The sequence below is a fragment of the Lactuca sativa genome, chromosome 4 (genome assembly GCF_002870075.4).
Source record: "Lactuca sativa cultivar Salinas chromosome 4, Lsat_Salinas_v11, whole genome shotgun sequence".
Taxonomy (NCBI): Eukaryota; Viridiplantae; Streptophyta; class Magnoliopsida; order Asterales; family Asteraceae; genus Lactuca; species Lactuca sativa.
Genome location: NC_056626.2, coordinates 9564658 through 9636746, shown reverse-complemented (window position 1 = coordinate 9636746; position 72089 = coordinate 9564658). Strand labels below are relative to the sequence as shown.

Genomic DNA, 72089 nt, shown 5'->3' with positions numbered 1-72089 from the left:
CCATAACTATTTTGGTATGTACTTGACCCGATGGTGCATGGTCCTTTTGGGTTGCCTTCACCAAAGCAACTTGATAGGATGAATTATGGAGAGAAAGGATTAAATATGAATTATTATAATATTATGAGAATAATATATATTAAAGGAGAAATCATATTGTTTAATTAATATTAGTCAAGAATTAATAAGAATTAAGTTTGTGGCTAAAAGAGATTAATTAAACTTAAGGGACTGAAATTGTAATTATAAGATAATTGCAATTGGGCTATGGATTACCTTATAATATAAGGTTGGACGAATTCTATGGGGAAACCCATTAGAAATCGTCCAAGGCTTATTAAAAAGGTGTTCACGGGTTGCTTAGGGCCTAAGCATCCAAATTAGGGTTTCCTTGTTAGATAACCATAATAGCCTCACTATTTAAAGAACCCTTAAGCCCCAAAAACGTGGTGAACTTGTTCTCTAGGGTTTTCACACATTTTAGGCAGCCTCCTTCTCTTCTCCTCTTCATCCTCTTGCTCTTGGTGTTTGTGAACCATTAGAGGAGTGACATTTGTGACTCTAAGCTTTCTAAAGTCATTACAAGGAGGATTTGAGATTGTTATTACTACATAACAATCAAGGTATGATCTAAACCCTAATTCATATGTTATATTGATTATCATATACTAGATCTAGGGTTTATAGTCTTGGATGAATTGCATGTACAATAGAGAAACCTAGATCCAAGGATTAGGGTTTGTATGAGCACATTGGATGTTCTTATGGCTAAAACCCATCAGTGGTATCAGAGCCTTGATTGGTTTCTATTGTGTTGATGCCTTGTATGTTTGTTCAAGGTGCAAAATCGAGTTTTAAGCTCCCTGCCTGATGAACTCAGCGAGTACCACAGTGTACTCGGCGAGTAGGCCTCAACTCGGTGAGTAAAGTGTGGTACTCGGCGAGTTCGAGCGTCAGATGGAGCTATTTTCGGGATTTCTTGCTGTTTTACTCATGAATACTTACCTTATCTGTTTTAGATCATTAAAATCCGATTTTATACATATTTATGAGTATATCCTTGATTAAACAAAAGATAATTACCAATTAATTAGATAATAACGTCCTTATATGATAAAGTTTGATTATTTGTATTTATTGGGTAACTTACTTTGCAAGAAACTGAAATTAGGTCACATATATATAATGATAAAATAAATTGTTTAATTTATCTTATTTGTTATTTGATCCTTGTGTTATGAAAAGTTTCAATTTTTCCCCTTTAGGTTTTATAGTTTAAATTTGAACTCAAAAGTTTTGTTTTGAAATTTAAATAGTTGAAACCCTAATGTTTTGAAATGTTTCAAAACTTGCCCTCAAGTTTTGGAATTTAAAAGTTGATTAAAAGTTTAATTTAGGAATGTTAAATTCTAAAACCCTAGTATTGTTTTGAAAAATTCAAATCACACCCTATGGTTTTATTAATTAATTAAGGTGTATAATTAAAGGATATTTAATAAATCCATAAAGTTTTGGTTTACAATTTAATTGAATTAAAAGTATAATTATTAAATTAGACCACCTAGTATTTTAAAAGTGTAAAATACACCCTATTCTATATATAGCATTAAAAGTCTAACATTATATTTATGTATGAGTAAAAGTCAGTCTAACCGTTAGTAGGCCTCATTCACGAAGCTGGTCTATAAGGGGTATTTAAGGAAATTGCCTATAAAATGGCGATTGAATGGGTATCCACTCTTACCCACCGCACTCTTGACTAGTGGAGGGTCGTTAGCCGAACGGGTAGGATAGGACAAAAACCTTCCATTATAAGTATAATGAAGTACAAAAGTAACTAAATGTTTTACAAATTCCAATCTTAGTTACTTTAGGAAAAAGTGAATTCATGCAATTCCATGAAATTACACTTTGTACCCTTGCAAAGACGTTAGTGGAGCGTGTGTGGTTTACCGGCACACTAAATGGTTCTAAGCAAAGGTAGCAAAGGGTGACTCAATGTTTGTCATAGCTCGGTGGAGCGTGTGTGGTTTACCGGCACATCGAATAGGTGACTGTAACATGTGGGGGCACCATGTAGATTTGCATGGTTATTCACACCCGCTTTGTGATCCTCGGCATCCCAGTCACAAACTAGAGGGGTATATCAAGATTTAAACATGCCATTGAAAAGTTCAATGAATCTCAAAGGATCTAGGAGTTTTCAATACATTTAAAACTTAATATGCTTTTCGTTTTTCATGGTGGAAAATTAGTGAATCGTCATTCACTTACCTTCAAATGTTCTACAATTTGGGTTACGGCATCCCTCTCCCGAGTTGTAGAATATTGTGTTGGGTCCTAGCCTTATTATCTCATTTGGGTGATCTAATTAAGGACTCAATCAATCGACTAACTTGAATTTATTTTCTCCCGTTTTGTAGATGTCAAAGTACGACAACTACGGTCTTCCCAAATCCCGTGGAACAAGCATTCCACATGAATATGATATTCCACGATTCGATTGAGGAACAAGAAATCATGCTTCACTTCCTCCACTTCCTCCCATTATTCTCCCTAACCCACAAGATCAAAGAATTGAAAGGTTCAATGTCACTAAAGCCCTATTGGAAATGAAACATGAAGATGGTAAACCCGTGTGTGCCCACGTTCTAGGAATAAAATCACACATCGATAGGTTGATAATGTTGGGTGCATCATTCCCTGATAAGTTGGCTGTAGACTGGGTTCTGCAGTTACTCCCTGAATCATATAATGAGTTCAAAAGAAAGTATCATATGATGGATCATGATGCAAGCCTCATTGACTTAACTTACATGCTCATTGCTGCTGAATCAGAAATGATTTGGCAAGGCAATGGAGCATATTTGTTGGGAAAGTCAACCAACCATGATTCCGAGGACGTTCTAGGAGAACCAACCTACGTTTGCTGCCAAAAGAAAGGGCGTTGGATACAAATCTACCCAAAGAGCCTAAAGAGTCCAGAAGATGGGAGAGTCAAAGAGTATGACTGTGCTTCAGATAAAATCCACTATCTAACTCCATTAAGTTCCTATTCATTGATTCTTAATACATAATATGACAAGATTGCATTTGAATGTTTTGCAGGATCAATGAAAATAGAGGATGCTTGATGAAAGAGCAAGATGAGTCTAATCACGAAGTTATGGATCTCAATCGCATGGATTTGAAGATTAGATTTTGAGCTTAGAAAGTTATGATAGAGTTGTTAGGAATTTTTCTTTTTGACTACATAGTTTTCAGTTGATTTTGCATTGTAAGGACAAATGTTTTCCACTGCTTTTATGAATAAAATAAATTTTGGTTTGACTCATTTATTCATTTCCTTGCAATGAAATCGTTATGAAAAATTGATGTTTGCATATTTCTACAACAAAATGGATGTGATTCTTAATTATGTTATTTGTGGAAAGGTCAAGAAATTACCAAATAGGGAAAGTTTCTCATCGCCCAAGTTTCAATTGGATAGAGACTTGGAATCATACAACAAGTATTGCATGATGAATGAGAAGTTTCATATTTGAAAATTAGACTAATTCGTTGACAAAGTGTCAAGTGAAGGACTAGGAAATCGAGTACACAAGGTTGTATGTTGATAAAGTCCACCACAAGAGTAACAAAGATATTCTTCATGATTTACTAAGGTTAAGTAAATATGATTACACTTATGAGATTAAGTGTAATTCTTAGTTGATTGAAAAAAGTTTAAATCAATAGCAGAACGAATAAGAAGAATCAAGTATGCAGTAGGATAAAAGTTTCTCCATTCTAAGAAGAAGGGAGAGTACCTTTTATTATGTTTTATGATAAGGTCTTAATGATTAAGAACCATATCTCAATTGATCTTCTAAGTGAGTCTTAGTACAATTGTATGTCTGAGAAGAGGAATCAAGAATTGAACAAGTGGTTAAATCAAGAACTCAATCATACTTCGTTCCAAAAACAAATCTTAGAGTTAAGATTGTGACATTGAGTAACAAGTCTTAAGAAGGTTTATAACATTCATCAAATGTGGAAAGTTGTGATGTCTTGGATAAGACAAAGACCAACTAGGACCAATTTATGAAGTGTTTTGTCTTGATAAAAGCTACACTAACTCTTGAATATTTGTTTGTCAATAAATGTTTATTAACAAGAGAATCTTATATGTAAAGGAGTCAGTGGGAGTGTTAATGGTCTTGAAAAGGTTCAAGAACTTACCAAAAATAAACCTTATCGATCATCACTAGCACACGAGTTGAGGTCTACAACCTATCGTGTTGACACTATCTTGTTGATGGGTTTTGAGCATTCTAACACTTCCTAAGTGTACATGCAACCCTAATAACCTTGGATCTATGTTTGTCTAATTATCATGCTAAGTTGAATTCCAAGGCTATATTCCTATCTAGCATACATGGGGAACAATTTTAACTTGAATAATAGATAGAATTACTTACCTTGTTGTTGCTTGTGTTCCTTGAAACCTTGTGAGCCTAGCACCCCAAGTGTGATGCCTCAAATGCTTCACACAACACCAAATGCTCTTGGAAAACTTATGAGAGAACACACACTCCTTGAAATCGGCCAAGCCCTCTAGTTTCTTATGTCTAGCAGATTTTGGTGGAGAATATGATTCTTATATAGTGTTGACACATCTAGGGTTACACCATGTAAACCCTAATGTGTCATGACTCTTCATTTCCATGACCCATGGGTTTGTAACTCCCATGGAGCATCCAATGGGTAGAACCCAACTTGATAATCCATGGAGCCTCTTAGCCCACTATACAAGATATGGATGATTTACATAATCAACCCATATATTTAATTAGTTCTCTTTTGACCACTTAATTAATTATTGATCAAACTAATCAAATAATATTATTAATATATTAGAACTTATAATATATTAATAATCTCCAAGTGTTATTTCTCTCATTTAGTCTATCCAATTGCATGGTGCCATGCAACCCAAATGGACCATGCCGGGTCGGGTCAAGTACATACCAGAAATAGTTATGGACTTAGACACCTTATCCAACAGTCTCCCACTTGGATAAGTCTAATAACTATTACTGCAAGTATGACTTCAGGAACCGATCGGCAATCGTAGCTCTTTTCAAGGTTTCTCGGAACTGAGAAGATGATGGTACGCCATTTAAGATAAGTGATCATATAATCCTCTGTTCTAGATATAAGCCGGATAAATACATGGAACACTGTCTTGCTTATTATCCAACATTTGTTTCCCGATTTCCGATTTGTTTGACATAGAACTTAATTGAACACATCAACTTAGTTCTGACCGGGCCCGGTACATGGGTCAAAACAAAATCATCGAGGGGCCCAGATATCAGCTTCTAATCCAAGAAGGAACAGATAAACTTCGACTCATATGTTTGTTCTACCACTCATTGGATTACACACAAGAGTACGATTTATAACATCGAGTTACCAATGCGTTTTTCGCACAATCAATGCATAACCAACTTGTAAGTAACAAATCATATCTCTAGGTTTGAAGACTTATACGATATTACCGTCTCACGATCACTCGAGATAGAATTCCATGAAGTGATTCCAGTGAGCGTGGGTTGAGTCCAATGCTCAGAACTTATGAGCACTCATGATTGTTGTAGTCTTGTCCAAGACCTCTACAACCAAACATGACAGTCTTGATTCATACCTACTTCCGACATATGACTGACTATGGGGTTTTGAATAATATGTTATACCAAACAAAAATTATTCTGGAAGTCAAAACATGCAAACGAAATATAGTAAACGATCGACAAGAGATAGTAACACCTTACTCATAAATAAAACATTTTTATTCATCATCAAATGTCAATTACACTTTACAAATTTCGAGGTTATCTAACTACTAAATCTAATATCATCCTTCAGCCCTATGCTCCGAGCATGCTGAAGATGCTTAACCCGAGTCAGTCCCTTTGTGAGGGGATCTGCCGGATTCTCATCTGATGATACCCTCTTTGCCACGAGGAGTCCTTCTTCGATCCGATGTCTGATGAAATGGTATTTTCTGTCGATGTGTCTGGATCTCCCGTGATCCCTTGGTTCCTTGGCTAAGGCAACAGCACTTTCACTATCACAGAAAATTTCCATTGGCTCTTTAATAGCTGGTACAACTCCAAGGTCTCCAATGAAGTTCTTTAGCCACATCGCCTCCTTTGCTGCCTCGCTAGCTGCAATATACTCTGATTCACAAGTAGAACCTGCCACTGTCTCTTGCTTGGAACTCTTCCAAGAAATTGCTCCTTAATTCAGGGTAAAGACCCAGCCCGACTGAGAGCGGAAATTATCCCTATCAGTCTGAAAGCTAGCATCACTATACCCTACTACTCTCAAGTCATCACTCCCACCGAGGGTAAGGACCCAGTCCTTAGTCCTCCGTAGGTACTTGAGGATATTCTTTACCGCAGTCCAGTGTGCCTTGCCAGGGTTCGCCTGATACCTGCTAACCATACTCAGGGCAAAGGCTACATCGGGTCGAGTACACGTCATAGCATACATGATCGATCCTACAGCCGAAGCATAAGGTGTTCGACTCATTTCTGCTATCTCAGCCTCAGTGCTAGGGCTTTGTGTCTTACTCAATCTGGTGTTACTCTGGATGGGTAACTCTCCTTTCTTGGAATCTTGCATGTTGAATCTCTTCAGCACCTTATCCAAGTAGGTACTCTGACTAAGTCCAATTAGTCTTTTACTCCGATCTCTCAAGATTCTTATCCCTAGAATATAGGCAGCTTCACCAAGGTCCTTCATAGCGAAACACTTCCCAAGCCAGGACTTTACTTCCCGCAGGGTTGGAATGTCGTTTCCTATGAGTAGTATGTCATCCACATACAATACCAAAAAGCTAACTATACTCCCACTAGCCTTGACATACACACAAGATTCATCTTCACTCCTAGTAAAGCCAAATTCCTTGACCTTCTCATCAAAGCAAAGATTCCATCTGCGAGGTGCTTGCTTTAAACCATAGATGGATTTCTCAAGCTTACACACTCTATTAGGGAACTTACTGCTGACAAAACCTTCTGGCTGACTCATGTAAACATCTTCAGCCAACTTTCCATTAAGGAAAGCGGTTTTGACATCCATCTGCCATATTTCATAGTCATGAAATGCAGCTATGGCTAACAGAACCCGAATAGACTTAATCTTGGCTACCGGAGAAAAGGTCTCATCATAGTCCACTCCAGGAATTTGAGAGAAGCCCTTTGCAACCAGTCTAGCCTTATAAGTGTGTACGTTACCATCCATGTCGGTCTTCTTCTTGAAGACCCATTTGCACCCTACTGTCTTACGACCTGGTACATTTTCAACCAAGTTCCAAACTTGATTGTCATACATGGATTGTATCTCGCTATCCATAGCCTCTTTCCATTTAGCAGACTCGGGGCCTGCCATGGCTTCCTCGTAGCTGTTAGGGTCATCTTGACTTACTAGTGTCCCATCACTAATAAGTGTCTCACCTTCTGCAGTAATATGGAATCCATAGTAATGCTCAGGTGCACTCCTAACTCTCGTGGAACGCCTCAGAGGGACAGGTTTGTCATTTGGCTCAACAGGAGTTTCCTCCTCAAGTTGAGGGCTAGAGTTTGAAGTTCCTTCACCACTTGATTCTTGAATTTCTTCAAGATCAATTTGCCTCCCACTGTCTCCTTGGCTTATAAACTCTCTTTCTCGAAAGACTCCTCTTCTTGCTACAAAGACCACATTGTCACTAGGTCTGTAGAAGAGGTAACCAAAGGATTGTTGTGGGTAACCGATGAAAATACACCTCTCGCTTCGAGGTTCGAGCTTATCATGAGTCTCGCGTCTCACGAAAGCCTCGCAACCCCAAATCTTGATGTGGTCTAGTTTAGGTACTTTACCAGTCCACATCTCGTGAGGAGTTTTGGCAACTTTCTTTGTAGGGACTAGATTAAGGATATGGGCGGCAGTCTCTAAGGCATACCCCCAGAATGAGATTGGTAGCGAAGCTCGACTCATCATGGAACGAACCATATCTAACAAGGTTCGATTACGCCTCTCAGCCACACCATTCAACTGTGGTGTCCTGGGAGGTGTCAATTGTGAGACCATCCCACATTCCCTAAGATAGTCGAGGAACTCTGAACTAAGATACTCACCTCCTCGATCGGATCGAAGCATCTTAATGTTCCTGCCCAATTGATTCTCGACTTCCTGTTTAAATTCCTTAAACCTCTCGAAAGTCTCTGACTTATGCTTGATCAAGTAGACATATCCATATCTACTGTAATCATCAGTAAAAGTCAAATAATAACGATTAGCATCCCTTGTGGCATGTTTGAATGGTCCACACACATCCGTGTGTATGAGGTCCAACAAACCTTCACCCCTTTCACACGAGCCTGTGAAGGGTGACTTTGTCATTTTTCCAAGTAAGCATGATTCGCAACTATCATCTGACTTAAGGTCAAACGACTCCAAGACTCCATCCTTTTGGAGTTGGCCTATGCGTTTCTTGCTTATATGTCCAAGGCGACAATGCCATAATGATGCTTTATCCAAGTTATTATTATTAGTAGAATCAATACACAAAACATTATTTCCTAAGTTATCTACAACAGACACAGCTTCATACACACCATCACAAGGTAATGCTTTAAAATAAAGAACATTATTAAAGAAAGCATCAATAGAACCAACTTCATTATTAAATGAAAAGGTAAACCGTTGTTTGTACAAAGCATGAAAGGAAATAATATTTCTTGCCATTCCTGGCGAGTTACAACATTTATTCAAATCTAAACTAAACCCACTACTTAGCGATAAAGTATAAACTCCAATCTTGGTAACAGGTGAAGCTTTCCTATTCCCCATGATCAAGTTTATTCTTCCTTGCTCCACATCCTCACTTCTTCTTAGTCCCTGCAAGTCACAACAAATATGAATACCACACCCGGTATCAAGGACCCAAGAATTAGAATGGGGTGAGTTATTAGAAATGATAGTGTAAATACCTGCATGGTTGGGTTTGACTTTCCCATCCTTCACATCCTGCTGGTACTTTGGGCAGTTCCGCTTCCAATGAGCCTTTTCATGGCAATAGAAGCATTCAGCCTCTTTTGGGTCAGAAGAAGGAGTAATGAAACCTTTCTTGGTTCCACTCGAGGAAGAGCCATCAAGGGTCCGAGCCTTGGTACCCTTCGAAGATCTCTTTCTCTTCCTCCCTCGACTTTTCCCGATTGCCAAAACCGGAGTTGAGTTTGGAGTAGGAGTGATAGCAACCGACTTCCCCTTAAGACCTGATTCTGCGGTCTTGAGAAGTCCCTGAAGTTTGCTGAGGGTGACTTCTTCCTTGTTCATGTGATATGTCATGCGGAATTGATCATAGCACGATGGTAAGGAGTGCAAAATGATATCTATTGCAAGATCCTCCGGGAAGTTCACATTAAGCTTCAGCAAACGATCCACATACCTTTGCATTTTCTGCATGTGGCTCGTGACGGATTCCCCGTCCTTCATCATGGTTGTTATCATGGAGCAGATGATTTCATACCTCTCTTGCCTTGCACTTTGATGGTATCTTTCCATCAAATCTTGGTGCATTTCATAAGGGTAGAAATCCTCATAAGACTTTTGGAGTTCCGCTGTCATCATGGCCATCATGATGCAAGCCACTTTCGTAGCATCCCTTTCATGTGCCCGCAAGTCAGCGATCTCCTGAGGAGTTGCAGTGGTCTCATCAATCTCCTTAAGCTCCTTATCAAGGACATATTCTTTGTCCTCGTAGCGGGTAATCATCCTGATGTTTCTGATCCACTCATTAAAGTTGCATCCATCAAAGGTGACTTTCCCACACAAGTTCATAAGGGTAAAGGAGCCATTAGGATTAGAGCCAGAAGCATTGTTGAAAGACATCTGAAGAAAAGAGAACAAGATTAGTTTAGATATAAGAGAGTCCTTAATAAAACACCCAAATGTAATATTAAGGCTAGGATCCAATCACAATATAATATAACTTAGAAGAGGTATGCCGTAATCTAAGCTATGTCATATTTGAAAGGTAGGTGAATGACGATTCACCAATTTCCACCACGAAAACCGCAATATTTTAGTATTAGGTTTTTTGAATGGTTATTAGAAATTCCTAGATTCTTTGAGATTCAATGAACTTTTCAAAGGCATGTTTCAATCTCGAGTGTGCCCTCCAAGTTTTGTGACTGGGATACCGAGGATCACAAAACGAGGTGTGAAGTAACCATGCAAATCACTTGGTACCCTTAAAGTTTATCACTCAATCGATGTGCCGGTTAACCACACACGCTTCATCGATACTATAATAAACCCTAAGTCACCCTTTACCTACCTTGTTAAGTCCAAATTAGTGTGCCGGTTAACCACACACGCTCCACCAACGACTTAATCAAAGTGTAAAGTGTAATTTCATGGAATAGCACCTTATTCACATTTTTCCTAAAGTAACTAAGATTGGGAATTTAATAAAACATTTAGTTACTTTATAATATTCATCATACTTTGAATGAGAATTTTTAAGTCCTTGTCTTACCCGTTCGGCTAACGACCCTCCACCGGTCAAGCAAGCGGTGGGTGAGAGTGGACACCCATTAAGTCACCATTTTATAGGCAATAACCTTATACCCACCTTATAGACCGGCTTCGTGAATGAGGCGTACTAGCGGTAAGACGACTTTGTTCTTATACATACATATATATATATATATATATATATATATATATCTATATATATATATATATATATATATATATATATATATATATATATATATATATATATATATATATATAATTATTAAATCATAATAATATAAGTATAAGGGTTGAATTTTAACTTTTAAAATTCTAGGGGTTGGAACTAAAGTTTTAATCTTAACTTTACTTGTTCCAAAACTTGAGGGCAAGTTTTGTAAACTTTCAAAACTTTTCATATCTTGTAACTTATGAGTTTAATAGAGTAATAAAATGAAGACTTTTCATTTTTCTAACTCTTGTGTTCTTTTAATGGTTTTCAATCCAAGAGACTTTTGGTTTTCCATAACTTGAGGACAAGTTATGGACTCCATTAAATAACATTATGATCAAGAATTAATCTACCACATAGGTTACAAATAATTCCTATGATCATCTAAACATTATAAGAACAAGATCATGAACATGAACACTTTCATATACCAAAATCACACTTTAATCTTTGTAATTTTGATAACTAGTTGTTGTAAATGAATTAGAAAAGACATTACACCTTCTAAAACAAGTTTTTCAAGTACCAAAACAATTTAGGGTAATGTTTCTAATCCATTTCCAGCAACTGAGGTCGAAATTCTGCACTCTGTCGACCCTACTCGCCGAGTACATAAACCTACTCGCCGAGTAGGTTGAAGATACAAGTGAACTCGACGAGTCCTCCCCATGGACTCGCCGAGTCCATCAGTCAGACAGCAAGATTTTCGACTTCCTTCAACTTTTAAGCACAAATAACAAACAAACAAGCCTAGGCTCTGATACCACTGATGGGTTTTGAGCATTCTAACACTTCCTAAGTGTACATGCAACCCTAATAACCTTGGATCTATGTTTGTCTAATTATCATGCTAAGTTGAATTCCAAGGCTATATTCCTATTTAGCATACATGGGGAACAATTTTAACTTGAATAATAGATAGAATTACTTACCTTGTTGTTGCTTGTGTTCCTTGAAACCTTGTGAGCCTAGCACCCCAAGTGTGATGCCTCAAATGCTTCACACAACACCAAATGCTCTTGGAAAACTTATGAGAGAACACACACTCCTTGAAATCGGCCAAGCCCTCTAGTTTCTTATGTCTAGCAGATTTTGGTGGAGAATATGATTCTTATATAGTGTTGACACATCTAGGGTTACACCATGTAAACCCTAATGTGTCATGACTCTTCATTTCCATGACCCATGGGTTTGTAACTCCCATGGAGCATCCATGGAGCATCCAATGGGTAGAACCCAACTTGATAATCCATGGAGCCTCTTAGCCCACTATACAAGATATGGATGATTTACATAATCAACCCATATATTTAATTAGTTCTCTTTTGACCACTTAATTAATTATTGATCAAACTAATCAAATAATATTATTAATATATTAGAACTTATAATATATTAATAATCTCCAAGTGTTATTTCTCTCATTTAGTCTATCCAATTGCATGGTGCCATGCAACCCAAATGGACCATGCCGGGTCGGGTCAAGTACATACCAGAAATAGTTATGGACTTAGACACCTTATCCAACACTTGTTTCTATGCAATTCCAATTGAGTTAATTGTGCATGTGATTTCTATGAGTTCTCATTTGTATGCATAAAAGGCAAGGACCTTGATCAATGAATAGTACATTGATAGGAAAGGGTGAGCTGCTTAACTACTTGGAAGACATGGTGGGCAGCCGTGTTACCAAAAGGCAAGAGATCAAGATTAAGAAAGTTCGGTTCATAAGAGTTTGGATTTGTCGCAAACTTTGGTTTTGACAAATTTGCATAGATAGGAACACATACACCATTAAAATCTAAGTGTCATAAGATTTTCTCCTTCATGAAGATGATTGTGAGAAAATGCTTTCACTAAGAGAGATTATAAGAAGATAGTGATTGTAAAATTGTATTCTCAAATTTGATTATGGTTACGGTATCCCTTTCCATAATTCGAATTGTGAGATTTGGCAATTAGTCTGAATTGTTTAAGACACACATATGAGCTATCTTGGATAAAGGTGTATGAAATTAAGAAGCTTAGATAAAAGATTATCAAAGCATTAAGTATTAGAAATATGCACTTAAGAAATTCAATAGGTATTGTTTTTCTGGAAGTTAAGTTGGTTTCTGAATACATGTCAAAGCTAGTGGGAGCATAAGTGTTATGTTTATAATAATCATCATGATAGTGGGAGCAAAAATGTTATGATTGTATGATTATTAAGGCAAGTATTGCAAGTTAGCAATATTAATTATAGAAAACAAGAGTCATACTTTGAAAAGTAGTAAGGATGTAAAGTTGTTTTGCTATAATTAAGGGAAAGAATATTATGCTTCATTTCAAATCTAAAAGCTTAGGTTGTGGAATGTTTATAAATTTAGTCAAGGATACATAGTGTGTTCTTAAATTTCGATTATGATTACGGCATTCCTCTTCATATTTCAAATTATGAGAACGTAGCACGTAAAATATTATGGCAGAAGATTGACAAAGTATCAAATCTTTATGTAAGACATTATGCATCGTGTCCCATACGCTTCGGGTATAGGATCGATTGCAAATGCTATAATATTTGACCATTCTAAATATTTTCCAAATGTCTAGTGCATTTAGAAGGAAAAAGGACAAGAATCGTTTTGACTAAGATAATTAAACAACTATCAAAGGACAATCCAGGGTTTGCCGAGGATTGGTCGCTTGTGAGTAGTTGGAAGTATGATATTGGATGGACCATATCGACTTTATTATGAATAGATAAGATTCTATTAAGAATGAGCTGTCATATGGAAAATATGGAAATGTTTCCATCTTGGGAGTTGGATATTGAAAATCAATGTCTAGATTAGAAACTTTTATGCAAAAGGATGTTCAAATGAATGTACTCTGAGTGAAAGACATCACATCTATGGAATTGTCTTGTAACAATCTCCGATAGAGGACTTTATAACTTCGTTGGCAATAGTCATTGTGACTTTTGTGCTATGACATTACGAAAGGATCATTGCATAAAATGTTAGAATCTAGCATATTCTATAAGTGGCAAGAATTTGATATTCTTTCACCTGTGATAAGGATTGGGAGTTGTGAAATGAGTATGACTGGAAAGGTGTTCATTTGATCTATTTCACAAAGTAAGGACCGTAGGTTAGCATTGTGTGCACGCTAAGAGCATGGGACAAGTGTGGTAAGTAATTCAAGTAAGAAGTTGATTACAAGAAACGACAAATAATGAGTAATCGATATGGTGATAAATAAAAGGTGTTTTATTTATACTCAAAGGTTGAGGCCATATGGGAATAGTATTATTCTTGTGTTTCACTTTGCATGTTTTGACTTTCTGAATAATTTAATTGGTTAAGAAGAGTCAAATTATTTAAACGGGCCACAGTCGTTCATATGTTGGAAGTAGGTATGAATGAAGACTGTCGTGAATTGGTGTGTGGATTGTCTAAAGAGCATTAGACATAAGCAAATGTTTGCTGCAACGTTCATGAGTGCTTATGAATATGATTTGAGCATTGGATTAAACCCACGCTCACTTGGATCACTTCATGGATTTTATCACGAGTGATTGGTGAGACGATAACATCTTATATTCTTGAAACCGAGATGTGTGAGTTGTATCTTGCGAGTCGGTTGCACATTGATAATATGTAAACGCACCAGTAACTTGGTGTTATAAAACATATTGTTGTGTGTGATTTGGTGAGTGAGTGCAAGCGAGCATTGAGTCAAAGTTTATCTGTTCCTTTTATCCAAAGTAGGATAAAAGCGATATCAGTGGGCCCCTCGATGATTTAGTGATGCCACCTAAGCGCTTGGCCAATCCGGGACTAAATTGATGTGTTCAATTGTAGTCTGTTGTCAGTCGTCATAAATCTGAATTCGGGAAACAACACATAGACAGAGAGAATGATTTAGATCCATGTCTCAGTCTATACGATATCTAGAATGGAGGAATACATGATCCCTTATCTAAAGGACACGCGTATCTGATAAGATCAGAGTTGACAGCGGCTTTAGAAAGTTACAATTGCAGATCAGGATCTGAAGTCATACGCGGAATAGTTATTAGACTTATCCAAGTGGGAGACTGTTGGATAAATGTCTAAGTCCATAACTATTTTGGTATGTACTTGACCCGATGGTGCATGGTCCTTTTGGGTTGCCTTCACCAAAGCAACTTGATAGGATGAATTATGGAGAGAAAGGATTAAATATGATTTATTAATATATTATGAGAATAATATATATTAAAGGAGAAATCATATTGTTTAATTAATATTAGTCAAGAATTAATAAGAATTAAGTTTGTGGCTAAAAGAGATTAATTAAACTTAAGGGACTGAAATTGTAATTATAAGATAATTGCAATTGGGCTATGGATTACCTTATAATATAAGGTTGGACGAATTCTATGGGGAAACCCATTAGAAATCGTCCAAGGCTTATTAAAAAGGGGTTCATGGGTTGCTTAGGGCCTAAGCATCCAAATTAGGGTTTCCTTGTTAGATAACCCTAATAGCCTCACTATTTAAAGAACCCTTAAGCCCCAAAAACATGGTGAACTTGTTCTCTAGGGTTTTCACACGTTTTGGGCAGCCTCCTTCTCTTCTCCTCTTCATCCTCTTGCTCTTGGTGTTTGTGAACCATTAGAGGAGTGACATTTGTGACTCTAAGCTTTCTAAAGTCATTACAAGGAGGATTTGAGATTGTTATTACTACATAACAATCAAGGTATGATCTAAACCCTAATTCATATGTTATATTGATTATCATATACTAGATCTAGGGTTTATAGTCTTGGATGAATTGCATGTACAATAGAGAAACCTAGATCCAAGCATTAGGGTTTGTATGAGCACATAGGATGTTCTTATGGCTAAAACCCATCACAACTCTGGTCCAAAAGGTAGATCTAACACGTAAAGTTATGAACTTTACGTGCATGCATGGAAGTATAAGCTTTAAGGACCCAAAAAGAGGTCCAAGGAGGTTCATGGGCCAATATGGTCATGAGGCTTGCATCTTTATGCCATGAACTCGGTTCTAGAGTCTATATTTGAAGGTGAATCGACTTGGGACGTCCAAATCTTAAGGATCAAGCTTATTTACCCCCAAAACTCCATAAAGGGGCAAAGGAGAAAATCTATAAAACCAAAAGTGAAGTTTTAAGCCTGATTACCTGAAAGTGAAAAGAAACTGATGTTGCTTCTGGATCTAGTCCTTCTCCCTTGATCCTTCTTTCTTCCAACTCTTCTACTAGATACACAATGCACCAAAAACCCTCCGAGTCACTAAGAAAGCTTAAGTTTTCAAAAAGGGAATTAGGGTTTCGAAACTAATGCTCTGGAGGTGATGGAGGCTGGACCTGAAGCTCATAATGTTGTTTAAATAGGGTGCAACCCCTTTAATTAGGGTTACATCCAAACTGGCATACTCATCGAGTCCAAGAGCGGACTCGACGAGTAGAATACTTAAACCCACGTCCCAACCTTGCATCTACTTGATGAGTTAGGCTGTCACTCGTCGAGTCAATAATACAAATGGTATAAATGAAGATCAAATACGTACGCGTTACAGGGTGCATCATTTGGCAGCCTCCGCCCTCTCAAAATGTTCATCTATCCATACCCTAGACCCCTTTTGTGCTTTTAGATATTAAACTCCATTTTTTCGAAGGTTGAAAGAAGAATGAGCTTTTGGTATTGCTTGTGAGTGTGGTTATAACTTAGATTCGTCATCTACATCTCATTTCTGCATCTTTAGAAGTATAAAGTCTTTACCTTGATCATTAGTTCCCTAGATCTTTTTATAGGTCATTTTAGTCCCAAACTTTCATGTCCTTGGAGTTTGAGTGGATTTCAGATTCTTTGAGTGCATTGTTAGCTTGTAGACCTTGGGGTTGTTTGGAAAGTTGGCTTGCATGGATGGTTGAAAGCATCTTGTCAATTGAAACTGCGATTAGTAAATTGATTTCCAGAATCTAGTTGGACTTAGAGTCTGATGCCTATCTTGTAAGTTTATATATAGAATGGACATTGACTTTTGAAAGTGGGGAATTTGGCAGGATTGAAGGTATCAGGTAAAAATCCACTTTCCTGAATGAAGTGGAGTGGGAAGGGAATGTGAATAGGATAGGTTTGCGAAAGACCAAGGTCTTGACTTCTGCCTGTGCCTCTCGCTTTCATTCACAGATTAGCCGAAGTCCTTTGAAGGTCTGCTTGCACGAAGATAATGATTCGATCTTCCTTGCCTTCCTTAGTAGTGCTTGCGAGATGGACTCTTTCATCGGAGGGTGCTATTTCATCCATTGGTCAAACCAATGCATTGATAATGTCATTAAGATGTTGTCTTAATATCATGTCCTAATGGATACAAATGGAAACTTTGTCCATCAAGACCTTGTGGGGCTTAATATCTGAGTGTTGGAGCTGTTGGGGTTGAGGTATAACAACTTAATCCAATACGTTGTGGATTCCCAGTGCCCACGACGCGACTACCAGTTGCCACAACGTGGCGATTGGTGTTTCCGTGACCCTCTCCTTGGATGACACCATGGCATGGGATTTGAATGATGTGCGCTTGTTTTGTATTGGAGTGCCTACGTTGTGGCCTATAGGTGACCATGACGTGGGGACCTATCAATTTGACTTTGACCATTAACTTCTGGTCAATATAGAGTATTTTTAGGGTGTAGATTGAGTAAGTATCTTTTATTGTTGTTAGGTGTTCGTAGTCCCAGTCTTAATGGTGTGAGAGTTGTATTGATTTAGCTGCTATATGAGAGGTGAGTCTTCTAACTATATTACTTCTTGTAAAGTAGTGTATGCATGATGACCAACTGGGTCTTATTTGTTGAATGATGTTATTGTGAAATTGTGTTGCTGATATCTCTTGGACTGTTGTGAGTCCATTGGACTGCTGATAGTCCCCAGGGTTATTGATAACCTCTAAAATGTGTTGCTAATCCATAGGGTTTTTGATAACCCATTATTGTTTATTTTGCTGAGTTGTATGTAGTATTTTGGGAACTCACTAAGCTTCGTGCTTATAGTTGTGGATTAAATATGTTTCAAGTACTTCAAATGATCACGGGAAGACGAAGGCTTGAATGTACACTCCGACTTGCAGATTTGATGATTTTCACATTTTAATACTCTGATTTGGATGATTGTATTGATGTACCTGAGATTTTCATGACATGGATTCTATGACATTGATAGTTTTTCTTGTTATAAAAATGAAAAATTTTGTGGTAAAAATCAGTCTGTAGCAGGAGGAGTTTCCTCTTTGTTTGGAAGCAGCTCTCCGAGTCTCTCTCTATTCGGTAGAGGGAGAAGATGAGGTGGAGGGGAGGTGGCCTCGATACCCCTCTATACCACTCCCCTAAACCTTATAACCTTTGACTTTGAATTGTGGGTCTTTAGGGCCCCAAACTTTAGACTTTTGAAACTTTTGAAAACTTTGATTTGAGTGAGATTGATTATCATCTTTTCTTACCCATAAAAGGTTAATCTCAAGTATTTTCACTAGGATTTTTATGCTTAACTATATTTTGAAATGTACTTAGACCGAGGACACTAGAGGAGAGGATTGGAGACCATGATGACTTTTAGAAGGCCACAACCTTGTAGTGCTTTATTTGAACTATGTTTTGGTATTAATTATTTATACCTTATTATTTTGTATTGAACTTTTGGACTGGATCTTCACACTTTTAAATTTTGAAAACTATTTGAATTAGAATCATCTATTTTTATTACTCCAATGAATAGTGTTTCACAACGCTTTCCCATCTCATCTCCTATACCTATGGAGACTAGGTCGGATGCCTAGATACACGTTAGTCAATCTCCAACTATTGTGTATTCTTAAGAGATAACCTTATTCGATGGAGACTAGGTTGGATGTCTAACACCTTATTCAATGCTAAAGTTGAGTATCGTGCAGTTATAAACATGCTTGTGGAAACGTGCTGGCTTTGCAACTTTCTTGTGCGGGAAAAGGTTGCCCTCGGTCACGTCCATGTTTTACACTTCTCGCCACCCAACAATTTACAAACATTTTTTTCCAAAGGTATGCCTTTACGAATTTTCATTAATTTTCAAAAACAAGTCGGGCATATCCCCCACCCCCATTCGCTCAAGTTGTGGGGGCCTTTTAGCATATAGAGTTGGTATTAAGGATTTAAATATCCTCAAATGCTCTGGACATGCTAGAAAAAAGAGCCCTTATTGCTATTATAAGTTTTTTATTTTTAAATAAATATATACATATATAATATAATAAAAAAAAATAGGCCCTCTATGACTGCCTACTTTGACCCTCTTCAACGCCCCCATGTTAGCATAATATACTTTGTATTTATATTTGTAATCTTTGTATTTCCGTGAAGAAAGAAACGTCAGTGAACTTTTTGACGGACCCGCATGATGGAAGATCCACACTCAGGCCAGCTGACATTTTGGTATTTGGATGGGTAGGAGCGAAGCACACTTTTGTGGATCTTTTCGGGGTCTCTCCTATCGTAGGTTTGAGGAGCGAAGATTTCAAAGCAGAGCATGCCGTTTTGAAAGCCGCTGCGTGCAAAGTGGAAAAGCACGAAAATGAATGTATAGAAAATCAACATGTGTTTGTACCTTTTACATTAAAACATTTGGTTTTCCCGCACCAAAGATGGTAGAGCTCCTCAACAGAGTCCAACGGGTCATGCATTCAAATGTTATATTCCCTCCGTCCCAAAATATAGTCCATCTTTCCTTTTTGGTTTGTCCCAAAATAATAGTCCACTTCTAAAAATAAATAGCATTTCTACCATAGTACCCCCTCATTATTACTTAACAAACTAAGCATTTAATGGAACATTAAATGCAAAGTAAGGACAAAACTGTCATTTTATTAAATAAAGTTAGTGGTAATTAATGTTTTTCTTAATCTGTGTGTTTTTTGTCTGTGGACAATAATATTGGGACGGAGGGAGTATCTCCTAGATCCACAAATGTTGTTTTCAAAAGAATTAGTTTTGCCTTCCATAAAGGGCTAGCAGCGCAACTTGTTGTCCATTTGCATTCTGTCGATATGCATGGGCGGATCCAATGTAGAGCTCAAGGTAGCCCGGGATACCCCTCAAATTTTTTTCTGTAGTGTAATTCTTTTTAGCAAAATTTCGTTTTATATAGTGTATATATATGTTTCCCTTCACTTATAAACCCAAACAAACATGTGGTTTGCTGGATAAGGCGCTAGCATATTGAAGTAGAGGTCTAAGGATCAAATCTCCCTCCTTACATGTTCTTTGTTTACCTTTTATTTTTATTTTCCCAGCTATTCTATCCCATATCGCCAAACACATGTAAATTTTTTATTTTCCCAACTATTCTATCCCACATCGCCAAACACATGTAAATTTAGCCAATTTTGTCTATTATATTAACATGTTATCTTCATGCTTCATTTGATATCTACTTTTATTCCCACATCGATTAAAATATCAAAAGATACTTCAACTTTATGTTTATATAACATGACTTTAGGTTATCTAAGGATTCGATTAAGATTTAGGTTTAAAACCGAAACCGAAGTACCTCAAAAAAAAATTAGGCCATCTGAAATTTTTTTGGGATACCCCTTTACTTTGAACCTGACTCCGCCACTGTCGATATGTATTGAACTATATATGCTAATTTGAATTATGGACGCTTGATTGTGTTGAAATAGTTTATATAAATATAAAATTTACATCCCTTAATTAACGGGATCTCCCTATCTACTATAATAAATGAAAATGACTTTGCCACATGTCCTTCTCTCATAAGATTAGCCACATGTCATTTTGTCAAAATTTGAGATATATTTATTTTTCACTTGTCATTACTTTAATTTTCATTTTCAATATATCATTAATTTACTTTCCATAAATTAAAACTATCATAATGACTATCAAATTTTAAATTTTAAATTTTAAATTTCAAATTCAATTCCAAATAAATTTACAGTTTAAACCTTTATGTTTAATATTTTGTTATAATTAACCCGTTTAGTACACTAAACACATAATTTTAATTAATTTATTCTTTGCATGTTTTTTTCTCATAGTTTTCACTTATTTCAATTTCAAATTCAAATAAAATTTCTATTTAATCGTTCGTACTTAACATTTTGTTTTAATCAACCCGTATATTATACGGGTCTCACAACTAGTTCTAATAAATGAATATGTTTGTTCTCATTTTATCGTGTGTCATCCTATTAAGTTTCTTAATTAATGTCATGCTACTTGTTAACATATTGATTCTCCATTTTAAATTTTTTTACTCTAATTACATTAAATTAATAACATTAGAATAAAAAATAAAATAGAATTAATACATACTAAAGGGTCATGTATTTATTTAAATCAACTATTATATTTTATACAACTAAATAATACCTCTTAATTAATAATTCATTTAAAATAATTGATTAATAATTTTGATATTTTACGTTGAAAGTTTAATTAATTTTATAACCGTGACTACTGCATGTTATAAATTAGTTTACTTGTATAAAAATAAAACATTGTTGAATGTAAGAGGCAAACATATTTGATATATCTTTACTTAAAAGGAATTATTTGTTTTGATATATTTGAATAATTAATTTATATAGTCTTCAAGTGTAATAATCGATGGTGTGCTACAAGTTTTACCTTATTGGAGGGCTGAGAGTAGGTAATCGACTATTTTCATGCTCCATGATACAACTTGCATGTTTTTATTATATAATAAAATAATTTAACTATGTAAGTTACGTTTCTGAATTCTGAGTTTTATTGTTTTATACGCATGCTTTATTTATAAAATATCATATTTAAATCTAGGTGACTATGAATTGACTTTATTCGGCAAAGTTCAAACACCACTAAAAAATACGATTCCGCATATACCAACTGATTATTTAATTTAAAACCAAATTCCAATATTGTTGTCAACTTAAAGTCATTCCACTTCAAATAATAATCAAATTACGATACACAATCATTGTCATAAACAAAAATCCGAATTTCTTATCATGCATGATTATGATACGATGTTTAAAATTAAGAAAATTAATAGATTGCGATATTATATACTACGTATATGTTTTTAGAACAAATTGAATATTGAATTATAATAGAATGAATCAATCTTTTAAATTTGTTAATTTTAGGTAAAAAAATAAAATAAAAAATCCCTATAATTGAGTTTTTTTCATAAATGGAAAAAGGCAACTACTGTAAAAGTCCAAAATATAGCACCCTTCTTCCCGCCGGGAAAAAAACAAAACAGTAAAGTAATTAATTGAAAAAAATCACAACTTTGCAACTATAAATTAGTTGGTGTTCTTAGTGAATATATTTGCTCTGCATCTAATCTCTCACAGCCATCGAACGATCTCACAACTGTAAGTTTCCAACGTTTCACAACTTCGATGTGAACTTATATCATCTTGGTATTTCTTAAATTGATCAAAACTTTGATCAAAGTTAGCGATCTGATTTCATTATTTGATATGCAAATCTGAGTCGAGATCTGTGGTTTTCAATTTGGGGAAGAACAGGGTTTTTAAGGAACGATAATGGCACGCAAGAAGATCAGAGAGTATGATTCCAAAAGGCTGGTGAAGGAGCATTTTAAGAGGATTTCTGGTTCCGAATTGGCTATTAAATCTGCACAGGTAAAGAGACTCCTTTTTGTGTTAGATTCGTAAGATTTATTAGATGTAGCCCTAATTCTTATAGGGGTCGATTGAAGTTTTAGTCCCTTTGTTCCCAAGCAAACGAGGATTTTCCTTATTGAATTGCAAAGGGAAAGATTCAGCTGATTTTGCAACTTAAAATTTGCTTATGCTTTTCATGTCAAAACCAATTAGCAACTGTAGATCACCACAGGATCATTACTATTAGCAAGTATTTCAAACGGATCTGTACAGTAGCTAACCAGAAAATCTAAGAAGCTAGATCCAAATTTACAAATTCATTACGTTGTGGAAAAAATTATGTAGTTTGCTAGTTCGTAGCATAAATCGAACAGTATTTTAAGGTGGGAGAATGACATATTTCATTTCTGATACATTAGGTTACAGAATCAACCGACTTGAATGAGCTAATCGAGAGGGAACCTTGGCTATCCTCATCCAAATTGGTTGTGAAGCCCGATATGTTGTTTGGGAAACGTGGGAAAAGTGGACTCGTTGCTCTAAATCTTGATTTAGCCCAAGTTTCTGAATTTGTAAAAGCACGACTTGGCAAAGAGGTTGAGATGGGAGGATGCAAAGGTCCCATAACCACATTCATCGTTGAACCTTTTATTCCACACAATGATGAGTTTTATATCAACATTGTTTCTGAGCGATTAGGGTGTAGCATTAGTTTTTCAGAATGTGGAGGAATTGACATTGAAGAGAATTGGGACAAGGTACGTGTGTGTAATTTATGTTTGTTCATTTGTTCCTAATTTTACTCTAGATTTTTTTTTAATTATTTGATCATTTCTTTTTGGTTTTCAGGTCAAGACAATCTTTTTACCAACTGGGATATCTTTGAATCAAGAGATATGCGCTCCACTTGTTGCAACTCTTCCATTGGAGGTGAGCTTATTGTAATTCTCTCATTATTTGTGCATTTTGAATCTTGGATACTTATTTCTGTAATGATGCAGATCAAACCTGTAATTGAGGACTTTATCAAATCCATATACACTCTATTTATAGGTAAATTTGTATATTCTTTGAAAATCTCTGCTCTCATTACTTAACTATGTAAACCGATCATTGATCTTTTTTGTTTTTGTGAATATTCAGATCTTGACTTCACTTTCCTAGAAATGAACCCTTTCACCTTGGTTGATGGAAAACCTTATCCTCTTGATATGAGAGGAGAGCTTGATGACACTGCTGCTTTCAAGAACTTCAAAAAGTATGATTGTTTTCTTTGATTCTCCATATAATTAATATGTAACAGCTTTCTATTGTCATCTTAGGTGCTGTTTCTTTTTTACTTTGATTAAGGGTAAAACTAAAAGGGTCTTACTTACATTTGCTTCTGATTTCTCAGGTGGGGCAACATTGAGTTCCCATTGCCTTTTGGAAGAGTTATGAGTGCCACAGAAAGCTTTATTCATGGACTAGATGAAAAGGTACAACAAATTCACTTGATGAAAATTTTATAAAAATATAATTGTGATTAATTAAATCATACAAAAACATTGCAGACTAGTGCATCTTTGAAGTTTACAGTTCTTAATCCAAAGGGAAGAATTTGGACCATGGTTGCAGGTGGAGGGGCCAGTGTCATATATGCCGATACAGTATGTTTGTTTCCAATTCCATTCTTATAATTTAATTATCCAAATTTATATCGAATATTTTCTTTTTTTGATTATAAAATCATATATATATATTGTAAAAAACCAGGTTGGAGATCTTGGTTATGCTTCCGAGCTTGGAAATTATGCAGAATACAGTGGTGCACCAAACGAAGAGGAGGTTTTGCAGTATGCTAGAGTTGTCATTGATGTAAGCCACTCAATCCCCATTAATAATAATGTTAGAAAGGGCATTTATGTCATTATATGATAATTTGTGTCATGTAACAACTGAACAGTGTGCAACTGCTGATCCGGATGGGCAAAAGAGAGCTCTTGTAGTAGGAGGTGGAATTGCTAACTTCACAGATGTTGCAGCCACATTCAATGGCATCATTCGTGCAATGAAAGAAAAGGTTACTCATTTACTTTTTTTTTTTTTTAATAGTAAAATTGGAAAGTTTAATGGGTTTTGACAAATTTGTTTATTGTTATAGGAGTCTAAGTTGAAAGCTGCAAACATGCATATCTATGTAAGGAGAGGAGGTCCAAATTACCAAAGAGGACTTGCACGGATGCGTGCACTCGGAGAAGAAATTGGCATCCCAATTGAGGTAAACCTTTTTTTTTTTTTTTATATCACCTTAAACTGCATTTGTTATGCAAGACAGGACAGAACAGAACAGGTTGTACTGAGACATAAGAGATAAGACTGATGTCAGTAGGACAACAATCGCAATATTTTTGTCGGATTCAAAAAAGAGCGAACAAAAGACTGTAATTTATGTCCTATTGACATCTGTCTCAGTCCAATGAAGAAACGTATGTTTTGAATTGACCAAGTTTGACCGACCAAAAATTGGTAATAATAAATTTGTTTTTATAGGTGTATGGTCCTGAGGCAACAATGACCGGAATATGCAAACAAGCAATTGACTGCATTACTGCAGCTGCATAAACTTTGTTGTGTTTTGTTGAATTCAAATGTAGCATGTAACTCAAGTGTTTTGTTGTGTTATGTTTTGTTTTTGTATGGGTGTGTCTTTGTTTTTTTTTTTTAAACCACATTGTAGAAAATTGAAGAAAAAAGAAATAATCTTGCGGCTCGTTTGATATATTTATACGTGTATCTGATGATTTGGTAAAACGGAATAGCAGAAGTGTACCTGATTATTAAGTAAAATCTCTAAAAATATCCTAAAATAATATTTGATTACATGGATATGCGAAAGTTCGGTTTCAGAGAGATTTCATATATTCATGTAAAATGGAACATACGACCTATATAATACTACCAAGTGCCAATTAACAACCAAGTATCAAATGAAATCAAAAAGTTTAATTGACTTCGGTTAAAAACTGATGCTTAATAGAATGACGATGTAAAAGAAATTGAAACATAAAATAATTATACAACTCGACAAATCTATTATGTAATTTAAGCCTCATGAGGTGGTTATTCATTTCAATATTATAACTTTGAAGTTGACATTATATAATTAAATTATAATCATTAAAAACCTATAGTATTATTTCCAATACAGTTATGTCAAATTTATCTTTTGTTATTTATTTTGGATATTTAGTTTTAGAGCTATTAATAAAAAAAGGTCATGTTCGGAGAACATCTATATCGTTTTTTCGATCATCAAGAAAAGACCACAAAACACGTGAATCTTGATTGTGAATTAGCAAGACATGAACTTTATATGACAACCTAACCCCACGAGTTTAAATCGTTTCACGATTTTTGTTATTCTACAGCTTTAACTACTAACAACAAATGATAGACATGGACTTTTGTCATGGTGGAACACTACCAACTAAGATGTCCGATTATAATACAACCAAAAGAGACTCATAAAAGAATCGGATACTTAATGAACATGTACACTTTCACTTACCAAAGTAGAAAAGTTAAAATTGCTAACAGATACTAAAAAAATAATTAAAGTGGCAAAAAATGGATTGCTGGTGCAGATAAAGAGATTGACATGCTTATGTTTATGTTTATGTTCCTGATAGGTACCTTCTTAGTGAATTCCTTACCTACTATTGTGTTTTTTGACTCGGGTAAGAATCGATTGTTTGTATCTCAGTCTTTCACTAGGGATTTCGATATGACCCTTGTAGGGAGTGTCCATTGCGAGTTTTCATCGCCAACGAACACAAGGTTTCTGCTTCGAGCGTTTTCCATGGTTGTACCTTGGAGATATTCGGGGTGACCTACCCGATTGACTTGATTCCCATCCCTATGTGAGATGTGTGCGTGATTGTAACATCTAGAATCTAGAATGTCAATTATGGAAATAAATTCTCTTTTTAGGATCCAACTCGTCGAGTTTGTGGCATAAACTCGACGTGTTGAAAGTTTTGGGACATGTGTTTTTGAAGACCAACTCGTCGAGTTGGTGAAGGAGACTTGACGAGTTGGCGTTGTTTAGGAAACCCTAATTTTGGGAATTTGCACTCTATTTAAACACCTTAAGTTCCAGATGTTGGTCTCATTTCCAACCCCCTTAGCCCCTAACCCTAATCTTAAAACCATAGAGCCTCCAAGAGTGTTGTGAGTCCATTGTGTGTTTGAAGCTCATTCAAGGAGGAGAAACTTGGTGCAAGGTGGTGGTTCAAGAAGAAGCTCATAGATCTTGATTCTCTGCCCCATTTCCAACTCATTTTGGATATAAAGTTTTAACCTTGCTTAGTATTGGCTTAGATCTCTTGGATTTATTTGTATGCTTTTAGCCATGGTTGGGTGATTGTTGAGGAAGTAGAAGTCCTAAGTGTTTATTACAAGGACCAAAATGACATGAATTTAAACATAAAGATGAATTTGAAAATGCCTGAAAACCCGGGTGTTACACTACATATTATATATGTGGTATATGAGACTGAAAAAAAAACGACTTACGAGACGAACAAGAACTCGTATTTCAATTTCGACCCAAATTTGTTTCGTGTTGTGCTTTATGATTTAAAGACATGAAACCGGCAATAAGGGTTATTGTCGTGTCCATGTTAAATATAAAAATTGTCGTATCTTGTTGTGTCAGCTAAAAATACGATGTGACTGTCCAATTATAAAGAATGACCATTATCATGTTTCGGGGTTATCGTATTTAGTCAAAGTTTGACTGTAAGGGTTGTAATCTTCAACTTAAGAGATGAAACCGACATGGGTGGTTCTATGTGGGTGTCACTAGTGGCACCGGTAACGCCTGGTTTTTTCGGATGCAGTACCAAAAATTTTGAAATTTTTTTAATTTTTTTTACTATCGTGACACTACTAAAATATTCATGACACCCTTATTTTGAAATCCTGCGTCTACCATTGGAAACCGATCATAAGGGTTATTGCTGGTCATAAAGGTTATTTATGGTCGATGATGTCAAAAAAAAAAAAAAGATCAAATATGAACAAAAGTATCGATTGACTATCATTTTAAGTCATTTTTCTAATTTCATAGTTCACGTAGATACCACGAATTTGTCACATATATGTCAATCAGACGCTAATCTACTATAACCGGTTCGTAACAGTATAATTTAAATACAAAATAAAATTATAATGGTTAATGATATACACAAAACATAATCAACTAAGAACAAAAGTAGCAATTAGTTACCTTCATAGAATGAATCAATCTTTCCATACAAATATAAAAACAGACTTATTAAATAAATCATTTTTCCATACAAATATTATAACAGACTTATTAACATAATGTAGGAAAGTAACACAAGTTATTAAAAATGTGACAAGGGCGGTTGTTCGGTATTGGTGAACCACTTAACCCTTCTTTTTGTGTTGACTGAATTGATGATCATATTTGTATATTATAACTAAGATTTTTACTTGAATATAATCTGATAAGTATTTTACTAATAACCAAACATGCTAATATCCAGAGTTAGTGATAATAACAAGAGTAGAATACTAATAATGCTACTATCTAGTTCTAATCTTTAGTTGGCATATATCAATTTTGGTTTGTTTTTTTATTCTCTTCTATTACTTTTTTCTGTTCATATTCTCGATAATTAGGATACGAAGGAGGATATAATAAATTTTATTTAGTTCAGATGTTTCTGTCCAGTTTTCTATTGAAGTTTGATTTATGATTGAAGATTAAAAAAAAAACAATTTATTGATTATTCGAATATACATTCCAAGTCAAAAAGGGATCATACATTTTAATTAGGCAATGTTTTTTTTTTCTTTTCAGTTTCAGCATTACAAGTAAATTCAAACTAAAATGTTACGACTTACGAAAAAGAACGATCTTGCTTATCTTATAAAAACTCAAAAGAAAACACATTATATTAACTATGAATAAATATTAGTAAGTCCATTCGATACATTCAGACCAATTCTTACGCACTTTATTTATAACAATTAATATTTTGTCCTTGAAAATAAATAATCTTTATTCTATTATTTTAGATATTCGGGATGTTAATAGTTAATATATGTTACAACTTAGAAAACAAAATAAGATACTCTCTCCATTTATTACTTGGTAAATTACAAAAGTTGTATTTGGATTATATGATATTTTCAACCTTGTCACTGAATCATGAATTAAACAATTTCAGCAGTGGTGATTCCGGGTTTTGAATCTGATATCATAAAGAAGAATCAAAGTCGTTTCACATTTATAATACAAAAGATGCAACTAAGTTGGAAAAATAAGCTAAACTATGATAAACCTTTATCTACACAAGTATTTACAATATATAGAGAAAATATACTCGTAAAATAAAAATCAAACGTCTAACAGGTTCCTTTTGATCCGCTTGTAAATAAATAAATATGATTCTCCGATAGAAAGAAAAGTAATAAAAAAAATTGATATAACTTTAAAATTTGATCGAAGTGAAAATCATCTAATGTGTTTAATTTGTTATCTCTAGTTTGTAAAGAGATAAATGTTAATTTATGAAGACTAATTTACCTTTTGGTTTTATAGTTGTTAGTCAATCAAACATGATGAAAATTTGTTATGTCAACTTTGATCTTATTTATGGTTTTTAAATCAATTTGTTCATCATCTGTCCTACAAATAAATTTTAATATGTATTTTTCCAACAAAAATCAGATACAATAGTCTTTCTTTTTGTTTCGAACAAATCAAATGTTTTCTTCATATTCTAATGCTTTAAACCATTAAGATCAGTATAAAAACAACAATAAAAACATGAGAATTATAAATCAAAACAAAAATGTTGATTAAACTAAAAACAAAATTGAAATCTCAAAGAAATGTAACGATATTAACATAGATCAAATAACTTATAATATTAAAAATGTTGCTAATCAGAAAAATATGAAAATTAAAATTAAATTAAAAAAAAGGTTATCAGATGAGGTCTTTTAAGGAAAAAAAATCAGATTTTATTTGAAAAATATTATATATATATATATATATATATATATATATATATATATATATATATATATATATATATATATATATATAGAGAGAGAGAGAGAGAGAGAGAGAGAGAGAGAGAGAAAGAGAGAGAGAGCGAGCTAGGTTCATGTATTTAAAATAATTATTGTGTTATTGTATACACCAATAAGATTTTAGATAAATCAAATCATTTAATAAATAATATAAGGGTATTATAGTAATCTTATTATTAGTTAATTATGGTAAAATAGATATATAATTGGATATTAGTTGTATTCCTAGTAAATCGCAAGAAGCACAAATATATTTATAACATTCAATCGGCATCAAGATTCAAAACCCAAAATTGAAGCCAGTATCGTTCCTGATCCATCGTATGATCCTAAATTGAAAATTTAGTCGATTATCAAGATGTAAATCAAAGTCAACACCGTCTCTAATCTATTGATTTTTATTCTTCTACAAAATTTGTCTCACTCTCGCACTCCTCTCACACACAGAAATTTGTCTTGCTCTCGTCTCTCGCACACAGCACACAACACTCGTCTCTCTATCAATCGCCGATAATCACGTTCGCACCAGCAATCGGCAACATCTTCAATCGCCGATAAGCGGTTTAAACCGGTTTACTGCTTTAGTTGACCGATTCGAGCATGAAACCCGAAGCACCTTGATCAATATTGAGATTTGAGTATGCTCATAAATGGAATCAGCCACTACTAGAAAAAAGACCTTTTACGACGCTCATTGCGCGTCGTAAAACGCTCAGACGACGCGCAAATGCGTGTCAAGGAAGGCCCTGTCATAAAGAGAGACGACGCGCTTTTGCGCGTCGTCTATAGACGACGCGCATTTACGACGCGCATTTATGACGCGCAATTACGACGCGCGTTTACGACGCGCAATGCGTATCAAGGAAGGCCCTGTCATAAAGGAAGACGACACGCATTCGCGTGTCGTAACCTTACGACGCGCGTGTTTATGACACGCAATGCGTATCAAGAAAGCCCATGTCAAGAAAGGCCATGTCATAAATAAAGATGACACACATTTTTGCGTATCATAATTTTAAATGTTAAAAAAAAAATTATTTATGGATTTACTAATTTTCAAATTAAATTTGCATTTAATGTCCAATAATAGAAAATAATATATCATATATAAAAAATATAATCCATTACATAAAATTTAATGTCATACAAAAATACAATACATTGTAATACATTGGTATTAAGGGGACCTAATTGTACATTGCTATTAAGAGGTTTTCCCTAACTATATAACCTATTTGTATAACCAAGTCCAAATGAAAGTATCCACGACCTTCTTCCAGCTGTGTTAGATTCCGAACGAATTAACCTATATATTAATAAAAAAAATAACATTAACATATAGCAATAAATAATAATATTAATAATAATAATAGCCATATTAATAAGTGCATTAAGTCAAAAAGAAAACACAACTACGTATTTGTCTATTTTGTTGACTGGATGAACTATGTGAATGTGAGTAAATGACCCTATTACCCTTCTGTACATATGAATTCAAAAAGAAACACCCCTTTGTATGTACTATGTCAAAAAGCATCACCCCCTAGTGAACTATCTGAATGCAAGTAAATGACCATTCTACCCCTTTGTATTTGTTAGGTCAATAAGAAACACACCTATATATATGTCCCTTTTTTTACTAAATGAATAAACTGTTTGAATGCAAGTAAATGACCATTTTACCCTTCTGTATCTATACCCATCAAAGTAAAAGATGTTGAATGATAAATGATACATTAATGGATGATATGTCACATAACACATACCTAAAAAAAGCAAGAAATGGCTTCATTAACTTTCTTTTCAGTAGAACCCCATGATGATTGAAGATGTGCTTGTGAAAGAAGACAACAGCCAAGAAGGTGAAGAAGTGTGCACCATTCGTAGTTTACACCCTGCATACCACTAGATGTTTGATCCTTATTTCAGGTTTTATAACGCTTCTGGTCCCTATTCCAAGTAAAATGACTATCTTTTTCAGACCAAAATAGACATTTTATTTGGACTATAGACCAAAAAATGCTACAAGCACCTCAGTTGAGGACCAAAATTGCAAAAATAAGCTATTCTCAGGGACCAAAATCGTAATTTACTCTAACCTTAAAGATACTATTAAGTTAGTTATGCACAAAATAAAATACTAACTTTTCTATTCAGTGGAAGAGCTCTAAACCCATTAGCTCTTGAAGCCACATTCTCATTTCCAGTATTGCCCTTTTGTGTGACACCAAAAGATATTCAATTACATGTTAGTAAACAAAAAAATATAAAAATGCAAAATTCGATAAAATAATAGTGATATGTGGATTTATAATAACCTTATCCTTTGTGACCTTTGTGCCCTTTGACTTGTTGCAAGATCAGGTGGTCTAGGAACAATAATATGCAACTTACTATCCATGCCACCTTCCTATATAACCATAAAAATAAAAATATAATTAAAAACTAAAAAACGAAAACGTCTAAAAAATCATTCACAAGATCAAATGGACCACATATAATCTGTATGTTACCTTTTTTGGTGCCTTGTGGATAAAATTAGCTTGTTGCTTTGTGTTAGTGACCTGAGATGTAAATTATAGGCATCAAGTATTTATCCTTTAATATAATAAGTGTGCAGAAACGTTTCATTACAATGATAAAAGGGTATTTATGACCTTACACAAGAGGCCTCCCTCGAGCTTTTGTCTTTTGGCTGCTTGACCTTCTACATTAATAGAATTGTTACCCGATTTTTGAACTCTAACACACAATGTTATAAAGTTTTTTCAAATTTATGGTTTATAAAACAATAATACATTATCCTGTTTGATTCTTTTTCCATTCCTATCTGCTTTTAACAGTAATTAAGAAGCATAATCACAAGAATAATTTCAATTTCAGCAGTATAATTAATACCTGGAATAATCCATTAAATGTTCTTGATTTTGTTTAGCTAATTGACTTGCAGTAGGTTTCATTAAAGTTGAAGATCTAGGAAAACTTGGTTTCAAACTTGATTTTGTCTTAGATTTATAATTATCAGTTCTTTTAGGCTGTTGCTTCTGGAAGTTTGGTAGCCTCCTCTAATTTGTCTTCTTTGAACAAAGAGTTTTCATCCATTCTTCTTCTATCATCTGCACTTATTCTCTCTTCTACTGTCATATCACTACGAGCTTTTCCTTATCAAAACATCCCTATTTATTAGACAAATAAAAATGACAACATTAACCCCATAATGATTTCAAATTCTTGGTGGGGCAAATCAAATGTTAGAAAAACCCTTTTATCTTAGAAGCTTTTATCGAAAAGAAAAAAAGCTCTGAAAAAAAAAACTTTTGCGATTTGTAAGTTTGCCATGAAAACCATTTTGAAAATTTCTTTTTAACTATTCTATATTAAGATAAATTATAGAAAGGAAAAAAAAACTTATATTTTGGATATTTTTACAGAAAAAGCTTGTAAAAATGTATAAAAATAAGGGCTTTTTTTATTTCATGTAGCACAGCTGCTACTCCTCTGCTTACTTCCATCAAGCAAACAACATGTTTGGTAGCCACTTTCATATAATTTCTTGTGGGTGTGTGTGTATGTGTTTCTTTATCCTAATGGTGATAGTTTTCTCCCCAATAAATATTTGCTGCCACTTTCATTGTGGATATGGCTAAGATTAGTGAGAAAATAACACAACTGAGATAGTTTTATGGATCTTATCTGACCACAATCTTTACAGGAAAGTCTCTTGTTCCTGTGCATAAAACCACCATCAAGTTCAAGACTCCATTACTCCCCTTTCCAAGAACTCAAGTGTTCCATCGTTATTGCAGATCAATCATGAAGACAGATACAACATTACCTATCATAGTCAAGGAAATTCACTCCATGATCTTGGAGATACTCTCGAGGCAGAAAACGATGATGTAACTCAAGAAAACAGATTACTCCAAGCAATGAATAAAATATTTACCAAAGTAATTAATGGGAGTTTTATACAAAGGTATATTACTTTAAAAAAATATTTACCAAACTATTGTGTTTTGAAACTTAATTACCAAAAGGTTGTAAATTGAAGTTTTTATGAGGTGTATTATTTTCTCTTTTCTAATTTTAAATTAACTTCTTTTGTTTTAATTAGCTTCTAACTTCATCCCTATCACCATCATATAATGTCGAATACCATTAACTTTTATCAGGCAGCCATCTTTCTTCGTCTACAAAAAGTAAACAAAAAAACTCAAATCTACAATAAGCGAAAATTAAACCTAAAGTTTCAAATAAATATTTACCCCAAAAACAAATTTAACCTGAAGCTACTAAACCAAATATAACGGGGTTGATCACTGATTGTATCAGAGACGAACTAGAAGGGGAAATGGGTCCGGTGAGATCAAGGGAGTTGAGCACTATTTGATTAGAATATGAACAAACACAGGGCAAAGATCAAATAAACTTTCTTCCAGATAAACTTTCTTTATTTAATATATTTTGACCAATTTTGAAAAGATGTGTAATACTTCCAGGAAGAGGATCAGATAAACTTTCTTCCAGATCATCAACAGGATACCCATTTTGAAAAGATGAATATTCTTTATATAATATATTTTGACCAATCTTGCTTCCAATTTGCTCCAAGTAACCTAATAATTTGCATCGTATGGTATGGATCCATTATAAGTTAACACAAAAAATGAAAAAAAAAAGACAGAAATACCCCTCTCCATACCTGCAACAGATGGTGCTGCTTCTTTTGCTTCAAAAGCTTCACAGACTTTAGATATATCTATTATTGCATCACTCATATACGGGCGAAGAATATTCGACTCCCCAAGATCAAGAAACATGTTGTGAACCTGAATAATTTTGGTTTAGTTCATTTAATGTTTCAGTTAGAAAGATTTTATAAAAATAAGAAGATTTAACAAAAAAAAATCTACCTTGGATTCATATGCGGATAAGGTATTCTGTATCATTCGAGACACTTCATCAAGAGAATGACATGAATATTTTTCATCTGCCGTCTTTTCCTTAGTTTTATTGACTTTGGAAGACTGTAACAGAGACAAAAAAAAGTATGGATTCCTAGCATATGCATACAGTATACCTGGCCTCATTGCATTGAAGCCGGAGCCACCAGCATCATCAGCATTTAATGTGGACATCTGAGCAGGTCTTGCTTGCTTTTCGCATTGCCAATGATCACATCTAACAGGTTCAGCAACTGAAACACAGTAACAAGTTTCACATTGTTAATGATCACATCTAACTGAGGATTTCGACTGTTCAAAGGAGATTCTTATAACTAATTTTGACATAGCTTCCATGTGCAAGAATTACTTCAAAACATAGTAACACAAAAAAGGACAATACATGTAATCTACCTCAATGTTATTGCTATTGTACATTACACTTCAGATTTAATAAAAACATGTGTAGTTCCTTGCTCAAAATATATAATATAGCATGAAAACACAAGAGTCACTCATTGGGGCATTTTATCAAACAGTTGGTGTTCACCAAAAAGTATCCCTAAACAAGCAGTGGTTAATTATTCAAAGATTACCAGGTTGCTGTCTTATGTAGTAACAAAGCAACCAAAAATAACGAGCAATAGCCCAAGTTGTAGGAGCGTAGAGAAATAAAACATCAATTGTGCTTAGAAGATTCAAAAGATTTACAAACAGTGTAATTCAGAAAAAAAAAACTATTGACTGATGTCTTTAATAAGAATTGATTACTCACCTGCATATATAAATGCATGATGGTTCCATCATTGGCAGTGGGTAACAAGTTCACGACATCAACCACTCTGTAGTCACGAAACCTTGTGGTGAGATTCTTGAGGGTTTCAACGACCCTTGTAGGCTCGAGAGTAACCAAGTCGCAGGGTTGTGATGTCATACCGGGAATCCATAGCCAAGTTGGGTGAAGGAACAAGACAATTTAATAAGATAACTCTAAAATAGGAGATAGAAACCTAAATTGCCTTTTAGGTTTTGAAAACGTGAATTCAAGGAGAGGAAAAAACCTTTCTGGGCTTAGAATCCCTAGTTCTTCAACATAGAGCCCTTAATCATAATGATTTTGTAAGGTCTATTTTTGGGAGAAAAAAACCCTTAATATCAACAATCTTGTTCCGCCTTAAGATTTGACGAACGTGAAAGCTAAATTCCATCATCTCCAAACGATTCCATACGACTTCAACCCTTTGTAATAGCCTCTTGAGTTGTTCTATTATATCTCGTACCCATCGATCACCACCAGAAACCCTAGCACGTACTAAGTCGATAGAAAATGAGAGAGTTGGGATTTTAGAAGAAAATAAAAGACCTCCAACTACCTACTAAGAAGCAAGACGCACATTAGGGTTCTTCGTCTGTTTGTTGTTTTGATTTATCTATGGGAAATCAGATACAAACGAGAATCAAGCTTTGCATTCCATAATTCATAGCGATAACTCATGGAATTCACATAGCTTCATTAAGCCAAACCATGGAAAAGAGAAATGTAGAAACGAAGGAAGATGAGAATAAGGCGGGGTTTTCTAACTTTTGGGGATTTTGTTTCCCGCTTAGTTATTAAAGGTTGGAAAATGCGCGTTCCATTAAAATTTATAAAGCGACATCCTTAGACGACACACATTTTATTATAGGTGCCCTCCGTGTTTTTATTAGACACTCATTTAAGGGCGCGCAATAATGCGTGACATAAATTCTTATATTTTTTAAAGAGATGACACTTTTTTAATGTCACACGCTTTTGCGTAACATAAATCAAGGAGTGTCGTGGTTTGCGCGTCGTAAAAGGCTGTTTTTCTAGTAGTGAGCCGATGAAATTAAAACCCTAGAAGACGGTATTAATTGGAGAAGTCGCATCTTGTATCCTACTCTCGTCGGAGGTTTTTCTCCAAATTCACTAGCTTTAATTTTGTTTATTTCCATTAAATTTGCAAAATATGAACAACAAAGGATTGAACACATAGGGTTTAGATGTATTTTGATTATTAATATTATATATGATAAGTTTAAAACAGTGTTTTCCGATGCCGAAACTAGGTACGAGTTAATAGTGAATTTAATTTGGCATTTGGCTTTTCGTCATTCAACTTTGAGATTAGGGTTTTGATTAAACTTTCGACTAGAAATTGTTCATATCATGTATTCATGCTGTGGCACTGTTAATGCTCATCGTTTTTATTGGATTTATATTACGGATTCATAGAAAGTTCCCAGTAAGTAAACACACCAAAAGTATAGTCTGAAACTGTGTTGTAAATATTTGTTTTTTTATTAGGAATCGTTGGAGGAGGGATTGGAGTAGCATCAAAACATCGAAAGGTTCACCGCCTTGCAAACATGTCTGCAACTTATACCACTAATCTTGCCATAGTCACCAGTTGCTATTATGGCAAACAATCAGTATTCACTTCTCCTTTTTGCTATCAATGATCAACAATTGAGTAAACTACTTTCTAGTAATCCCTTATTGGTTTATGTATTTTATACAATTCCAATTCTATCGGAATGGAATCACGAATTCAAATTCTATCGGAATGGAAACACGAATTCTAATTCTGTTGGAATGGAATATAGATATTTTCTCATTGATTATACATGTTCTACAATTTTTGGTTATTGGTTTTGGTGCAGTTAACAAGTCTGCATATTTTTCCAAAGGAATATAGTTTTTTATTTATCATTTGCTAATGTGTTATTGGATTCTAAACTACAATTAGATTTGTGTTCACAGAAATTGATGCTTGAAGAATGGACAACAAAATTGAAAGTGTTTCTTAACAACATTATTCTTTTAGAATGAATTAGTGTATTTGTTAGATTTTTGATGTTTTTTTTTTCCGATTTGAAGGTTTTTTTTGTTTTATTCTTTTAGAATTGTTACATGTACTCTATAATAATTAATGTAAGTTTTTGTTTAATTCTTCAATTGATGGTTCGAGAATTTTATTATTCTATAAGAAATTTGTCACAACTAGCATTTTAGCTAGGAAATTCTATTCCTGTGTAACCGTTCATCTATTGTAAAACATATACTCTAATTAAATCTCACTCAATGCTCGTTTAGATTCATCAATTATGTTCATCAAATAGTCTGAAAACCCTACAAATCCCAGTTTAAGTCCATATTGGACTAGGATTTCCTTATTGGGCCTAATGGACCAATAAGCACCTAATTCAACTTTATTGGACTTCGAAGCCCTAATTGGATCTTAATTGGACCCAATTCATAAATCTAAAACATTTTGGACCATTTGGGTCTAGAATGATTCATTCTAACCCTAATGGGCCTTATTGGGCCATAACTAATCCAACTAACCTTAGTGAGCCATAAGCCCATTCTTTTATTCTATTTGGGTCGTGAATGCTTCCAAGGGCCCAATAGGCCGAAAATTTTTATGTTTAGGATCCAAAGATCCTAACTAAAGTTAATGGGCCCAAATCTCGGCCCATGTATAAAATAAAAAAAAGGAAGAGAAGTGAAATAGGGGGGGGGGGTTGACTTTAGAGGTGCCACCTCCATTTTGTTCAACATGTATCCATGCAAGCACCCCCATACATCCTTGCTAGTCACCTCACTACCTCTTTCCCCTCTCTTCTTCTACTCTCGGTCGAGAGCCACAACACACACCCATATACTACGTCAAATTCTCTCTATTACTCTCAATAATCATCCACCTTCTTCCTACAAAAATCTCAAAACTTTACTTGGGTTTCAAGAGGATTTTCACAAGAATATCATCATTTCTTGGTAATTTTGTACATATCCGAAGTATATAACTCCTTTCTCATGATTAGATCACTTTTCCTAAATCTTTTTGGTGATCATACTCTTAGAACGCCCCTATAAGCTCGAGATCTACATCAAAGGTGTGCTAAGACCAAAAATCTCTTCCACTTCTTCTTCAAAAACCGAAACATCAAGCAAAGGTGAGTTCATACCCCATTGTTTTCAATTTTCATATGATTTTTGGGGGAGAATGCAAGTAAAATGTGTAGATCTATGTGTTATATGCATGTTTTGTGTGAATTCTTAATTTATTTGGTAAAAATGTGTTAAATCTTAGTAGATCTCAAAATTTTAAGTATTATTTAGCAAAGATCTATGAATTATGACATTATATACATCACATTATCAAGCCAAAAGTGATTACATGTTTAAGATACAAAAGATTTCAACAAAAACCTTGTTAAATGTCAAAATTGTCAAGAAAACAAAAGATAAGTGCAAAAAGCGACATTTATGTTTTTATAAGGGCCAAACAGGTCCTACATGTATAAAAAGGTATTTTTATGTTAAACATACTTTAAAAAGGGCCAAAAATGCAAATTTGAGCTTAATGGGCCAAAACTTTTGGGCCTCACGGTTTTGGGCCCAATTTGCAAAAAAAAAAATGAAGTTTTGGGGTAAAAAATGTTATTTGGCCAAAGTTTGAGTCATAAATGTAAATAAACCAAATTTAGGGGTGAAAATAACATTTATTTTCAAATTGGACCAAAAATGTAAATTTTTCCAAAATTGAGCCGAAAGTGTAAATCTTTGCAAACTAAGGGCTGAAAATGCACTTTTCTGCAAAACTAGGTCTTAAAAGTCAAAATATATACTTTTAGACTAAAACCGTAAATTTTTAGACATTTGGGACAAAAATTGCAAATTTTTATAAATTATGGACTAAAGTGTCATTTTTACAAAACTTTGGGCCTTAATTAAAAGTTGGAGGATTATTAGCCAAAAATATCATTTTTACAAAAAGAAAGCTTCTTATCATCAATCTAGTAAACCTTGAGCTAAAACAAACAACGAAATAAAACAAATGAACGAAATACGTCGATAGCTATTTATTGGGCCTAATTTTCACGTTACTTGGCCACTGGGCCCTAAGGGGCCAATTAAGTGTATCTTGAGCCCAATGTTTTCCATGACGTGTTTATTGGGTTTTGCGACCCACTTACATGTTAATTTGGGCCTAAGTTATGGATTACATGTTTATTGGGTTTTTGTAGCTCATTTACATGCCTATTGGGCCTAAATTACCCTCTTACATGTTATTAGGCCTTTGTGGTCTAATTACATGCTAATTGGGCTTGGAATGGAATTCATATGCTAGTGGATCATAACTATACCGTTGCATAATCATTGAACTTAGTATACTTATATATGTACTTTTTGAATACTAAAACATATCACATATATGTAAACATTAAACATAGTGCGAAAACGGATTGAGAATCTAGTGAGACATGTCGGTTGGCGCCTTTGAGTGTACAATCGTAGCCTATAGTTATAATCAGAGTTTCCTGGTAGGAAACCGGGAGTTTGTTTATAGATCTATACGGGGTGACCCCCCACGCCTTAGTTGTTCGCTACAGCTAGACTAGGCCGGTCTAGGGCGACAAAATCCTTAGCAAGACCGGCATTTGGAAAAATGTCAAGACAAGCAACCTAGTCATTATCATGCATGGTTATAACGGCTCATATAGGGATTCAATACCATAAATTTAACCTTTCGAAGATAAACTCTTCGATTATGTCAATGCAAAACGACTTATTTAACGATACAATAATCTAGACGTTATAAAACAGAAAATATCGGATTTTCTAGGGAAATTATTCACATACATTTATCATATATTCACAATACAATGAATCTAAACTACACTCGTACAAGTTATAACTATGAAATTCACACGTGCATTTATACTTGATTTTTACATCATTTTCATACATTTTACAGAAAATGTCGGATTTTCTGGGTTTTTATGAAAGATACAAAGACTTTTACTCAAACAGACTTATGAACTCACCAACATTATATATGTTGACCGTTTTCAAAATAACTTGTATTCTCAGGTAATCGTTAAGTTGGAAGATTTGCAAGTGTGTATGGATTTGTTTTATGTAACAACACTTATCGCACTTTTAACAATTTAAACTTATGTATTTTAACAATGTACTTGATTTGAACAATGTTAGTTGTATTATGTAATATTGGTGACGAATGTGTTATGTTTCATATATATTCATTGATATGATTATTCAATTGTTAGTCACACGAGCCCCCGAACGTTTCCGCCGTCTGGTTCATGGGTGTAACAAAATTTTTAAAGTCATGATCAAGAAATATGTTCAAGAATATTTTTATTATTTTATGGTTCAAGAATATTTTTATTTTTGAACATACTCAAACATATTCTGCCAGAATGCCGAATTAAAAACCTTATAATTCGTAAAATCGGATTTTTAAAATTAATATGTAAATTTTCTTTATTAAATCTATATTAATTGACTAAAATATCCTTCTAGGATATTTTCAATTATATTTATTTCAATAAGATGTATTAATCACTTTCTTAAAATAAGTAAAATTGATTGGCCTACATTTATGCATATAATAACTCAATAATTACTTTAAATAAAATAACCTAAGCTATATATATATATATATATATATATATATATATATATATATATATATATATATATATATATATATATATAAAAGAAATTATCATAAACTTGTTAAAATACAAAATTAAAAAATAAAAACTACAAGGTCTTTTATAAAAATAAATAAATAAAATTGAAGTTTAATCTGAAAAAGAAAAACTCAATATCTAGAGTTTTTTATGACCAAAAATTAAAAAAAAAAAAAAATACAAAAAATAAAAGGACGTTTTGATCAAAAATAAATTAATCCGAAAACAAATCAATAAAACTGAATTATAATATTAACTTTTAACAACTTCCCAGTTTTTATCCTATTTTTAAACATTAAATTTAAAATAATTTGAAAAATAAAATAAAATTGTGAAAGAATTACAGACAGTAAATATTCTGTGATTACAAGTTGTTCACGTTACCCGACAAGAGAATATAGCTCCCAAACAAAGGAATGCACAGGGAGTTCAGAGGACAAGACAATTCTTTCACTCCCACCAACACCCTATGCGCATTTTAGCACTACAACTCCAACCTCCTTCTCAATATATTCCTTTTTCTTAGTAATATATTATTATTATTCTATTGATTATCTCTTTAAAGAAAAGGTGGGGTAGCTCGTTACCTTTACCTATGCCCGCTTGTTCTGCCGGTAGTCACTGTTACTCTAGTCCATTCCATGCTCCCATACCAAACACACTATTTTTGGGTTATTTTTTAGAAATAAAATGACCAAATATTATTTGAATATTTAATTGTAGCAGTCCATTTATATTTGAACAAAAATAACCACAACATGTCTTGAACCACTTGTTTCTTATTCGATTCAACCCGATAACCGATGGTTATCGGAACAACTGCTTGATTTCGTGTATTTAAATGGAATCTCGAATAGGGCAACCACCACAATTCTAGAACAACATTTCATGACTCTTTGAAATATGTGAAAATAGCGGCAGATAACGAAGTAGTGATTTTTCAGGTATGCTATTACTTCATTTATTTGTTGTTTTGAGTAGGGATGAGCATTTGGATCGGGAAACCGGCCGGAACTGGATAGAACCGATCGGGTTGGGACAAAGACGATATTCCTGTGGATTTTTGGAACCGGGAACTGGTAGAGCCGGCAAAAACCGAAGCCGTAACCAAAATATTTCTCAAAATAAGTTGCTATTTCTCGAGGATTGGTTTCAACATTGAAGACCCGACAAGAACCGGTAGGAACCGGAACCGGTAGAACCGGCGGTCTGATTCGGTTCCTATTTTCCACCAAGTTCGGTTCCCGGGCCGGTTCCGGTTCGAGTCGATTCCGATGCTCATCCCTTGTTTTTAGTATTGTGATTTTAGATAATAAAAAATGTATTTTGAAAGGTGTTATACAACTGCGGAATATGATGAACTATTTCGAAACATCTTTTTATTTCCAAATTCCAATTAGAAACGCTATGGTAGCCATTAAATAGTCTTAGATGTCTTAGATAGCTATATAATATTGTTTGTCCTTCTATTGAACCGACTTGTCTAGAATGGATTTATATGTCCGGAATGAGATGAACATTTTGTAAAGTCGTAAACCAACATGGTGTAACAAAATTGAGATTTTAAATGAACCTAACTATGGTGAAATTTATTTAAGCATTACGGAGATTCTTTAAAAATGCATGAAAACCTGAGCTTGGTGCAATTATTCTCGGTAAGCTCCAACATTACATGTGACGCTTTTTCTTGACAGTCGTGTTTAGGTAGATGGCTAGATATCCATGGCGGTATGGAAGAAAGCCCATTTGCTTACACATTACATGTTCTGTGAAGAAGTTGTTACATATCCAAAAACAAAGTGAACGAAATATTCTTCACGATGGACCACTATGAACTCTTCTTTAGCAAGAGGAAATTGTTAGATATTGGGTAGGGTTTATGCTGTAGATATGGATACCCCTAGGATCGTGTAAACATTTTTCGAACTAATATTTCTATCTATGTCCGGGTTACAAGAAACTTAACCTATAATAATCCCAAGGGGACATTTACGGATCTAGGCATAGAAACATAAGCCAAATTGTTAGAAGATTCTGATTTTGTATGAAGAAAAATGAGAGCTAAAAAGGTTATATTTTTTTTCCTCAAGAGGAGAGTCGTTTATATAGAAAACGATATGTAGGATTTCCTACTAGGGTTGGCCGTCATGGGTTCCTTTGGAAACAAGTCAAGGGAATCTGAAATTAGTGAGAAAATCAATGGTTTCCAAAACTGACGATCTTAGTCATTTTTATCATAATCCCCTCAAGAATTCGATTTTTCCACTATGTATCCACTTCTAAAATCCAAAGAGTTTCTGGGGCGCTGCCTCAAACCCGGGGTACACTTACGAAGCGGGTTTTCTTCTAGATTGGTCGTCATGGGTGCCTAGGATAATCCTAAAGGGACACTTACGAAGTGGGACCCCAGCCAGGGGCTCTGCCCCTTGGACCCCGCTAGGGGAGTTGCCCCTGGTCCCCGCTAAAGGGGCGCTCCCCCTTTGGAAACCCCGGACCCAGGGACGCTGCCCCCGACTTATCGTTGAATTGGCTTGTAATTCGATCTTGTACATGCGTACACTCCGCACATACCCAAACATATATTATAATACAAATTATGAAGCCCATTAGCTCACATGTAAGTTACAATTACACAAAATGTCCTGGTGACACTGAAATCACCAATAAAAATTTGTCTTATTATTGGGTTGCAATTTATTGATTATATCGCACCTACTTCGTTTGGCCGTGAGTTCCAGTTACATGTGTTTCCTTTGGTTCCAATGGGTGACTCGGTGAAGTTGCAACATGTAGACGGTGTATTTGAAAAATCCCTTAATCAATTACCGAATGAGGATGTGGCCTGAGTGTCTTTGTTGTACATATTGGATAAAGGGTTTAACAGTCGGTACGCTTGTTAGCCCGTAAATGATGAATTATTTGCCCTCGTATCCAATTTTCAGTAGTTCACAGGGCATCACGTAGTATAACATTTTCATTTTCCTTTTATTGTCATTTCTTTTTTGTATATAATTAATAGATTATTTTGATGACATGGGTACCCATGGGGCAGGGTAATTTGATATTAAGTTTATATTCAGTTGTTGACCATATTTAAAAAATTGAACGAAAGTATGCATCAAGTACAAGTGAAAAAATAGAAAGTGATGTACACCGTGTTGGGGTTTATATACGATTTCAAGGTAATATAAATTATTTTGAAGTTATAATTTTACGCAATTTGTTTGCTAATATTATGATGTGTTAATTTGTTAGATTTGGATTTTAGAGTTGTGTAACATCCCGATGTCGATGTATGTTTAGTTTTAACCCTATGTACGGATAAATTTTGCATTTTAGTCCTTGAGTATAAGAAAGAGTGCAAAATGGCCCATTGTGGCATTTTGGGGATTTTGAGCTAAGGGAAGTATGTTGTGTGTATGTTGTGTACGTTGAGCGTACTAGGGCAGACCTTAGTATGTTGGGCGTACGTAGAGAAAGTTCAAACCCTAATTTTTAGGGTTTGGTCCATATATAAGCATCATTATAGCATCATCTATCGTTCTCTCATTAGCCCCATCTAAGATTTCAACCCTCTAGCAAAGCCTAAGTGAGAAGAGTGCTTTGAGCTCATTTGTGTGCCTTTTTGATGTTCTTGAAGGAAGAGAAGTTGGTGCAAGGACCTTGAAGTTTGGAAGCAACTTAGATCTGGGATTCCATACTTGCTAGCAACCTCCGGGAGGTAAAAAGTTCACAACTTGATCACTCTATCTTGTAGATCTAGCTATTTCTTCCTTTAGGGCACTTTTGGTCCCAAATATGGTGATTCTTGAGCATGGCATGCTCTTGACCAAATAAGTCGTCCTTTCATACCTTATAGGGGGTCTTAAGTCATAAAAATGTGGTCTTGATGGATAATTTTACTCCATGCATGTTATAGAAGGTCTTAAGGCATTAAGATGTTGAGAGTTTGTCTATTAAGCACTTAATGGATATGCAAAGTCATAAATCTGGAAACTTTATGACTCTTGATGGTATTTTGGATCTACAATTGGATGTGTTAAGTCGGAGAAATAAGCACTTAATGGGTTAAGTAGGAGACTGCTGCATACGTTGGGCATACCGAAGGGTATGCTATGCGTACGTAGATCTAGCCCCAACGCCTCTGATAGCTAGTACGCCTCGCGCACATCCGGACTACACCCCGCGTATGAAGCTTGAGCTTACTCGGCTGCGTTGCCTCGGCTATTTTGACTCGTTTGACTTGTTGAGTTTTACCAGTTTTGACCAAGGGTATTTTTGGGGAAATGTTATTAATTTAGAATGGAAATATTTTGACATTTAGGATTTGGGTTAAGCCGATATTTGGGAGCAGAGTATTGATCAACTATTTGTCAGGCTGTGAGGTGAGTTTTCCTCACTCTACTACGAGTCGAACGCACCAAGGTCGGACCATTGGATTGATATCCTGGTTTTACCGTATGTTGTTATGTTGTAGTGATCTGTTAGATCTGTATCCTGGTATATAGGATGTTGCTATGTTGTTGTGATCTGTATCTTGGTATATAAGATGTTGTTATGCTGTAGTGATATGTTAGATCTGTATTACCACCTGTATATGCTAGATATTGATTTTTATGGTATATGTTGATATGTGATGGTGTACCGGGTTGATGTGGTCCTACTTTGTGTTGAAGGCCAAGATACCCTGGGCGGTCGGATAGATTGAAGGCCTGCGAGGCGAATTGGCTGTAGTCCCGATGAGACGGTCCAGTCATGCTGAAGGCTCTGTATGCATATTGTTGTTTGTTATCTTTATGTGGTGGAACTTTGGGGAACTCACTAAGCATTGGCTTACAATTTTAATTTTGTTTTAGGTACTTCAGATGACCATGGCAAAGTAAAAGGGTGACTATACACATCCTTGGTTCATGTTGTTCATCTTAGGAGACTCTGTTTTTAGATAATGTTTTAGGAACAATGGTTTTGTAAACATTTCCTTCAATAAATGAGGTGTTTTAAAAAGTTTAAACGATTGCATGACATGGCCCAAGTTTAAACGATTATAAGCGAACGATTATCTAGCGGTCCTTGATGTTCGATGAGTTTTTTATATTTTTTTTACAATTGGTATTTTGAATTTATCATATATCTATGCTGTTAACAATTAGTTTGATAGTTTATTAGGATAATAAGAAGCACATGCATACCTTTTAGCCGACTCTGGATGAGCAACTTCCTAAGTGGTGGTCTTATAACTACACATGGATTAAGAGGGATGGTGCACCTTCATTACCATGTAGCAGGACATCGTCTCACACAACATCCTCATAGAGGTCACCTCCTTTTTCACCACCACATAAGAAGATGCAATGCAATCCTTACATAACTCCATCTCCACCACTAGAGTCATAAACTCCATTATCACTACCACACCAACTCTAGCACCACCACCACCATACCTATCTAAGTCACCAACATCAACATAGGAAGCAGATAAGGGCATTAACATATAGGAGTTGCATACATAAGTTAAGGAAATCAATAGGTTGATGATATTCACTTATGGTATCATACAAGTGTATCATATTGGTCCGTCGTATTAAATTTCCATAGCGTCATGGATGTGCCTCATATTAGATTTACATAACATTGTGGATGTGCCTCTATTTGATTTCCAGAACCTATTAGTACACCTGAGACGTACGACACAACAGGTGATTAAATTTGGCTAAAGTCTTTGTGGGTGAAGGTATACATACCCATTAATATATTAATGTATTATTTTTTTGGAGGTATTAAACTTGCGGCTATGGATACTCAACATCTATGATCTTTGTTGTTTATCAAATATTTTTACACTGCAAAGTCGTCTGGCGATTTCAACTTTGTTGATCCTCGAGAGGGTGCAAATGCCAATGAAAGGATTATTCCTTTTTTTATTTCTTTTATTGTTCATGGAGTGTGTATTGATGGAAGATGATGAGTAGACAACAATCCAAAGAAAGAAAATTATGTCAATATTCAAAATATTAGGGCAATTCAATAAAAAAGATTCAAAGGAGAAGCAATTAGCCAAAATTACAATCACATTATATGTTTCAATCTTTCCTTCCCATTTATCAGTACGTGAATTATAGAACATATGTGGTCGTGTGGGTGTAGTAGTAGATGTCTTTATTGTGAAAAAGAAGAATAATTGGGACAAATGTTTGCCTTTGTCAGATTCATTCGGGTTGTGAATAAGGAATCTTTATTGAACTCTATCTGCAATACTCGAATTGGCAATCTACGGTTGTATGCCAATATGGCTAGGTTTTCAAGGGAGGCTGTAAAACCTCAACCTGCACCTATCCATGTTCTCTCATGTAATGCTAGCTCCAACTTTGTGGGAAAGAGTTATTGTGCTAATATGTTGTCTGGTGTTAAAAACTTGGAGGATAAGGTTATGGAATTATATAATCATACGTAAAAAGTTACAATCAAATGTGATGGAGACCAAAGATCAAATTATCCCATGGAACTTCTTGATTGTTTCAAGGATTTCCGTTCTATTAAAAATACGGGTAATATCTGTCAAGGAGAAGGTTTTATGGAAGTTGAGTTTTTATATCTTGGTGGCCGATTGGTTCTTCTAGACTTCGATTCTAATGAGACTAAAGATCGGTTCATGAATCAGGAAGGCATTAAGTCGTGGTTTTATGATATGAAAGTATGGCAAGATGATTCTCATGTAATGAAAGAATTATTTGAGTTCAAATGAAAGGTGTCCCTTTACTCACATGGTGTTACTCAACTTTTAAGAAAATTGTCAGCAAATAGGGTGATTTTCTGTTTTTAGAGGATCAATATGAGCAAAATCGATTTTCTATGAGAGTTATTATGATCTCAAATCTTGCATCTCCTTTGTTTGAATCAACTTATGTTAATTTGTTTTGGTGTGGAGTATTGTGTTCGTGTACATGAATTACAGCCTTGAAATCCTAATTTTGCTAAAGGTTTCAAAGCAGAAAATTATAGATAATTATCAGAAAGGGAATATTTTGAGAAGATGTCTGGATGCGATTGTTCTTTCTATGTTTTCGGTGATTTGGTCTTTTTGCATTAAGTTGTTGTTCGTGAAATTAAACCTTCTAAGGCGGTGCTTTGGGATTTTATTCACTCTCAATCTTTCTTATGGATTAGCTCTAGATTCCCTAAGTTTAGAGGTAAGTGGGTCTATTGGATGCAATATCCGTCTCTTGTAATTATTTATTTAATGTATTTTTGTTCTAGCTTTTGCTAGTTTTTAATGTTTAATGTCGTCGTTCCATAAAAAACTACTCAAGTAGGCTACGGACAAATCTTATCCCTTTGAAAAGTTTCACGCTTAGACTTGTGAAGGGCATGAATGTACCGCAAAAGTCTAGTTTAAGGGAAGATTGTGAGTTTTTTTTTCTTCTTTGAAATATTGACCTCGAATCGGTCTCTATTCATTAAGGATTCGACCGTCGATTGGACTCTAACATATCATAGAAATTTGCATAGGAAACATGGGGTATAGGGGTTTAAATGAGCTAAATTGAGCTCAAGCTCGGGTTGGCTCGAACTCGGATCGTTTAAAATGCATGGGGCTCGAGATTGAGCTCGACTCGATTCGAGCTTAATTTTTTAAGCTCGAGCTCGACTCGTTTGTACTAAATGAGTCTAAGCTCGGCTCGAGCTCAGCTTGGCTAAGAGTCAAATATCAAGCTCATTTGTGTTTTTAAGCTTAGTAAAAAGCTCATTTATCATTATTTGATATTTAGTATTTAACCATTAATTTTAAATTAATATATAAATATAAAATTAAAAATTAGATTATATAGATATGTATTGGCTCGTTTAGGTTCGCGAGCCTAATCGAGCTCGACAGATGAAGTTCGGGTTCAAGATCGTTTAGTAAATGAGTCTGGAACTAAGTTCAAGCTTGAGTCATGTTTTTAACGAGTCGATCTCGATTAATTCAAGAATAGTTCAGTTCATTTACACCCTAATGGAGTACACGTCGTATCTAGACTTTTTATTTTTTTAATGTTCATCTTTAACACTTAACATTATATTACTTTTATTTTTATTTTTATCTCAAAGGTGGTATTTTAAGTTTTTAACCATTTGGACGATCAGTGTTTTTACTAGGTCCACGAAATATATTATGCAGTAAATGTTTAAAATATAGTTTGAAAGATTTGTCAGAATATAAAGGTTGAAGCAAGTGAACAACTACGAAAAAGATTAATGATTATGTCAACGATGAGCTTTTGTTTTTATGTTATAATAATCATGATGTGTGTTTTTTAATTATTCGTTTTTAGATGATGTTTAAAATCACTTTTCATATATATTGAAATTATGCAAAATCTTTTGTTAAAAGTTGGGATATAGATGAAAGAAAATAGATTCGAACCGATATTTTTCTATGTTGTTAAAGATAATGTTAAGAGAAAGGTTTTTTTTTTTCGTTATGTTCACAAATTACCTATCGATTGATTCGCAAAAAGATGATGCATACCAGAAGACATATCATATTATAGTATCTTTTTTAAAATGGAATAAGATAAAGCATCGATGATCAGTAAATAAACTTGTGAACATGGTTTTCGATATAATTACTATTCACTAAAATCATATATTAATAAAAAACAAGTTTAAATAATCTATTGAAAATTTTAACAATAGATTATAATTGTTGACTCGTGACTGGACTCTTGACTCGAAACTATAAAATATCTATTCGTGAAATGATTATATATTTATATTTACTTATTTATATATTTATAAAATAAACGGTATAATACACATGTTTACACATAATATTGGTTAAATATTAATGACCATTTACCAAAATATTACAACTTTGCTAGTTATGACTTATGTCGGACTCATAATTTGCTCCATATACATGTCACCTATACAAAAATCATACAAAATAGAACATAGTATATAAAAAAACAAAACAAAACTAGCGAGATAGTAATTAATCAAGTGTTTGCCATTTAGAATGGTGTTGCAAAGAAGAGAAAGCATTCCAATCCCAAGTGGAAAGGAAAACTTGTTGCCTCTAATTCCCAAAGTGGGAATAAGGGAAAAGGATATACATCATTTCCACCGATGAGTGATCTAATGGAAGCAATGTGTTTCTACTATGACGATAGGGGCGTTTGGAAACGAAGCTTCCCACGGTACTTGAAAGACCTCATGGATGGAAAGGTTCAAGCGACTAGATCCAGTTCAGGTACTTATACGATCGAACTTCATAATACTACTACTTCTAACTCATGGATTCTTGATATTGGATGTGGTACCCTCATATGCTCGGTATTGCAAGGACTAAAGGCAAGAAGGAAGCTTAAGCATGGAAAAATGAATCTAATAATGGGGAGTATATGAACCTCGCATGTCTCAATGATTAGAGAGTTTGAGCTCAAGCTTAGTAGTGGAATTTTGATTAGTATAGTTAATTTTTCTCACTCTTCTAAGATGTCTAGGAACATAATTTCATTTCATGCACTGTATGCATAAGGTTTTTAGTTTTTGTTTGACAATTAAAAGGGTGATATTATAGTTTATAAAGATGGTTATTTTATATCTAAAGCTTCTACTTGCAATGGTGTGTTGGAAAGTGGTATTTGTGTTTCTAATAATAATATCAATGTTAACTTAAATATTGATTCCTCTAATATTTTAGACCAATCGTGCTTATGACATTGTCACCTTGGCCATATAAATAAGAAACGTATCACCAAGTTCCAATTGGAAGGAATTTTGGAATCATTCGACCTCAAATCGAATGATGTATGCAAATATTGTTTGTTAGGCAAGATGACTAAGTCATCGTTCACATAAACTTGTGAGATATGTGAAGGATTATTGGATATCATACACATAGGTGTGTGTGGACCCTTCAAATCCACCACAAGGGACATAATACACTACTACGTTACGTTTACTCATGACTTCCGTAGAGATGGTTATGTTTACTTTATTAGACATAAGTCAGATACTTTTGAAAAGTTCAAAGAGTATCAAAACAAAATAGATAATCAATTCGGAAGAAAGATAAAGCTTCTCAGATCTAATACTAGAAGGAATATCTTAGTATCGAGTTCTACAATCATTTATAAATTGTGGAATAGTTTTGCAATTGGCTCCTCCAAGGACACCAGAATTGAAAGATGTTTATGAAAGAAGAAATTGAACCTTGTTAGATACGGTTCGATCTATGATAAATCGAGATTCATTACTAATTAATTTTGGGGTTATGCAATTGACACATTAACCCATATCTTACACATTGTCCTAACTAAGAAGGTTTCAAAGACACCTCATGAGATGTGGATTGGAAAAGTTCCATCACTTAATCACATAAAGTTCTGGGGATGTGAGGATTTCGCTCAATGTGAAATCTAAGATAAACTCGAATCCAAATCTGACACTTTGTTGACTATCCACAAAAGTCCTTCAAATATTTGTTTTATAGACTCAGTGAAAACGTGGTGGTTATAGCTTGAAAAAGGAGTGTTACTTGAGAGAGAACTTATATATCAAGGAGTGAGTAGAAGTCAAATTGAACTTAAGGAATTACAAGATTCAATTGAAAACGAAACTATAGTTTGCACTAGCTCGAACCAAATGACATTTCATTACCTCTTCGCATATCCAATAGGGTTAGCTAACCTCCCAAGTTTTATGGTTTCCATATAACTATGGAAGGAGAAACATTGATCAATGATAGGAAACTGGTCAATCTGGAAAAACCAACTAACTACAAGGAAGCGATGGAGGGCGCTAAAACTACTAAATGGAAAGAGGCTATGGACAACAAAATTCAATCCATAATGGACAACCAAGTTTGGAATTTGGTTGACCGAGTACCTGGTTTTATGACAATAGGTTGTAAATGGATCTTCAAGAAGAAGACAAGCATGGAAAGGAATGTACACACATTAAAGGCTTGACTACTAGAAAAAGGTTTCACTCAAACTCAAGGAAATGATTATAAGGAAACATTCTCACCAATTGCCAAGATAAAGTCTATTAGGGTACTTCTTCCCATACCCGATTATCATGATTATGAGATATGGAAAATAGATGTTATAACGACTTTCCTTAATAGGAAAATTTTAGAGGATGTGTACATGACACAACCTAAAGGGTTTAAACATGCCAAGTATACAAATAGAGTGTGTAAGATTCAAAGATCCATCTATGGACTTAAACATGCATCGCGAAGCTGGAATTTGTGCTTCCATGAGAAAGTCAAAGCATATGGCTTTACTAGAAGTCCATATGAGTCCTGCATATATGTAAACGCTAGTGGGTGTATCCTTGTCTTCCTAGTGTTGTATGTTGATGACATACTACTTATAGGAAACAATGTTTATGAGATGGAAAGTGTAAAAACTTGGCTCGAGAAATGTTTTTCTATGAAAGACTTAGGGGAAGCGGCATATATACTTGGTATAAGAATCTACCGGGATAGATTGAATTATTTAATAGGACTTAGTCAAAGTACATGAGTGGATAAAATGTTGAAAAGATCCAATATGGAAAATTCCAAGAAAGGAATTTTTCCTATGCATCATAGTGTAAAATTGAGTTAAACTCAATGTCCTAGTTCTAGTGACGAACGAGAAAGAATGAGCCGAGTACCATATGCTCTGGCTATAGGATCGAACATGTATGCTATGACATGTACTTATCATGATGTATCGTATGCTCTAAGCATGGTAGGTTGATATCAGGAGAATCTGGGGCTGAGTCATTGGATGGTTGTCAAGAACATTCTAAAGTATTTAAGAAATACGAAAGACATGTTGCTTGTTTATGGTGGTCAACAAGATCTTGTTCTGAAAGGATATAGTGATGCAAGTTTCCAAACATATAGGGATGATTCAAAGTTACAATCTGGATGGGTATTCGTCTTGAATGATGGAGCAACGACATTGAAAAGTTCCAAACAGGAGACAGTTGCAAACTTTACATGTGAGTCTAAGTATGTTGCTGCAAGCGAAGCGTCCAAGGAAGCTATATGGATAAGAAACCCCATAAGTGACCTTGGAGTTGTTCCGAGTAACAAAGACCAATAGAAGATATTCTATGATAATAAAAGTGCAGTCGCTCTGACTAAAGAACCTAGGGATCACAGAAGGTCAAGGCATATCAAGAAGAAATAACACTACATTCGATAAAGTCGAACATGGGGATCTCGTTGTGAAGCGTGTACCGTCAAAAGATAATCGGACAGATCAATTCACAAAAAGGATGGCCAAATAAAAGCATAGAGTGCATGCTAAGAGCATAGGCATGGGAGATGATGTTAAGTTTAGTAACTAGTAAAATTTTGAAACATTTATAGCAGTGAATAAATTATGTAATTGTTTTGGAGATTAAATAATGAAGATTTATTTAAATTCAATTTTGTTACGATTTACGATTAATTTATTATTGCGTTTCGTTTTTGTATGTTTAGATCCCAATTTCCTGAATATTAGTCCACTCAAACTCCATAATCGTTCATACTCTTGCGAGTAAGTATGAGTAGACAAAAAATGATTGAGTTAAAGTTTATTTGTTCCATTTTCGCCTTGATGGAAATGCGATATGGTGGCCCCATAGGTGATTTGACGATGACATTAAAGTGCTAGGCCTGGCCCAAACTAAATTGATATGTTCGATTAGTAGTCTAATTTGTTCATCGTAAATATGTAATCGAGAAACATGATGTTGAATTGTTAGTTTGATTCATTATCCATGACTCAGTTCACAATGATATCTTATAGAAACTATAGAATAAATGATCGCTTATCTAAGGGCAAATTCTTGATGAGATCAAATTTGGCAGTTGTTGTGGAATGCACTCTTTGTTTGCCATTCAAAGATTATTCGACCAATGGTAGTTGATGACTTGTCAAAGTGGGAGACTATTGGAAATAGGCGTCCAATGTCATAACCTAATTGGTATAACTTTGTGAATAATAACAAAGTCCTTTTTGGGTTGTCTTTAAGAGCTAAAACAGTTAGAAGAAGAATTAAGAGAATGAGATAACTAGTTAATTGATTTATTACAAGTTAATAAATTAATTAGAAATTAATCGAAATTAATATGAATTAATTTGAGATCAATTATAATTAATCTGGAGGTTAAAGGACTGAATATTGATTGTTAAATAGTTGAGCAATGAGAACATTGTGGAACCCTTATAGAGGTGGACGGTTTTAGGGGCTTCCAGAAAGCTTCCAAAATCAATCCAAATAACAAATAAGATAGATATTTGAATTAAGATTAAATCTTAATATTTAATTGATTTAAATCAGAGTTATCTTTTAAATACCACAACTATATAAAGACCCCTAGGTCTTCATATTTTCGTACCTTTCCAACATCTTGAAAGGTTGAAAAAATTGTTTCTCACATTCTCTTTCTCTCTCTCCCAAAGTTTTTAGTTTTAGTCTTTTGGGTATGAACCATTAGAGATATTCCTAGTTTGGGTACTAGAACTTCCAAGAAGCAACACACGTGTTCATATCTTCCAGTGGATACACATATATACTATTATACTTGAAAGGTGGTATTCTATCTTTTTGGTAGTTTGTTTTTCCAAGAGGGAAGGGTCAATACTAAAACCAAGTTTGAAAGTATGTTACCATAACAGTAAAACCTCTATCAAGTATGGCCTTGTACCATTCAATTGACCCTTCAAATTTGGTTCTATCAAAGTCCAACCATCTCGCTACCATATGTACCATTAACTTTACAAATTGTTGATATTTTTATGAAGGCTCCATCGGCATCTTGTTTCGCTTATTGTCCGATAAACTCACAATACTTATTATTGTTGTATTTTGGGCTTATTTTATGTTGAACCTTTTTGTTTTTAATTTTTTAGCTATGTTAACCTGGATAGTTTTTATATTTATAGTCTTGTTTACTTTTATTCGTAATTATTTTTAATTTTCAATAATAAAACTTATCTACTTTTTTTTTTTTTTTTTGTCTTTTTTATTAGTTTACAAGCATAATGTTTGTATCTTAAAATTAAATCACTTTGGTCGGAAAAAAATGTTTCAAAGTCTTGTAATCAATAGAGATTTAGAGTTGTTTGTTTTTTTAATAAACGACAAATATACTATAATACTCTTAAATTATTCAGATATGTTTACAATAGAATTTAAACCCTCGACTTCAAACAATAATGAAAAGATTTTAGATTTTAACCGGAAAAGTTTTTGACTAATACTTTGCATAACAACCATTTCATTTTTGAAAAAGCCAAATCTTGTGCGCATTCAACTTTTAATGACACCCTCTTCATTCACTTGAATGTGTTCTAAAAGTTGCATTTACTGATCCAAAATCCACATATAGAGAATTTGGCAAATCACCTTTCACTCCAAAATGAAAAAGAAATTCGATATTTTCTTTAATGTCGGTATTGATATATGTTAACAAAAAAAAATTATAAAATTTGATATGTTATATTTTTTTCGTTAAAAGATAAGCCTTAAAATTAAAAAAAAAAAAAAAGACAAAAGATTGATTTTTTTATAAATATAAGTAATATTTTTAGAGAAAAAACTACAAAACCAACACCAAGAGAAAATAATAGTCATAGTGGAGATTTTTAAAAATAAAAATGATTTTTTAAAGAAATACAATGATTAAAGTGAATATTTGTTATGGTAACATTCCCTAAAAATAAGTAAAATGTTTTTTTTTTAACTTGATATTATATAAAAAGAATTTTTCTCGAAAAGAGGCAAAAGCCAACCAAGGCGACGACAAGCACAGCACGTGATCTGTCAACATTTTACCTGCACCTTTTTAACTTTCCCTTTGTTCTCTCACACTTCTACCCCTCAGTCCAATCGCCGGATGAAAAGTATAAAAAAAAAAACTAATGTTTTTGAGTTTTTCTTTTCCTTAACAAAAATCCCAACAATTATTTGATCCTTTTCATACTATTAAATCCCCACTTACTTTAATATTCAATTCTTTTTGTATCTTTCTTATATCCGCCATTAAAGACTCTCAGAGATGTTGATTTACCAGATAGGATAACGACCGGAGAACCAAAGGTTGCAGGAAACACAAGATTTTACAACCAAAATATCGAATTAAAGATTGCAGAGATCGTTTCATATCAGGAAATTTTTTTTCTGAATCTTTGATACCAAGGATTTTGTAGTTGGGGAATTTTGTCATACAAGTGGAGTGCATTGTGGACTTTTGCTTTACAGGATTCTGATTCTGTTTCTGTCTTCTGAGATTTCAAAAAGACAACAAGAATTTATCAAAAACATTAAAAATGGTGGCGAAATTCTTTCAAGAAACCTCTAGTATGAACAAAATTTAAAAGGTTTTCAAGCATGGCGAAGAGAGAACGTTTGTTATGGGTATTTGGGTTACTGGTTTTGACATGGCTGAATGTTTCATCTGCAACTCTTTCTCCTTCTGGAGTCAATTATGAAGGTTAGTTTACTAGTTTCATATGTCTTTTCTTTTAATCTTCATTTTGCCATTTTTTTTCCTTTCTGTTTTTAACCCATCTTTCTAGCTGTTGTTTCATGTTCATTCTACCCAATAAGGAACCTTTTTTCGGTGGGGTTGAAAGTTAATGAAGTAAAATCTTTGCTAATTTATGAATGTCTAAATTACTGTTCACTAGATCTAGTACTCCTTCACCGAATTAATGACATTTCAATATGTAGCTTGTGATTAAAGCATCTCCCTCTATATGAACCATAAACAGAAAAGCTCCATGTTTTATCTAATTTGTGTATCAGAATCATAATATTTTTTTTTGTCTCGATTGATGCAGTTGTTGCTCTAATGGCTATAAAAGAGGATATCGAAGATCCACACAATGTTCTTGACTGGGATTTCTCATCTGTTGATCCATGTAGTTGGAGAATGATTACCTGCACCGACGGATCTGTTTCTGCTCTGTAAGTTCTTTTTCATATAATTTCTTCAAATTTCATGGAGATTTAAGATCGTTTTTTAGGTAATTCATAGCTGACTTAATGAATTTTAATGTTCTTTTTGTATCAAAATCAGAGGACTCCCTGGTCAGAATTTATCCGGGACGTTATCCGCTGCAATTGGAAATCTTAGCAATCTTGAATCGATGTATGTAATCAACTTTTTCCATATTTTACAAAATTTCTTGATATTTGTATGCTGAAAATTGACGATTTGTTGTGGTTGTTTTAGTACACTACAGAATAATGCGATTTCGGGTTCAATTACAAGTGCAATTGGGAAATTATGGAACCTTCAAACACTTGATCTTTCAGGGAATGAGTTCACTGGTGAGATGCCTACTTCGTTGGGAGATCTCAAGAACTTGAATCTATTGTAAGTTTTGTATTTTCTTAGTTTCTTTTTTTTTTTTTTTATTTCAAAATTTCTAATTTATAGTAATCTTTATGGTTAAACCAGGCGACTAAACAACAATAGCCTTACTGGACCAGTTCCTGAATCATTATCCCAACTTGGAGGCCTCACTCTTGTGTATGTTAATTTGCTATTATTTATTTATTCTTTTTAATTACGTTAAGTATGGATAAATGATTTTTTAAATAAAATTTAACCCAAATTCTTGTTTATGTAGAGACCTGTCGTATAATAATCTTAGTGGTTCTTTGCCAAAAATATCAGCAAGAACATTCAAGTGAGTATATTAGAAAATCCCTTCTTTATTTAATAACAATTGTTCCTCATATACGTTATATCATCTTTTAATCATATGCCTAATTAACAATTATTTTCTTTTAATAATTTCAGAATTATAGGAAACCCTTTGCTATGTGAGCATAATTCCAAAAATGGCTGTTCGATTGTTTTTCCGGAGCCTCTCTCTTTGCCACCAGAGGGTATGAGAGGTGTGTGTATATCACAATTACATAAATACCCTTGTTCGAATGGTTAATTTACGATCGATGTTTGGATTTTATTATTAGGCGGATCATCATCCGGAGAGAAAAGTCATCACCTAGCCATTGCCCTTGGTGTAAGCTTCAGTACTGCATTTCTCCTTGTTCTCATTTTGCTAATTTGGTGGCGATATCGGAAAAATCAACAAATATTCTTTGATGTTAATGGTAAGAACTAAGAACACCATCGGCTTGATACTTTTATTAATTCTTTGATTCGTTGTTATTAATCGGATCCATATTATAAACAGATCAATACGATCCTGAGGTATCTTTAGGCCATTTGAGGAGATTTACATTCAAGGAACTTCGAGCTGCTACAGATCATTTCAACGCGAAGAACATTTTAGGTAAAGGTGGATTTGGAATCGTTTATAGAGGATTATTGAACGATGGAACGATTGTAGCTGTTAAACGGTTGAAATCCGACAACAATTTTGGGGGTGAAATCCAATTTCAAACCGAAGTTGAAACCATAAGTTTAGCTGTTCATCGTAATCTTCTACGCCTTTGGGGCTTCTGCTCAACTGAAAACGAACGTATTCTTGTCTATCCCTTTATGCCAAATGGTAGCGTCGCTTCTAAATTAAAAGGTTCGTACAATCGTACTTCATTTCATCACCCAATTTTTTTTGCCACAAAAATCTTGTTTACATGAACTAAATTTATGATTTTACCAGATGAGGTGAATGGAAGACCGGTTTTGGATTGGCCAAGAAGGAAAAATATAGCTTTAGGAACAGCAAGAGGTTTACTATATTTGCATGAGCAAAGTGATCCGAAGATAATTCATCGGGATGTGAAAGCAGCCAACATTTTGTTAGACGAATATTTTGAGGCGGTTGTTGGTGATTTTGGGCTGGCGAAGTTGTTGGACCACCGGGATTCTCACGTGACCACTGCGGTTCGTGGGACCGTGGGCCACATTGCTCCCGAGTATCTGTCAACGGGTCAATCGTCTGAAAAAACCGATGTTTTTGGTTTTGGGATTTTGCTTCTTGAACTAATTACGGGTCAAAAGGCATTGGATTTCGGAAGAGCTGTGAATCAAAAAGGCGTAATGCTCGATTGGGTACTTAACTTTCTTACTTTCCTTTATTAAGTTATAGTATAAATTGGTATAGAAGTATATTTTTAATTTTAGCCTAACATGGTTTGTTCTACAGGTAAAGAAGCTCCATCAAGATGGAAAACTGAACCTAATGGTGGATGCGTCTCTAAAAAACAATTTTGATAGGGTCGAGTTAGAAGAAATGGTTAAAGTTGCACTTTTGTGCACCCAATTCAACCCTTTGTATCGACCAAAAATGTCTGAAGTATTAAGAATGTTAGAAGGAGAAGGGTTAGTAGAGCGATGGGAGGCTTCACAAACAATTGGAACACCAAGATTTCGATCATTACAAAGTTTTCCTTCAAAGTATGCAGATTATATCCAAGAATCTTCACTTGTACTTGAAGCAATGGAGCTTTCGGGTCCTCGATGAATCAATGTAATTCATCTGTAAAAAAAAAGTAAAGAAATCGTGTGTACAATGGTTTTTGGAATTGGTCTGGTACTCTGGTTCATATATATAAAATCTTGGCTTTTGTTTCTTTTGTTACGGATAGGTTGTTGAAATCTATGTTTATGTTTTTTTTAGTAAATATACTTGTAATGGTGTAAAAATGGAACTCTACATCCATGAAAATTTTGGTTTAAGAATAAGTGTCTAGGTAAAGTTTACTTCATAAAGGGAAATTGAGTAATCTAATCTATATAAACTATTATTTTAATAATAATAATAACTAATTTTTAATTTTTTTTTTGAAAAATGACCACTATCTTCGGAATAGATCATTCCGTAGAAGCAATATTTATTCCAGAGTTAATGGTGGTAGATGGAGTTTTGATTCTAGAATCTGATATTGTACATTTCAGACTAAGAAATTCAATTCCAGAGTATTGTAGTCAAAACCGTATGTAGAACTGATATTTCGGAGTCACAGACACATTCCGCACACATTTCGAAGTCATGGACACACATTCCAGACCCCAAAGAACTAGGTCTTCCCTATATAACATGGTATTCCATTTAGTTATTTACTTACTTTAGGTCATCCATAATTCTTTATTATATGAAGATGAGTTAGACAGTGAAAACGAAGAAAACTTTACTAATATGTCTGCTTATCTACACAACCTTCGACGGATGGACCCTCATAGTTACATGAACATCAAAATCGATGTTATGGATTGCTTCCAACTATATTTTGTGGTTATTGAATGTATGGTAAAATAGTTTGATTCAAATTATAATTGTTTAATTAAAAGTTATAATGTTTTTACAACTAATGGTTAGATTTTTCTAAAAAAATAGAGCTCCATGTATTCATAGGTTGCTTGTTGTTTATCTATCTTTATAGGTAGTGCCCCTCTAAAAGGGGACTATCTACACACAATGTTTGTAGCGGTTGCTATTGACGGAAATAACCAGACCCCGCCTATAACATTTGGTATCGACGTGAGAAATAATGTCGACTCTTGTACCTAGTTCCTTATGAGGTTGAAGGAAGCTCTCACAGAGGCTAGGGAAGTATCGTCCATAACCAATATAAATGATGTCATTACTTCTTGCATATGTCAGGTATTCCCTGATTCTTATCATGTGTATTGTTGTAAGAGTGTGACACTGTATATGCGCACAAGAGTTGGTGGAAACAGAACATTGGAACCTTTATTTTGGTGTACATGCAAAGGATATACTATGTGTGATTTTCAACGAGCATTATGTTGGCTAGCCCATGATGCACATGAGGTGCTTGCCAACATCGGTCATGCGAAATGGGAAAAGATCATAATTCCTTAACATCCGTTGGAGTGTACTCAACATTGATATTTCAGAATTCTTCCTGGTGTTATCGGTTAATGAACGCAATATACCGATAATAACGCTTATTGGGGTAATTTGTAAGTTCATTCAACGGATTTTTGTTCAATGTAATCTCATGGGAGGTAAATTACTATAAAATACAATTATTATTTACTTGCAAAAATACCATAAATCATAATGTTTTTTTTAGGGAGGTTGACTAGGTACTCACCCTGTATGCAAAGATGGTGCTCCACAATAGGATGTAAAAGTTTGTTTGGTGGCAGGCAACAAAGGTCCCGTCTGAGATGTTGGGTTATGAGCAAAACATCAATCCTATGGTGCATATGCAAACCCTAAAGCTTTGGATCTAGGTTTTTTTATTTGTACATGCAATAATCATCCAAAGCTCTCAAACCCTAATCTAGCATACAACAAAATCAAAATCTACATCTAATGAAGAGTTAAGATGATACCTTTGATTGTAGCTTGAAAATCCTTGAGCTTTTGAGAACCTAGCACCTCAAATGCGATGCCTCTAATGAATCACAAACACCAAAACAATTGGAGAATCTTAGAGAGAGAGGGGGGAGAGGTAATTTTCGGCTCTTGAATCCTTCTAGGGTTGTGGTAGCCGAAAATTGGATGCCAACGGTGTCCTTATATAACCGAAGAATTAGGGTTTCAGTCAAAGACCTCATCCGATTGCTTAGGCTCTAAGCAGCCCACAAGAATCTTCCAGAACCTAGCCCTTGGACGAAATCCTTATGGGCTCCCATAAGATTTTGTCCAACCCCTTTCCAAGGGTTCCACAACCCATTATGCAATTATCTTATAATTACAAGTTCAGTCCCCTTAATTCAATTAACCTCTTTTGACCACAAAATTAATTCTAAATTAATTCTTGCCCAATTTTAATTAAATAATATGATTTCTCCTTTAATATATTATTCATATAATATATTAATAAACCATAATAACCTCTTTCTCCATTATTCATCCAGTCAAGTTGCTCTAGTGAAGGCAACCCAAAAGGACCATGCTACAACCGGGTCAAATACATACCAAATATAGTTATGAGCTTAGACACCTCATCCAACACGAGATCCTGTCTTCGTTCCCATCCGATATTTTTCAAGTTTTTGATTTTAAAACAACTTGTGTTGTAGATATGAACCGCCACATATGTTTACGTGGGAAATAACATAATCTTGGTATAACGTGCAATCATGCTATTATGACATCATGTTATTTAAACATCACAAAATTAGACCATATGGTTCAGATATATTACGGGTTGATGTGTTTCGAACTACATACCAGACGCAAAATGTTCATCATGTTCTCCCTCTTAATGAGAAATATCATACCCATTGATGGTCGTTTAATCCCTATGTAACCAAATATTTATTTTTATCGCAATTAATTATGTTTCTTATCGATTTGGAGTGGCTAATAAAAATTATTATTGTCCTATTATTTTTTACATATTACAAAGAAAAAAACATAATTTAAAATTACCATATACTCATTTAGAAATACCATAAATTTATTTAACCTACAAATAACAACATACATAATTTAAAAACACGGGACATGTTTTAAAAAATTCCAAACATGTTCGTATGAAAAATCAATCTCATTACTTATGTTTTTGTATTCCATCCTTGACAACTTCACAATTACTTCTTCATCTTCATCCAATAATTCTTTGTCAATTTTAAGACTAATTTTAATAAACATCTTCACCTTTGATCTTATGCCTTTAAACTTAATCTTCATTTCTTCTTCAGTTCGATACTTTCTACAATATAACTCATTATTAAACATCTTTTTCAAGCAGACCCAATTTGATCCATACATCAGATGTAGGAGACCAGTGACAACCATATCATCCTCAATGATTATCCAAGATAGAACGACCGTTATCTCTTATTGTATAGTCTATGGATACAACTAATTTACTATCATTCTGGAGTTGCATACTTTCTTCAGTTCCAATCTCTTATTTATTGTGGGTCATGAACATTAAGGGTCGTACATTCCAATAAACACATTCAAGACTTCCATTTCAGACTGAAATTCCGGACGTCAAATAATAATTCATGTCATCATACTCATGGACACATATTCCAGACACATGTTCTAAAAACACAGTTACAGATACATATTCCGAGCACAAATTTTAGACACCTGGTCCGGACACAAATTCCGAACACCCATTCTGGATACACTTTACTTTGTTAAAACATCACATCATTAATATGGATCTACCATCCATCTTAAACGAAGTACATTAAAAAGGTAAAAAAATTGAGAATGATTTCATCCGAATTTGTTGTTTGACATTCTAAAAAAGAAGATTGTTATGCTTGTTCAGATATTAACCCGTCTACTCCTAGATAAAATGGTTGATGAAATTTTTGAAGCTATGATGGCCGTAGAAGAAGCCAATGAAAGAGACTCTAAAATAACTCATACACTCAATCAATGTGAAAATGATCTAGTGGAACAAGTTAATGAAAAATAAAAATGGATTGCTAAGACTATGAACAAAGTCAAAGAGGTTGAGAAGTGGATTATAGATGCAAATGTGGAGATTGATAAGCTTCACGGAGAACGGGATTGTCTTACAAATGTTGTTAGAATTCAAGGAGATTTTATCGACTGTGAATAAAATATGTATCCATTACAATTTCATAATTTTTTGGAAACCAATTTAAGTATCTAATAGCTTTTGTAATGATTGGTTAACTAATGCAAATGAAAAGCACTACCACTAAAGAAAACCATACCATTTCTTTTACATAATTAAGTTTTAAATGACATTACATAATCAAACATTAGATTTTATAATAGGATAACTAGCAACTTGCATGTCACACCCCAAACCAAGGATGACAGAAACGTTTGGGGGTGGAGGACTGTTGGAATAGTGTCTAAGGCTGCAACTATATTTGGCAAGTATTTGACCCGGTTGTGCATGGTCCTTTTGGGTTGCCTTCACCATAGCAACTTGACAGGATGATTTATTATGAGAGAAGAAATATTATTAATATATTATGAGTTTAATATAAGGAATAATATTATTGTTATTTGATTAATATAAGTCATAAATTAATTAGGAATTAATTTGGTGACTTAAAGAGATTAATTGAATAAAGGGGCATAAACTGTCAATTGTATAATAGTTGTACTTTGGGCTATAATCCCTTATGGATAAGGGGTGGACGGTTTCTAGGGACTTAGGATAGGCTTAGAATTAGTCCAAGGCTTATCATTAGGGTATTGGATTGCTTAGGGCCTAAGTTATCCAATTAGGGTTTAAGGGTGAAACCCTAGGAGCCTCACTAGTATAAATAGACCCTAGGGGTCAAGGAAAATCGGCACCTATGCTCTAGAAGAAACCCTGGCCGATTCTTGATCCCCTCTCCTCTCTCTCTAATCACCCTCTTGCTAGTTGGTGTTTGTAAGCCATTAGAGGAGTGACAATTGTGACTCTAAGCTCCAAGGACAAGAATATTCAAGCAAGCAACTTAAGGTAATCTTCTAGATCTGTTTTTCTTATGTTATTATCTAGATCTATTGTTCTAAAGTCTTGGATACAATGCATGTTCAATTAGAGAAACCTAGATCCAAGCATTAGTGTTTGTATGGGCACATAGGAATGTTCATATGGCTAAAACCCATCAGTGGTATCAGAGCCTAGATTGGTTTCTATTGAATTGATGCATTGGTTGCTTGCAAAATTCGAATTTTGTCATTCTACCTGATGATCTCAGTGAGTCCCATAGTGGACTCGGCGAGTAGGCTCAACTCGGCGAGTCCATTGTGGTACTCGGCGAGTCCGAGCGTCAGAAAGAGCTAATTTCGGGATTTCTTGCTGTTTATCTTTTGGTAACTTATCTTAATCTTAATGGGTCAATATTAATCAGATTTTTATATATATTTGAGTATATTCTTGACCTAATTAAAGATATTTATCAATTAATTGAATAATAATTTCCTTATGTGATAATTGATTAATTATTTTAATTAAATTGGTAAATTGTTTTGCAAGAAATAATTAAATAAATAAAATATGGATAATTATGTGATTAAATGTTAATTTGGAATATTTGTTATTTGATCCCCTATGTTTTGAAAAGTTTAAAACTTGCCCTCAAGTTTTGAAATTTATGTGATTAAAAGTTTAATTTAGACAATTTAAATTTCAAACCCTAGAATTTTACAAGTTAAAATTCAACCCTATACTAATATAATATTACAAGATTAATATATATATATATATATATATATATATATATATATATATATATATATGTATGTATGTATGTATGTATAATTAAAATGATAGTCTTACCGTTAGTAGGCCTCATTCACAAAGCCGGTCTATAAGGTGGGTATAAGGTTGCTGCCTATAAAATGACGCTTAATGGGTGTACACTCACACCCACCGCTTGCTTGATCGGTGGAGGGTCGTTAGCCGAACGGGTAGGATAGGGCAACCTCATCTCCTCATTAAAAGTATAATATGAAATACAAAGTAACTACATGTTTTTCAAAAAATTCCCAATCCTAGTTACTTTAGGAAAAGTGAATTGATGCAATCCCATGAAATTACACTTTGCACCCTTGCTAAGAAGTTAGTAGAGCGTGTGTGGTTTACCGGCACACTAATTGGTTCTAATAAAAGGTGGCAAAGGGTGATTCATTGTTTATCATAGTTTGATGGAGCGTGTGTGGTTTACCGGCACATCGAATAGGTGATTGTTACAATGAAGGCACCATGTGAATTTGCATGGTAATTCACACCCACTTTGTGATCCTCGGTATCCCAGTCACAAACGACAGGGGCATATCGAGATTTAAACATGTCATTGAAAAGTTTCAATGAATCTCATCCAAACCTAGGAATTCTCAATACATTTAGAACTTAAAGTTATGTTTTCATGGTGGAGAATTAGTGAATCGTCATTCACTTACCTTCAAATTGTTTGCATGTTAGATTACGGCATCCCTTTTCTAATATGTAAATATTGTTGTTGGATCCTAGCCCTAATTTTCTTATTGGGTGATAATTAAGGATTCAAATTCTAATCTATCTTTGTCCTTTCTATTTGTAGATGTCGAACGCGAACAACGTTGCTGCTAGTTCAATCACATTGATGAGCCTTTGCCAAAAGGTGACTTTCGATGGGACGAACTTTAGCGAATGGATAAGATACATTTGTACGATTGCTCGCTACAAGGACAAGGAGTATGTCCTCGATGAGAAGCTCGAGAAGATCAACCCAGAAATCGCTACTCCGGCTGAAATGACTGCTTTTGAGACTCATGAACGTGATGCAACGAAGGTTCATTGCATCATGATAGCCACAATGAACGCTGAATTCCAAAAGTCCTACGAGGACATGTATCCATACGAAATGCACCAAGACTTATTGGAGAGATACCATCAAAACGCGAGGCAGGAGCGTTACGAGATTTTCACTAACATGATCTCCGCTAAAATGGGTCATGGAGAATCTCTAACCATGCACCTGTAAAAGATGCAAAGGTATGTCGATCGTCTTCGCAAGTTGAATGTTGACTTTGGGGAAGACTTGGCAATCGACATGGTGCTTCACTCCTTGCCTCCGTGTTACAACCAATTTAGGATGACCTACCACATAAACAAGGAAGAGGTCACCCTAAGTAAGCTCCAAGGTCTCCTTAGGGTTGCTGAGAGCAACCTCAAGGACAAGTCTGTTGCACCCACTCCCAATCCACCCGCTGCTCCTGTTTTGGACATTGGGTAAGGAAGAGGCAAGAAGAGGAAGGCTCCGTCTAAGAGCCACCGCAAGGGAAAGTCCCGAGATGGTTCCTTTTCTAGTGGGATCAAAGTTGATCCCACTAAGCGTAACCCTAACCCAAAGGAGGCAGAGTGCCACCATTGCCATAAAATAGGGCATTGGAAGAGAAGCTGCCCAGACTACCTGCAAGCCATCAGGGAAGGAAAGATCAAGCCATCTTTCGCAGGTATATACACAATTAAATCTAATGATTCATCTCATGCTATTTCTTGGGTCCTCGATACCGGGTGTGGTTACCACATTTGTTCTGAATTGCAGGGACTAAGAAAAAATAGGGATGTGGAGCATGGAAGAATAAATCTAATCATGGGGAACAGAAGATCGTCGCCTGTGACCAAGATTGGAGTGTATTGTCTAGTGCTTAGGAATGGTTTATGTTTAGATTTGAACAATTGTTGCTATTCGCCATAAATGGCAAGAAACATCATTTCATTTCATGGTTTGTTCAGACAAGGATTTAGATTTTCTTTTAATAATGAGAATGGTTCTATTTGTGCTTATCTAAATGGTGTCTTATATTTTGAAGCAATACTATGTAATGGAATTTATGAAACTGTTATGATTGTAGATAACCTAGGAAATGATGTTTTATGCATGAATTCTTCCAATAGTATGGATAAAGCATCCTTGTGGCATTGTCGTCTTGGACATGTCAACAAGAAACGCATAGCCCAACTCCAAAAGGATGGAGTGTTGGAGTCATTCGACCTTAGGGAAGATGGCACATGCGAGTCTTGTTTACTTGGAAAGATGACCAAGTCACCCTTCACTAGTACATGTGAAAGGGGTGAGGGTCTATTGGACCTCATACATATCGATGTATGTGGACCCTTTAGATCAACCACGAAGGATGGAAACCGCTTCTATGTAACTTTTACCGATGACTATTGTAGATATGGGTATATCTATTTAATCAAGCAAAAGTCAGAAACGTTTGAAAAGTTCAAAGAGTTCAAGAATGAAGTGGAGAATCAATTGGGCAGGAAAATCAAGATGCTTCGATCCGATCGAGGAGGAGTACCTAAGTCTTGAATTCCACGACTATCTCAAGGAGTGTGGAATAGTTTCACAATTGAAGCTACCTAGGACACCGCAGTTGAATGGTGTGGCAGAAAGGCATAATCGAACCTTGTTAGACATGGTCTGATCTATGATGAGTCGTGCTTCACTACCTATCTCATTTTGGGGGTATGCCTTAGAGACTGCCGCCCATATCCTTAACCGAGTCCCTACTAAGAAGGTTGCCAAAACACCTCACAAAATGTGGACAGGGAAGGCTTCCTCGTTAGCGCATATCAAGGTTTGGGGTTGCGAGGCTTTTGTAAGACGAGATACTCACGACAAGCTCAAACCTCGTAGTGAGCGATGTATTTTCATCGGCTACCCGCAGAAATCCTTTGGATATCTCTTCTATAGACCGAAGGACAATGTTGTCTTTGTTGTGAGGAGAGGAGTTTTCCGAGAGCGAGAACTCATAAGCCAAGGAGACAGTGGGAGGAAAATCGAGCTTGAAGAGATTCAAGAGTCGATTGATGAAGGAACCTCTACCGCTGGCAGTCAACCCGAGGAGGAAACTCCGGTTGAACCGATTGACGAGTCCTTACCTCTTAGACGTTCCGAAAGAGTTAGAGTTCAGCCCCAGTTTTATGGTTTTCATATTACTACCGAAGGGGACACGTATATTAGTGATGGTACATTAATAAATCTAGATGAACCTAATAGGTATAAGGAAGCCATGGCAGGCCCGGATTCTGCAAAATGGAAAGAGGCAATGGACAGCGAGATCCAGTCCATGTATGACAACCAAGTTTGGAATTTGGTTGATAATGTGCCAGGACGTAAGACCGTTGGGTGCAAATGGATCTTCAAGAAGAAGACCGACGTGGATGGAAATGTACACACATATAAGGTGCGATTGGTTGCGAAGGGATTTACTCAAACTCCCAGAGTTGACTATGATGAGACCTTCTCACCAGTTGCGAAAATAAAATCTATTAGAGTGATGCTAGCTATTGCCGCATTTCATGATTATGAGATTTGGGAAATGGATGTCAAGACCGCTTTCCTTAACGGGAAATTGGCTGAGGATGTTTACATGGCTCAGCCAGAGGGTTTTGTTGATCCAAAGCATCCGAATAGAGTGTGTAAGCTTGATAAGTCCATTTATGGACTTAAGCAAGCGTCTCGTAGATGGAGTCTTTGCTTCGATGAGAAAGTCAAAGAGTTTGGATTTGTACGAAGCGAAGATGAATCATGTGTATATGTCAAAGCCAGTGGGAGCATAGTTAGCTTTCTCGTTTTGTATGTTGATGACATACTGCTCATAGGAAACGACATCCCGACTCCGCAGGAAGTTAAGTCCTGGCTTGGAAAGTGCTTCGCTATGAAGGACCTCGGAGAGGCTTCCTATATTTTGGGAATAAGGATAGTGAGAGAACGAAGTAAGAGACTAATAGGACTTAGTCAGAACACTTACTTAGATAAAGTACTAAAGCGTTTTAGTATGGAAAACTCGAAGAAGGGAGAATTACCGGTACAAAGTAATGCCAAGTTGAGTAAGACTCAAAGTCCGAGTACCGAAGCCGAAATAGCATAAATGAGCCAAGTACCATACGCTTCCGCAGTTGGCTCAATCATGTATGCTATGACTTGTACTCGCCCTGATGTAGCCTTTGCTTTGAGCATGGTTAGTAGATATCAAGGGAACCCTGGCAGAGCCCATTGGATTGCGGTCAAGAATATCCTTAAGTACCTTCGGAGGACCAAAGAATGGTTTTTAGTCCTCGGAGGGAGTAATGACTTGAAGGTGCGAGGTTATAGTGACGCCAACTTTCAAACCGACAGGGATAACTACCGTTCGCAGTCGGGCTGGGTCTTTACCCTGAATGGAGGAGCAATAACTTGGAAAAGTTCCAAGTAGGAAACCGTAGCTGATTCAACGTGCGAATCAGAGTACATTGCAGCAAGCGAAGCGTCGAAGGAGGCAATATGGTTGAAGAACTTCATCGGTGATCTTGGAGTTGTACCTGCCATAGAGGAGCCCATGGAAATTTTCTGTGATAATGAAGGAGTGGTTGCCTTGACCAAGGAACCGATGAATCATGGTAGATCTCGACATATCGACGGAAAATATCACTTTATTAGACATCGTGTAGAAGAAGGACAACTCGTGGTGAAGAGGATATCATCAGAAGATAACCCAGCAGATCCACTTACGAAGGGACTGAGCAGGGTTAAGCACTTGCAGCATGCTAGGAGTATTAGGCTGAAGGATGATATTAGTATAGATTAGATAGTATTAGAAACGTGTAATAGATAAATGTAATTAACATTTGATGATTAAATAAAAGAATATTATTTTTGAGTAATGTTACTGTCTTATGTTAATCATTTAACTATTGTTTCACTTTGCATGTTTTGACTTCCAGAATAATTGAGTTTATTAAGAATAATCGAATTATTCGAATTGTCCACAATTGTTCATATGTTGGAAGTAGGTATGAATGAAGATTGTCATGAATTGGTGTGTAGATTGTATAAATGGTATTAGACATAGCAAAAGTTTACTGCAACGTTCATGAGTGCTTATGAACTAGTTTTGAGCATTGGAACAAACCCGCGTTTGCTGGAATCACCTTATGGAATGTGATAAAAAGGGTGATCACAAGACGATAATATCATATGGTCTTAAAACCTAGATATATGGTTTGTTATTTGTTAATTGGTTGTTCATTGATAATGCGAAACCGCATCAGTAACTTGATGTTATAAAACGCATTGTTGTGTATAGTTGATTAATGAATAAGTAAATGCATATAAGTCGAAGTTTATCTGTTACTTTTATCCTAAGAGGGTAAAAGCGATATCTCGGACGCTCGATGATTTGATTTGACTTATGTGGCGGGCCCGGTCAGAACTGAATTGATGTGTTCGATTAAGTTCTATGTCAAATGAATCTGAAATCGAGAAACTAAATGTTAGACAAATTGGTTGCATAGAATTGTGAGCATGATATCTAAACAGAGGACTGTACGATCCCTTATTTAAAGGACAAGATTGATAAGATCAGAGTTTTGACAGCGTCTTTGAGAGCTACGATTACTAATCGGATTATACTTGTATATATAGTTACTAGACTTATCCAAGTGGGAGACTATTGGAATAGTGTCTAAGGCTGCAACTATATTAGGCAAGTATTTGACCCGGTTGTGCATGATCCTTTTGGGTTGCCTTCACCATAGCCACTTGACAGGATGATTTATAATGAGAGAAGAAATATTATTAATATATTATGAGAATAATATAAGGAATAATATTATTGTTATTTGATTAATATAAGTCATAAATTAATTTGGTGACTTAAAGAGATTAATTGAATAAAGGGGCATAAACTGTCAATTGTATGATAGTTGTACTTTGGGCTATAATCCCTTATGGATAAAGGGGGATGGTTTTGAGGGCTTTGGATAGACCTTGAAATCGTCCAAGGCTTATCATTAGGGTATTGGATTGCTTAGGGCCTAAGTTATCCAATTAGGGTTTGAAGGGTGAAACTATAGGAGCCTTGCAAGTATAAATAGACCCAAGGGGTTGATGAAATCGGCACTCTTGCCTTTGGAAGAACCCTGGCCGATTTCTAGCTTCTCCTATCTCTCTCTCTCTAATCATCCTCTTGCTAAGTTGGTGTTTGTAAGCCATTAGAGGAGTGGCAATTGTGACTCTAAAGCTCCAAGGACAAGAAGATCAAGCAAGTGATTCAAGGTAAACTTCTAACTCTGATTTCTTATTGTTATCATTCTAGAATTACCATTAGAAGTCTTGGATTCAATGCATGTTCAATTAGAGAAACCTAGATCCAAGCATTAGGGTTTGTATGTGCACATAGGAATGTTCAGATGGCTAAAACCCATCATATAGTTACTAGACTTATCCAAGTGGGAGACTGTTGGAATAGTGTCTAAGGCTGCAACTATATTTGGCAAGTATTTGACCCGGTTGTGCATGGTCCTTTTGGGTTGCCTTCACCATAGCAACTTGACAGGATGATTTATTATGAGAGAAGAAATATTATTAATATATTATGAGAATAATATAAGGAATAATATTATTGTTATTTGATTAATATAAGTCATAAATTAATTAGGAATTAATTTGGTGACTTAAAGAGATTAATTGAATAAAGGGGCGTAAACTGTCAATTGTATGATAGTTGTACTTTGGGCTATAATCCCTTATGGATAAGGGGTGGACGGTTTCTAGGGACTTAGGATAGGCTTAGAATTCGTCCAAGGCTTATCATTAGGGTATTGGATTGCTTAGGGCCTAAGTTATCCAATTAGGGTTTAAGGGTGAAACCCTAGGAGTCTCACTAGTATAAATAGACCCTAGGGCTCAAGGAAAATCGGCACCTATGCTCTAG

General features: G+C 34.8%; 2 protein-coding genes across 3 annotated transcripts; both read left to right on the top strand.

Annotated features, from left to right (window-relative positions):
• The first annotated feature begins 22049 nt into the window (after window positions 1-22049).
• LOC111910643 (ATP-citrate synthase alpha chain protein 2) lies at window positions 22050-25213 on the top strand. Its single transcript, XM_023906470.3, has 12 exons — window positions 22050-22195; window positions 22352-22468; window positions 22870-23208; window positions 23300-23380; window positions 23452-23503; window positions 23594-23708; window positions 23847-23928; window positions 24004-24099; window positions 24206-24307; window positions 24396-24512; window positions 24594-24710; window positions 24983-25213. The coding sequence occupies exons 2-12, from the start codon at window positions 22370-22372 to the stop codon at window positions 25052-25054; spliced, it is 1272 nt and encodes a 423-aa protein (XP_023762238.1). The 5' UTR covers window positions 22050-22195; window positions 22352-22369; the 3' UTR covers window positions 25055-25213.
• A 30743-nt stretch (window positions 25214-55956) lies between these two features.
• LOC111910641 (protein NSP-INTERACTING KINASE 3) lies at window positions 55957-59567 on the top strand. 2 transcript variants are annotated; one of them, XM_023906469.2, is made up of 11 exons: window positions 55957-56500; window positions 56850-56976; window positions 57089-57160; window positions 57245-57388; window positions 57473-57544; window positions 57645-57704; window positions 57818-57906; window positions 57994-58134; window positions 58218-58559; window positions 58647-59038; window positions 59133-59567. In XM_023906469.2, the coding sequence occupies exons 1-11, from the start codon at window positions 56398-56400 to the stop codon at window positions 59448-59450; spliced, it is 1860 nt and encodes a 619-aa protein (XP_023762237.1). In that variant the 5' UTR covers window positions 55957-56397; the 3' UTR covers window positions 59451-59567. The 2 variants fall into 2 exon arrangements, with proteins under 2 accessions (XP_023762237.1, XP_023762236.1); XM_023906468.2 differs by having other exon boundaries at window positions 55960-56500; window positions 57818-57915.
• Window positions 59568-72089: the final 12522 nt, after the last annotated feature.

Bases quoted from the DNA above. Each gene is read 5' to 3' on its own strand.
- LOC111910641 (XM_023906468.2), top strand. From the start codon at position 56,398: ATGGCGAAGAGAGAACGTTTGTTATGGGTATTTGGGTTACTGGTTTTG. The intron at 57,161-57,244 runs GTATGTAATCAA...TGGTTGTTTTAG, and splicing joins CTTAGCAATCTTGAATCGAT to TACACTACAGAATAATGCGA. The intron at 59,039-59,132 runs GTACTTAACTTT...TTTGTTCTACAG, and splicing joins AAGGCGTAATGCTCGATTGG to GTAAAGAAGCTCCATCAAGA.
- LOC111910643 (XM_023906470.3), top strand. From the start codon at position 22,370: ATGGCACGCAAGAAGATCAGAGAGTATGATTCCAAAAGGCTGGTGAAG. The intron at 23,929-24,003 runs GTACAACAAATT...AAAACATTGCAG, and splicing joins TTCATGGACTAGATGAAAAG to ACTAGTGCATCTTTGAAGTT. The intron at 24,711-24,982 runs GTAAACCTTTTT...TTGTTTTTATAG, and splicing joins AAATTGGCATCCCAATTGAG to GTGTATGGTCCTGAGGCAAC.